The sequence below is a fragment of the Pithys albifrons genome, chromosome 19 (genome assembly GCF_047495875.1).
Source record: "Pithys albifrons albifrons isolate INPA30051 chromosome 19, PitAlb_v1, whole genome shotgun sequence".
Taxonomy (NCBI): Eukaryota; Metazoa; Chordata; class Aves; order Passeriformes; family Thamnophilidae; genus Pithys; species Pithys albifrons.
The window spans coordinates 12,525,284-12,596,324 of NC_092476.1; the positions used below are offsets into that span (position 1 = coordinate 12,525,284).

A 71,041-nucleotide genomic window follows, 5' to 3' on the forward strand; every position below is an offset into this window, starting at 1 on the left:
GTTAAGAAGACAGGTCAGTACTGCACTAGACCATGTGGCTTCTGAAAAAGGTAGCAGGACACATCCTTTTCTGACAAACCTTCATATTTTAGATTAGCTCAGTACTTAGACATTTTCCCCAACTTCCCTGGCAGAGCACAGATAACTATGTTCTTCTCTTTGTACATTGAAAAATTACCTGAATTTGACATTGTGCCTGAGTGCATATACACATCATCAAGTTTAAATTGTTATTACTTCCTCTAACTCCATGTCACTCAATGTGTGAAATTGTGTGAGGCTCTTTAAGCTAACCAGAACTTCTTCATAATTACGTACCTTGAATTTCTTTTGCATTGTCTTTGGACAATGTAAGACAATCAAAGCAGAGAAAGCTGCCTTCAGTTTGAATTTGAGAACACAATTCAGTAAAAAGGTAATGAAACTATTCAGAGTACTTGAAAACAGAGAATTCCACTGTAACTATTTGTAATGATAGAGGGTATCCCCAGAATTTAGGACTGAGAAATGTATTGGGAAACAACATGTTGCTCATGTACAGAAAGTTGGAAAGCAATGTAAGAATTAAGACCTGAATATCCATATATACTTATATATATATCTATTGTAGGACTGTTGTGTACTGCACTTAGGGATATGATATCTTCACTATTTTTTCAGAATTTTTGTGAATATTTTTTCAATTATCTTATCTGATGTTTATAATACACTGTACAGAAATATACACAATACTGTAATTTTTCCCTAAGTAAAATTGGGAATTGGACATCTTTCATGTACACTTACTGCAATAACCTCACATGGATATATTCTGCTGCATAGCTGTGGAAAGCACACAGGGTACAATGTGCTTGCCTCCAGAGAACACTGACCAAATCCACTTGAACTTTAACTAAACAGATCCTGAATGATCTGCAGCTGGAGGAAATGTCATCTGAGTACTGAGAGGTCATTAGGGAGCAAGGAAGGAATTCTTTCCTATAGCCTGGCTCACATGTGAGAAGTTACCATGGGTTTGAGACCAGTTCCATGGGAGGTTTTTGGTTTCTAGTCTCTTTGTGAGCAGACCTGATACTTCACTTAAAGTCACCATCCTAAAAAGCCCTCCTGAGTAACCATCAATGCCCAGAGACACCTTAACTCACTAAGTGCTTCCCATTCGAACCAGACCTTCCCTTGGCTGCCTGCCCAGAGCTGCCTGGACATGTGTTGCACTCCTGTGAAAGGTTTGGTCCATATCCTGCACAGAACAACAGAAAAGCCCAGAGGAGCTCTTTGAGTACATTGGCTTTGTCACTGGCCACTGGGAAGGCAAAGATTTTCAGTCCCCAAAGTCACACTCAAAGGCTCTCCTGCGATAGCCCCTGGTGATCCAGGCATATCCTGAGGGCACTTTGTCCCAGCCTGACTGCACTGCACAAGACAGTCTTGCTAAGTGCCACAAAGAGCAGGATCCAACAGAAGGGCAACAGCAGCTATTCAGAGAACTCAGGGATACTGGTGGATGAAGAATTGGGCATAAGCCAACAAGATGTGCCTCCAGCCCAGAACACTGATGATATCCATCAAAAGGAGTGTGACAAGCAGGTGATGGGAGGTGATTTTGCCCATTTGTGAGATGCCACCTGCAGTATTGCCCTGCTGCATCCAGCTCTGAAGTCCCCAGCAAAAGAAAGGCCTGGACCAGACAGAGTGGTTTCAGAGGGGGGCCAAGAGCTGGAACATCCTTCCCATGAAGAAAGGCTGACATACTTCATAGAATCATAGGCTTATTAAGGTTGGAAAAGGCTTCCAAAATCATAGAGTCCAATCTTTGACCAAACAATCTTTGAGAAACCTAATTTAATGAAAGACATCCTTGCCCAGAGCATGGGGATTGGAACAGATGATCTTTGAAGGCCTCTTCCAATGCAAGCCTTTCTGTCATTCAGCATAATTCTCAACCTGTTGCTGACACAGGATGATGCAGTGCCAGCAAAAGATGCCCAGAGCATGGAGAGCGTTTGCAAGTCAGCAGGAGACCACCTGAAGACCAGCACGAAGGGAATTCCAGCAACTCTAGTTGGTTTCATCAGGGGCCCACCTATGCAAAAGCATTCAACACAGGTAATAAACAAGAAGATACGTGCACCTGTAGGGCTATAATCTTATTGGCATCGTGGAGATTTGGTGGGATGGTTCCTATTACTGGAGTGTTGGAACGAAAAGATACAGGCTCTTTAGCAAGGACAGGTGGGGGGGACAAGGAGGAGGTCTTGTCCTCCTTGTCAGTGAATAACCAGATGCATGGAGCTCTGTTTGGGGATAGATGAGGAGATGATTGAAGATTAAAGGGAGGGCAGGGATAGTTGACACTGTAGTGGGGGGTCTGCTATAGATCCAGCTAGGAAGCCTGAGTGCTATACACACATAGGAGTGGCCTCATATTCACAAAAACCTTGGTCCTCATGGGGGACTTCAACCACCTTGATACCTATTAGATGGACAATGGAGCAGGGCATAAGCAATCCAGGATGCTCCTGGAATGCATTGATGATAACTTCCTTCTTCAAGGGACATTGGAGCCTATAAGGAGAGGTGTTATGCTGGACCTGGTTCTCACCAACAAGGAGGGGCTAATGGGTAATGTGAAGCTCAAAGTCAGCTTTGACTGCAGTAACCACGAAATGGTGGAGTTAGGGATCCTTGGGGCAGTGAGGAGGGTGCACAGCAAGCTCAGTACCCCACACTTCAAGAGAGCAGACTTTGGACCTTTCAGGTGTAACTCAGGAGTGATGTGTCCCAACAAAGAGGAAGTCAGTCAAAACTGCCAGGAAGTGTGTGTGGATGAACAAGATGATTCTGGACAAACTAAGACACAAAATGGAAGCCTACAGAGGATGAAAGCAGGAACAGGCAGCCTGCAAGGACTGTAGAGAAATTGTGTGAGCAGCCAGGGATTAGGTGAGGAAAGCTAAAGTCATGATAGGATTAAACTTGGTGAGGGAGAGCAAGAACACCAAGAAATGTAAGAATGTTGGTAATAAGAGGATGACAGGGAAATGTGGGCCCTCTCTGGAAGGAATTGGGTGACCTTGTTACATGGGATGTAGAGAAAGCTGAGATGCTGTTTTGCTTCTGTGTTAGCTAACAAGTGTTCTAGCCACACCATCCAAGCTGCAGAAGGTAAAGTCAGGAACTGGGAGAATGAAGAACCACGCACTGTAGGAGAAGATCTAGTTTGAGACCATTTAAGGAACTTAAAGGTGCACAAGTCTATGGGATCTGATTGAATCCATTGAACTGGCAGAGGAAATGGCTAAACCACTATCCATTATACTTAAGATGTCACGACTGTCCACTGACTGTAAAATGGGAAACATAACCCCCATTTTTAAAGAGGGAATTAAGGAAGACCTGGGGAACTACAATCCAGGCAGTCTCACCTCTGTGCCCAGCACGATCATGGAGCAGCTCATCCTGGAAAATAAGCTAAGGCACACAGAAAATAAGGAGGTGATTACTGACAGCCAACCTGGCTTCAGTAAGGACAAATTGTGCCTGTCAAATTTGGTGGCCTTCTATGACGGGGTTACAGGTTTGGTCAGTGAAGGAAGAGTGACTGATGTCAGCTACCTGGACTTGTGTAAAGCATTTGACACTTTCCCAAATGACATCTTTGTCTCTAAACTGGAAAGACATGGGTTTGAAGGATGGACTGCTTGGTGGATAAGGCATGGTCACACTTGAAGATTTGCTGTGAACAGCTTCATGTCCATATGGAAAACAGAGATGAGTGGCATTCCTCAGAGGTCAGTATTGGGACCAGAGCTGTTTAACTACTCTGTAGACAACAAGAAGAGTGGGATCAAGGGCACCTTCAGCAATTGTGCTGATTACACCAAACCACGTAGTTGTGGTTGTGATGCTGGAGGCAAGGGAGGCCACCAGACTGAAGACATAGGCCCATGGGAACTCAGTGAAGACCTGTATGGCCGAGTCCTGCACATGAGTCAGGACAATCCTGAGTACAGTCTGGGTGGAGAATGCATTGAGAGTAGCCCTGAGGAGAATGTTACTGGATGAGAAGCTCATCATGCCCCAGCCATGTGCTCTGGCAACCCAGAAACACCCCATGTGCTGGGCTGATCCCACAGCATGGGCAGCAGGTGAGGGGGGGGATTCTTCCCTTTTCCTTACTCAGGTGATATCCTACCTGGAACACTGTGTCCACCTCTGAGACCCCCAACATAAGAACAATGTGGATGTGCACAAGTGAGTCCAGAAGAGGCCATGAAGATGCTCTGAGAGCTGGAGACCCTCTGCCATGAAGACAGGCTGAGCAACCTGAGGGTGTCCTACCTGGAGAAGAGAAGGTTCCAGGGATAACTTGAAGCCCCTTCTATTGCCTGAAGGGGCTCCAAGAGAGATGGAAAGGAACTTTGAACAAGGATCTGGAGTGACAGGACAAGGGGGAATGGTTTCAGTCTGACAGAGGGTAGGGTTAGATGGGATATTGGGAAGAAATTCTTCCCTGTGAGGCTGGTGAGGCCCTGGCACAGGTTGCCCAGGGAAGCTGTGGCTGCCCCATCCCTGGAACTGTCCAAGGCCAGGTTGCATGGGGCTTGGAGCACCCTGGGCTAGTGGAAGATGTCCCTGTCTGTCTCATGGAAGATGTCGCTACCCATGGAAGGGGGTTGGAATTGGGTGATATTAAGGGTCTCTTCCAATCCAAACCATTCTGTGACTCTGTGATTCTATACTACAACTTCCCTGGTAATGGGAGCCCAGAGCTCCCTCCCCAACCTGATAGGAGAAATCCCTCTTTTCTCACACTCTGGGAGAGGTCTTGGCCATTCCTGATCCTCCAGTGGTCTTCTTAACACCATGCTCTGATCTGACAAGGTGCTCCTGTCCCCTTCTCAGTCAGGAGCAACAACGTTCTAGGGTGCTGGACGCCACATGGCACCTCTGTGGCCTCAGTTCAGAACAGATTTGTGTTCTGGCTTGGGGCCCAGCTACCCAAAATGTGACTGCTGCAATGTCCTGAACCAATGACCTGGGCCCTGTGTCACTGGCCTCTTTCAATAAGCAACATATCAGCCTGCAAAATATTAGTTTCTAGGAGTTGTGGGTAGGGAAGGGCTGAAGGAGTCTTTGTTTGTCTCCTGGTTGACAGTGGGAGCATACAGGTGGATGACAGGTTTTCAGCTGAGACAATGGTTTGTTTATGTTAGCAGGACTGGAATCAAGTGCCATATATTGAAGGATGAACTGATTACTACAAGTCTTCTTACCTAGGTTGTCTTCTGGATGTGTGATCTGAGTTCTGGGATTGTGGAATGACTCTTGAATTCTGCAGGAGCAGAAATTCCTGCAGGAAAAAACCTGGTTGATTAGACTCTGTGATGAGCTGTAACTATTCCTTTTCGAATGGGGTATGAACATTCAAATGGCATAGATTTCTACAGGCCCAAATCTTCACCTCAAAGATTTGTTTTATTTCTGATTCAAGTTGGCAGGTCAGATGTGGAAAAAAAGACATAAGAAACAACTGAGGCCCCTTCCTGAGCTGCCAATTTCAGTACTTTCTGATGGATTAGAACATCAGCAAGAAAAGGAAGGAACATGTGTTGTTCAGCTGCATTCATCTACATAGCAGAAATCACAGCACATCTTAAGACACTCTCCTTAGCACAATTTCATGCACAGGCTTGTAACAACCCTTCTTGGAGAATTTCCCACTTATTTTGCAATTTCAAGTGCACAAATGGGCATATCTGCCTCAGTATGTGTACTGAGCTCTTCATCATGTATCACAAGTGACCTCACATCTATCTGAGACCCAGCTCAGTAGCTGAGCTACATCCCAGCTTCCTATTTCTGTGACCAAATCTTTGTTCCTTGTCCCATCTTGCCATGGCTGTGACTCTCAGGCACCAGCACTATCACACTGTAGGACCCAGATTTTTCTTTGCTTTCCAAATCTCACCAGCACATCCACCAAATGCTTTTAGTAATACTTACTTCCTTCTTAGTGGCTTGCCTAATGTATTGCTCTTAGGCATTTCTTACAAGCTTCACACCAACACAGGGGGAAGATAAAAGTTGACATTCCTATTGTACAGCTGGGATAGCTGGGACAGACATACCAAGCAATCCACCCAGGGTCATACAGTGAGTCGGTGGGAAAGCCAGCAATAGAATCCATAAGTCCTGACTCCAAGTTCTCTAAGTGCTTTGACTAGTCCAGATTCCCTCCTTAACACCCTTGTCACATTATTTATAGGAGATGTATTCATATAGCCAGTAAGACATCAAAATTTTCTAATTATATCTAGTCATGTCAAATGACAATTATGCCCTTAGTTCAGTTTGCCAGACAATGCTTAGCCAAAGAAGGTTTGCCAAAAATGTTTTGACCGAAGAAAGAGGAGGCATCTGTAGCATCTGCAGATGAGATGGTATAAATCGTCCCCACGACACGTCTGCCCTGGCTCCAGGGAAAGCTCCAAGGTAAGTGTGAGGGGTCTGCAAGCTGGCAGGAAGGATGTTCCACAACATTCCTGCTGCCTCCTGTCTCCTGTCCTGGAGGGGACTCCATTATAAACCTGCTCTCAGACACCTGCGTGTTTTCACTCTGGATTTCTGTGCAGCAGCAATTAGGAAACTGCCATTTCTGTTTTACAGCACTAACCAGCTGCCAGCCTGCAAGCCACCCATCTGGTGTCACAGAAGGTAAGAACCTGATTTACTGATTCTTGGAGGGCAGAGACAGATCCCTTTGGGTGGAGTTGCTGAATGACTGAGGGAATGGTCCCTGCTGCACTCTGGATTTTCAAACCCACTGTAGTCACAGTAGAAGAAGGGGGAGTGCCTAAGACTGGTAAGGTTTTTAAGTGAGTCATTGAACTGTAGAACTGTCTAGGTTGTAAGGGACCTCAAAAGATCATCTGGACCATTTTTAACGTGGCTTTGTTTGAAGTCTCTGACTACACATGGCAGTTCAGAAAGTCCCTATGGGAATTCTTCACTTTTGCTTAACTCCTCTAACAGGGAGTGAGGTGCACTGCCCTCCCATCACTGCTGGTGCAGCAGTAAAACTGGACCAAGAAGGATATAGTAGGAAAAGTGCAAAATGCAACATTTTGTCTCAGAACATGTAAATTAATGTGATCTTTTGTCCAAAATTTGCCATGTAATCACTAAAGCAGTAAAAGTAGAAAGAGCTGTTATATGAGCAACCAAGCTCTGATTGTCACCTCTGTAAAACACAGCACTGCCGTTTGTCCCCTCTGGTCTCTGCCTCACAAAAAATGGAAGCTGCTGCATTCCTTCTCTGGAAACCATTACCTGTTCCTCTGGACACAAATAAAGAAATATCCTGTTACTCATTAAAATTCTCATAAATTAGCACAATATTATTGTGTAAATATCAGGTACCTACCTGTATAGAGAAGGAGATATGTAAAGGTTTTCCTAAGCTGCCCGCTGCTGTTGTTTTTTCTCAGAGGGGAGCAGAAGGACAGGAGGAGAAAAAAAATTTCTGATAAATTCATACTGGCTTTAAAATTCCTTATTTTTAAATTGCTGGTTTGAGCTTTGAAACTCTGTGCTGAATTTTGTTTTCCTCTAAAATTCTATTAATTTTTAAAAGCAAAAGCATTTACTAGAAAAGGAGCTATCTCAGTGTGGTCTGAAAAGGGATTGTTCTTTTTTTGACAGACATTGTTGCAATTTATGCCTGGATTCAAGATTTCAATAAAATTAGCAAAGAATTGTATTATTAATACAATTATACAAACTATATTAATACAATTGTACAAATACTTAAATACTGAAACTAAGCCACTAAGAAGCTTGAGCTTTCAGTATGCTACTCTGGACAGTGCATTATGAGCATTCTAGGCTTTGTGAATTAGCATCACTTGGGAGGAAACAACATTACAATACTTTTCTTCTACTAAAAAATGCTTATTTTTGACAAAATTAAGCAATATATCTGCTCTTCCACAGTGTTCTCTGCTGACGAGCCTCTCCATAAAGTGCAGCCATGTCTTCGGATTCTGAGATGGCCATTTTTGGGGAGGCAGCTCCGTATCTCCGAAAGTCTGAGAAGGAGAGAATCGAGGCCCAGAACAAGCCTTTTGATGCCAAGTCATCTGTCTTTGTGGTACATGCAAAGGAATCCTTTGTGAAAGGGACAATCCAGAGCAGGGAATCAGGGAAGGTCACTGTCAAGACTGAAGGGGGAGAGGTGAGTGAAAAACAAGGCTGAAGGACAACATTTTCTTCCCACTCTGGCTCTGAGCTGACATCCATCCATGGCCTTCTTCCTCTGACAGACTCTGACCGTGAAGGATGACCAGATATACTCCATGAACCCTCCCAAGTATGACAAAATCGAGGACATGGCCATGATGACCCACCTGCACGAGCCCGCTGTGCTGTACAACCTCAAAGAGCGTTACGCAGCCTGGATGATCTACGTAAGTGGCACAGCAGCTTCCTTTGGGCAGCTGCAGGAGCTGCTCTGCCAGGCCCAGGGGAAGCCAACGTGCTGTCTCCCTTCCTCGCAGACGTACTCGGGTCTCTTCTGCGTCACTGTCAACCCCTACAAGTGGCTGCCCGTGTACAACCCGGAGGTGGTGTTGGCCTATCGAGGCAAGAAGCGTCAGGAGGCCCCTCCACACATCTTCTCCATCTCTGACAATGCCTATCAGTTCATGCTGACTGGTGAGTGGCTCTGTCTGTCTCAGAGGGATTGGACTATTCAATTCTCTGCAATATGAAGAGACTTTTTTGAAGATCTCATGATTCTGGCACACATCCATTGTGGGGTTGGCAGTCTTCAAAACATTGTTTTCACTGTTTTAAATGACAAAGGCCTCTACATACAGTGGTGTGTTTTGGATGTTGGTTTTTTTTTTGTTTAAGTCAAGCTCACATGAAACAAAAACTTTTGACTTACCTGCATATGTTTCATTTGTTCTCTGTTGTTCATTGAGTTTTAAGTACTGTATCTCTGTCTTTCCACAGATCGGGAGAACCAGTCGATCCTGATCACGTACGTACAACCCCTGCTCGGGTCCCTGTGGGGCTGCCCAGGGCCAGGGCCCCTCCTGCCTGACCACACACTCTCTGCTTCTCTCCTTGCTCTGACAGTGGAGAATCCGGTGCTGGGAAGACTGTGAACACAAAGCGTGTCATCCAGTACTTTGCAACAATTGCAGCCAGTGGGGACAAGAAGAAGGAGGAGCAAACATCAGGCAAAATGCAGGTGAGTGAGGAAGAACAGTCTGGACACTTGGCCTGTCATTGCCCTGTAGACAAAACACAGTCACTGAATAATTTTCATGCCACAGGGAACGCTTGAGGATCAAATCATCAGCGCCAACCCACTGCTGGAGGCCTTTGGAAACGCCAAGACTGTGAGGAATGACAACTCCTCACGCTTTGTGAGTTGCTTAAAAAAATGATTCCTGAAACATAGTAAATAGGATTTAGTATCACTCATTCCTTTCTGTTGTTCTGCCATCATATTTTCAAGAGTAAAACTGAATTTTCTTACCATGACTTTGCCATTTATTCTTAAAGTAATTCTCCAGATTTCAAACCAGAAAGAATTAATTCTATTTTACATTAAAATGCAAATTAAAGTAACAGATAACATACACTTTCTCCTGTAACACATTGCAGTGTGCAATGTGCAATACCTCTGTATAATTTTACTTATATTTTTTTCAGCTGTTAAGAGACAGACAGAGTGCCAGGAAAGAAGGAAGGAGGGAGGGAGAGAAGGGAGGGAGAGAAGGGAGGAAGGGAGGAAGGGAGGAAGGGAGGAAGGGAGGAAGGGAGGAAGGGAGGAAGGGAGGAAGGGAGGGAGGAAGGAAGGAAGGAAGGAAGGAAGGAAGGAAGGAAGGAAGGAAGGAAGGAAGGAAGGAAGGAAGGAAGGAAGGAAGGAAGGAAGGAAGGAAGGAAGGAAGGAAGGAAGGAAGGAAGGAAGGAAGGAAGGAAGGAAGGAAGGGAGGAAGGGAGGAAGGGAGGAAGGGAGGAAGGGAGGAAGGGAGGAAGGGAGGAAGGGAGGAAGGGAGGAAGGGAGGAAGGGAGGAAGGGAGGAAGGGAGGAAGGAAGGAAGGAAGGAAGGAAGGAAGGAAGGAAGGAAGGAAGGAAGGAAGGAAGGAAGGAAGGAAGGAAGGAAGGAAGGAAGGAAGGAAGGAAGGAAGGAAGGTGAAATTGTCAATTAACAATGCAGATTTAAGCACCTGAATCACTTAAATTGCTATATTATATCATTAAGGCAACAAATCTCTTTGTGCAGGATATAAAGTATTCTATTTAATGAAACCCACCCATTTCTTCACACTTGTATATTCAACATACATAAAATACAGTTGTGCCACTGTTGACTATTTTCATGGTCAAAAATGGAAAAAAACCCTTTTTGTCAACAGTGAAAATTTAGCTGATTTTAAAAAAATGTTTTTAAATAGAAATCTTGTAGCCAGTGGAATAAATGACAAAACTCTTCATTTCACATGTATTTTTAATGTTGTGAATCCTAAAACACTTTTATTCCTTTGAAGGGCAAATTCATCAGAATTCATTTTGGTGCTACAGGAAAACTGGCTTCTGCAGATATTGAAACATGTAAGACACTTTCCTGAAGTGTTCACAGTGCATCCATTCGCCTGTCTATCCATACATCTTTTCACCCAAACTTTTTTTTTTTTTTTAGTTTAGTTGCTTCTTTTTTCTAACTAAAATTTTCCCTCCAGATCTGCTGGAGAAGTCCAGAGTCACTTTCCAGCTCAAGGCGGAAAGAAGCTACCACATCTTTTATCAGATCATGTCCAACAAGAAGCCAGAGCTAATTGGTAGGAAGAATTACTGATTGGAGGAAAATTGCTGAACATCAGCTCACACTGTAACTTGCTTGACTAAACTAAGTCTGCATGTTCCCCCTTTCTTTCAGACATGCTCCTCATCACCACCAACCCATATGACTACCAGTTTGTGAGTCAAGGTGAGATCACTGTTGCCAGCATTAACGACCAGGAGGAGCTGATGGCTACAGATGTAAGTAACAATTAAGAATATTGTACCTATTGTCATCTCTCCCAGACAAATCTTTTCATTTACTGTTCCTATTGCAGAGTGCCATTGACATCCTGGGTTTCAGTGCTGATGAGAAAACGGCCATCTACAAGCTGACAGGGGCTGTCATGCACTACGGGAACCTGAAGTTCAAGCAGAAGCAGCGTGAGGAGCAGGCAGAGCCTGATGGCACTGAAGGTATTGGCAAAATCTTTGGTGCTCTTGTTAGAAGTTGCAGTACCAATAATAACTTAGTATTTGGAAGAAGGAGAAAGAAAAACAGAACAAATGTGTTTAGGTGAAATCATATATAGGTCTGAAACTGTCATCCAAAATACACCCTTTTTGCCATTACTGTCCAGTCATGATCTGCAGCATCAATTGCATATATGCACATAAACGTCTCCTAAGCTACCACGCTGAATTAGCATAGCCTGCTTAGTGTGTTTAGACCCACTGAGAAGGGAAATATTTTTTTTTAAAATACTTGTTTCTGATTGATTTTTTATGAAAATGCAGGCATTATAGTCAGTACTAGGACTTCTACTTTATAAATACTTTATTATTTAGGGCAAAATTAGTAATTACTTTCAGGATAAATTTTAATAAATACTTTGTTTCTAGATGCTTCTGTGAAGACTTTTAAAGGCACAAATAGCCTCTAGATGCACTGCTCTGTAAAGCAAAAGAAAGATGGTTTTTGTTTGAATAACTATGTCATGGTTTGTCTGAGATCCAGTAAGAAGAATTTGATCACAAGGACATTCAGTATTGCAGCTGTTTTGGAAAGGGTTCATCACTCAAAGTGTTGCATGTCTTATTAGTCTTATTTTTTCTGTCTCCTTGTCCTTCTACTTAGTTGCTGACAAGGCTGCCTACCTGATGGGTCTGAACTCAGCAGACCTGCTCAAGGCCCTCTGTTACCCCCGAGTCAAGGTGGGGAATGAATATGTGACCAAGGGCCAAACTGTGCAGCAGGTAACAACCAGACTGGGAAGCTCTGTCTTGAGTTACTCTCTTACTCTGTGTACTATTTTCCTTCTGCTCTATTCTTTGTTTTAGGTGAACAATTCCGTGGGTGCCCTGGCAAAGGCTGTCTATGAGAAGATGTTCCTGTGGATGGTTGTTCGTATCAACCAACAGCTGGATACGAAGCAGCCCAGGCAGTACTTCATTGGTGTCCTGGACATTGCTGGCTTTGAGATCTTTGATGTAAGGATTCCAGGTTTGAGGACTACTCTTGCAGGGAGATATTGTTATATCAGGGGACTTGGGAGGAATATTTAACATTGAATGCTTAACATGCAAGTCATTTGCAATTTTGTGGGAAAAAAACCCTGTCATTTTGTGTTATAACAGAGAGCAAAATCCTCAGAAGCTCCCTCAATACAAGCACAGAGTGATGCTGTTCCTGTAGAATTAGTAAAAATAATTTTATATGTTGCAATATAACAGTTTGAGCTTAAAGTATTACATAAACAAACACATTTATGATAATTTAATAGAAGAGCTTCTAGAGCAGAACTAGGAGACCCACTGACAAATATATCACAGAATATTTTGAGTTGGAAGGGACCCAGAAGGATCCTAGATTCCAGCTCTTTAATGAATGGCCCATATGGGGAACAAATCCATGATCTTGGTGTTATTAGCACCATGCCCTAACCAACTGAGCTAATGAGAGGTTAAAGATGTGTAAATTGTTTAAGAATCAAGGAATGAATAGATATGAGATTAATCAGAGGTACCAGATGTTAATTTTGGAGACAAGAGCATGCACTCATCTGTTCCCTTGAATAAAAAATGACAAAGTATTTTATGAATTTTAGGAGATTCACTAGGAATCTGCTCTGAAATAAACCCTCGTTTTCATTAAGTAGGTATTTTTTTGCAAAGCTGCATGTAGGCCCAGTTATGGTGTGGTCCTGATAACACAGTTGTGTTGTCACTGGGGAAATTGATAAAGGCTGGAAAAGAATGTTCAAGAACTGTGCATGTTGATGAAGGCTGTTTGCTGCGTGTTTTTTCGACTGCAGTTCAACAGCCTGGAGCAGCTGTGCATCAACTTCACCAATGAGAAACTGCAACAGTTCTTCAACCACCACATGTTCGTGCTGGAGCAGGAGGAGTACAAGAAGGAGGGAATTGAATGGACCTTCATTGACTTTGGCATGGACCTGGCTGCCTGCATTGAGCTCATTGAGAAGGTACATTTTCAATTAAAAATACCTTACATTTTCCAGAATCCATTATTTTAAATTTCCCCTGGCTAATTTTTTGAATTCAGTTTTAGTTGTTGAAATATGTCTTGATCTGCTGCCAATTATGTATAATAGATATTACAAAGTCCAGAGAAAACTGTACAAGTCATTCTTGCACATTCTCTGCCTGGAAGGTATCTTCACTTGCCTGATTGAAGGATATTATTTTCAAAAACTCAGAGCTGCTCCTAAAGCAACATGAAATTTTTTTCTCAAGGTTCTAGAATAAAGTTATCTGGACAATACAATTTTTTTTCTATATGGTTCATTGCAAAGTAAGTACAAGTCAATACAGTCAGTGCCTGACCTCTGAGAGCAAGGAACTGAGATTGCTTGTAGTACCATATAGTTTAGAGAATTGATTGAAAGTTTAAAAGCAGAAGTAAATATGCAATGTACAACTTTGTGAAAGCTATTTTTAAATACAGACTTTCCCCTCCTGAACTTCAACATGGTTTTGGCATAAAAACCATTTCTGAATCACTGCTACAAAGTGTGAGTCAAAGAGGTGAATTTTTTAAACTCACTTTAAGAAAAAAACTTAATAGCAAAGTTTGTTTCTCAGCTTCCTGTCTTTTGCTATATTCCCTTTGAAACCAAGTCATAATCATGTTATTCTACAGGCAGTCTCTTTTGTTTATTGATCTATCTCTCAGCCCATGGGCATCTTCTCCATCCTGGAAGAGGAGTGCATGTTCCCCAAGGCAACTGACACCTCTTTCAAGAACAAGCTCTATGACCAGCACCTGGGCAAGTCAAGCAACTTCCAGAAGCCCAAACCTGCCAAAGGCAAGGCTGAGGCCCACTTCTCCCTGGTGCACTACGCTGGCACAGTGGACTACAACATCTCTGGGTGGCTGGAGAAGAACAAGGACCCCCTGAATGAAACTGTCATTGGGCTGTACCAGAAATCATCTGTGAAGACCCTGGCCTTACTCTTTGCTTCCTATGGTGGAGCAGAAGCAGGTTATTTCTTTAAATTTTCTTTCTCAACCTTTGTGATATATAAAGATGTAATAAAAAGAGAATATATTGAAAAACTCTTTTCTTTTTTTTTTTTTAAGAGGCTAGTGGTGGCGGTGCTGGTGGTGGAAAGAAGGGTGGCAAGAAGAAGGGTTCTTCTTTCCAGACTGTTTCAGCTCTTTTCCGGGTAAAGGATTAATTCACTCCCTGTAAAGTGACATGAACATAGTGTAAAATCTGAGTTAAATACACTGAGGTTCTTCTTTTGACATTGGTTGCATGATCAACAATAATAAGGATGAATTGTGTTTTCCTAGTAATCTTGTTTCAAATTTAGTAGCTGGTCTTCATTTAATCATCTGAATTTCTAATAAGAGTTCACTGACATTATTCTTGAGAAATATTTTTCAGAATCTGGCATGTAGTATAAATACTAATTCCAAAAAGGCTTGTCATAAAATATTTATAAAGTAATGTTTTACTGCCTCCAAAATCAGGTGAAGAGTTTTAACTTCTTTTTAATGAGAATAATTTTTCATGAAATGTATACAAAAGGTTTAATTGATTTTAAATTTTGAATTTGAAACTTCTGTCTCCTAATATCCATTATGTTTGTTTCCTAACATCTAGGTACAAAGTATGCATAACTAAATTTGTTTAATCTGAGATTCTACATATAATCCCACAGGAGAACCTGAACAAGCTGATGACCAATTTACGGAGCACTCACCCCCATTTTGTGCGCTGTATCATCCCCAATGAGACTAAAACACCTGGTAAGATGCTCAAGCAGGAAGAGAGTTTGCTCTCACACATCTATTCCTCTCTGCACTAGAGTCTGTGCCATTGATTTGTGCTCTGCATTGCTCAGGTGCCATGGAGCACGAGCTGGTGCTGCACCAGCTGCGCTGTAACGGTGTGCTGGAAGGGATCAGGATTTGCAGGAAAGGGTTCCCCAGCAGAGTCCTCTATGCTGACTTCAAACAGAGGTATGAGCACTGCACTTCTCAGCATCATTAAAAGCGTTGTTGGTTCATTCATAGGTCCATTCAGGATTGGCTCTATTATCAAAAATAGCTATATATGAGCTGCTGGGAGTTGGTGGCTACTATGTGTTTGTTGGGAAAAAATTGTTTTATCTTCCTCCTGTCACAGGTACAAGGTGCTTAATGCCAGTGCCATCCCAGAGGGACAGTTCATTGACAGCAAGAAGGCTTCTGAGAAGCTCCTTGGGTCAATCGATGTGGACCACACCCAGTACAAATTTGGACACACCAAGGTACAAAGCCCCCATTCATTCACTCGTTCTGTGCCTGTGCTTTGCTCTACCTGACAATGATGTGCTGCAACATTCCCTCTCTAAGGTGTTCTTCAAAGCTGGGCTGCTGGGGCTCCTGGAGGAGATGAGGGATGAGAAGCTGGCACAGCTCATCACCCGCACCCAGGCCAGATGCAGAGGCTTCCTGATGAGAGTGGAGTACCAGAGAATGGTGGAGAGGAGGTACACATTTCACTTTTTCAGTTAAAGTCACTGTCTGTGTGGGAAAGTGTTGACACTCTTCAGACTGAAAATATTTGTTGTACCTTTGAATTATGCCCCAGAGAGTCCATCTTCTGCATCCAGTACAACATCCGTGCATTCATGAACGTCAAACACTGGCCCTGGATGAAGTTGTTCTTCAAGATCAAGCCCTTGCTGAAGAGTGCAGAGTCTGAGAAGGAAATGGCCAACATGAAGGAAGAGTTTGAGAAAACTAAGGAAGAGCTTGCAAAGTCAGAGGCAAAGCGGAAGGAGCTGGAGGAGAAAATGGTGAAACTGGTACAGGAGAAAAATGACCTGCAGCTCCAAGTGCAGGCTGTGAGTAATATTTTTCTATACCTTTTATTTTAGGAGAAAAAGGTACATAAGGTCTAACTCTTCTTTCCTACTACAGGACTCTCAAATTGCATACTAAGCTTTGTAATATTACAAACCAAATACTATGTAACTAAAGGTAAAATTCTGGCCACATTCTTTCCCCACTCAGTCTCATTATTGCAAAGTGGAGTTTAATCTAAAAAAGGTTTTGTCTTAATACCAACAAATACATGTGTCCCAAGTGAGTTCATGACACAAAACCTCTATAGTCTTTGTAGTGTCTTTAATGGAGTAGCGACTGTGATTTGATTGATCTCCTTCTCTGCCCTAATACAATTGATGAAATGAAGAAATGATGAAATGAGTGCAGCAGATCTTACCTCAGCTCCTGTACCTACTGCTCTCAGAACACACAGTAATGCCCAACAGAACTTGGAACAAAAGCACCAGGTCTTTGTTTGTCTCCAGTGCCATTTGGCCTCTCAGACCAATGGATAACTTTTAGAAAATACCCCTGGGTTGAAATGTTTATTTTGAGCAAAGATGAATTTTATTCTAGTGTCCACTGACTGCACTGGTTGGATGTAAATCTACTAATGCAAGTTCGAAATATTTCCCTAATGATGGAGTTATTTACATTTCTCAGTATTTCCATGTAAATTTTTATATAGTACATTATAATAAATAATAACTTTCTAAAGCAGAAGAGGAAAATTAAATCTAAGTGATCTTCTGATACACCCAAAATAAATAAGGTGAAACGCAATGTACTTTCGCAGAACTGCACTGATGACCCAAAAAGTCAGATAAAAAGGTAAAAGCAATGAAAACCTTATTCTAGATTTGTAATATATAATGTAATTGCACAATAATGTTTTCCCAAAAAAAGTAGTTCTAAAAGTCCAAGATATGTGCATCAGTTTCTTCAGCATTAAATAATTTTGCTGGTTTGGAGGTAAATTGGTACGAGAAATTAACCCAGCTCAAGTGATTTTAGAAGTCAGTTACAATTTATTACAAAGTTACAAGAAATACAATGATTTTTGTGGATTTTAACCCACAAACTCCAGATGTATAGCCCATCATCCTGGGGCATGAACAGAATGATGTTCGTCAGCCCCTGTGCTGAGCCCTATGTGTGCACCCTGAGTGCAAAGTAAAAGGAAGGAAAATATATTGGTGAGGATGATGGTCACAGTTTGGCTAAGAGTGGAAGTTCCAGTCCTGTCGAGATTCTGCTCCTCCTATGGATACAATAAGTGGTACCAGAAGTCCCCAAACCCCAAGATTAAATATGCTCAGGTTCAGGTGGGAATGCCCAGTACCTCCCCCAGGGCCAGGATTTCCACAGTGGGTGATTTAGTCTGTGAGTCATGGGATATATTTGGAATTTTTGAGGGCCCATTAGCAGACATGACCCCTCTGGCTGGTTGTGAAGGGGATAATGACTCCCCAGAGGGAAGTTACCATGGCTGAGTCACTGAAGGAAGGAAGACAGGAACACTCCCCTGTCTCACAGGCTTCTTTAACACAATGTTTGTAGCCTGGGGGATCAGGTGTGCCCTGGGCAGCTTCTCCAAAAGATCCGTTATTAACAGCTCATCAGAAATGACACAGAGGGTGTAGAATACAAAGTTTTGGATACACCTGCAGAGTGATGAACTAGTCCCACATGTTGAAATTAGGAAAATAATCTTTCCTGTATTTTTCCACCAGGAAGCTGATGCTTTGGCTGATGCTGAGGAAAGGTGTGACCAGCTCATCAAAACCAAAATCCAGCTGGAAGCCAAAGTCAAAGAAGTAACTGAAAGAGCTGAGGATGAGGAGGAAATTAATGCTGAGCTGACAGCCAAGAAGAGGAAACTGGAAGATGAATGTTCAGAGCTGAAGAAAGATATTGATGACCTTGAGCTAACACTGGCCAAGGTGGAGAAGGAGAAACACGCCACTGAAAACAAGGTACACACACAGAGGGTCACATAAACGACCAAGATGTTACAGACTTTCATCGTAAGAGCCTGCTACCATAAGACATGTTGGCATTGAAAAATCTTGAGCTGGGCTTCTCTGAGCATTCAAGAGAAAAATAAAACACAGAACCACTCACCAAAACAGTGCAGTTGTTTTCTATCTTATTTTGAAACTTGTTTATATTTGTAGGTGAAAAATCTCACAGAGGAGATGGCAGCCCTGGATGAAACCATTGCCAAGCTGACAAAAGAGAAGAAAGCCCTCCAAGAGGCCCATCAGCAGACCCTGGATGACCTACAGGCAGAAGAGGACAAAGTCAACACACTGACCAAAGCCAAGATCAAGCTGGAGCAGCAAGTGGATGATGTAAGCACACAAACACACAGCAGGAACAGGACAGGTATGGAGTTCAACGGGGCTGCTGGAGCACTGATGGCCTTGTTCTGTGCAGCTGGAAGGGTCCCTGGAGCAAGAGAAGAAACTGCGCATGGACCTGGAGAGAGCCAAGAGGAAACTGGAAGGAGACCTGAAGCTGGCCCAGGACAGCATCATGGACCTGGAGAATGATAAGCAGCAGCTGGAAGAGAAACTGAAGAAGTAAGTGTGGCTCTGGGGCACCTCCATGCTGGGCTGGAGCACTTGTCTTTTTTCTTTGAGCTCTAACACAATTTGCTTTCCCCAAAGGAAAGACTTTGAAATCAGCCAGATCCAGAGCAAAATCGAGGATGAACAAGCCCTGGGCATGCAATTCCAGAAGAAGATCAAGGAGCTGCAGGCAAGTCTCTGCTCCTCACCCTCCCTGTGCCAGGCTCAGCACAGGTAGGAGGAGGGCAGGGTGTGAAGGGTCTCTGGTGTTCTGCAGGCCCGTATTGAGGAACTGGAGGAGGAAATCGAGGCCGAGCGAACCTCTCGCGCTAAAGCAGAGAAGCATCGCGCTGACCTGTCGAGGGAGCTGGAGGAGATCAGCGAGCGCCTGGAGGAAGCAGGAGGGGCGACGGCAGCTCAGGTGGAGATGAACAAGAAGCGGGAGGCAGAGTTCCAGAAGATGCGGCGGGACCTGGAAGAGGCCACGCTGCAGCACGAAGCCACGGCTGCCGCCCTGCGGAAGAAGCACGCGGACAGCACGGCTGAGCTCGGGGAGCAGATCGACAACCTGCAACGCGTGAAGCAGAAGCTGGAGAAGGAGAAGAGCGAGCTCAAGATGGAGATTGATGACTTGGCCAGTAACATGGAGTCTGTCTCCAAAGCCAAGGTATTGAAAAATATAGTGAAAACAGCTGGAAAATAAATAATATTGAAATATATCTTTTTAAGTTATGGCCTGGTTACCATCTAACTCCCTATCTCTGTATGGACCTGTGTTTCTCATCTTCTGCCTCCAAGGAGTTTGCAAGTCTGTTCATGTTTATCTGGTTCAAATCCAGAGTATGAAGGTGTCTAGATACTCATCTTGTTTCATTCTCTGTGATCTCCACAGGCAAATCTGGAGAAGATGTGCCGCACCCTGGAAGACCAGCTGAGTGAGATTAAGACCAAGGAAGAAGAGCATCAGCGAATGATCAACGACCTCAATGCTCAAAGAGCTCGGCTGCAGACGGAAGCAGGTGAGAGAGACTCTCTTGTGCTGTGGTGGGACTCCTTAAATGGCTGGTTTGGATCACAGATAACAATGAAAGTGTCTTTTTTGTGCGTTTTTTCTCAGGTGAATATTCACGCCAGGTGGAGGAGAAAGATGCTTTGATTTCTCAGCTCTCAAGAGGCAAACAGGCTTTCACCCAACAGATTGAGGAACTCAAAAGGCACTTAGAGGAAGAAATTAAGGTAATTCATAATTTTCTATGACTGACCACTGAAGACACTTATAACTTCACGCTGCCTAAGGGAGACAGAGTCTCTTTAGCACAAGCCAAAATGGAGGAAGGTTTTAATTTCTGCAGTGAGTGTGGTTACTGGATTTTGTTTTCCAGGATACATCTGTCCTTCATTACAAACACTCTTCCAGTAGTCATGTTCACGGTGTGAAATTAATTAATTGGAAGATATTTCCCAGGATACTGCCATTCCTTGACCCAATCCTGGTCTCTACCTAGGCCAAGAACGCCCTGGCCCACGCCCTGCAGTCCGCTCGCCACGACTGTGACTTGCTCCGGGAACAATATGAGGAGGAGCAGGAAGCCAAGGGGGAGCTGCAGCGCGCCCTGTCCAAGGCCAACAGCGAAGTGGCCCAGTGGAGAACCAAATACGAGACGGACGCGATCCAGCGCACGGAGGAGCTCGAGGAGGCCAAGTATGTGGGCAGGGTGGGATGAAAAGGGACTGGAGAAGGCTGAGAGTGGTCAAGAGAAATGGGAATCTCTGAGTGGGTTGAGACAGAGTTGGAATGAAGGCAGGGATATCCTCCCTTTGTGGTAAAGCAAAGAGAGGGAGGGAGAGAGAAAGTGTAAATTGGAAGACAAAGTTTGCTCTTTAGAGCTGGAAGTGCTAAGACAGGCTTAATCCATCATAGGTGGCAGGACATTGAAAGGATAGATCTTTCAGGGTCTGTGAAAAGTGCTCAGCTCGGAAGGTCCAAAGTGTCCAACAGTCTCTCATGACAGTGCAGAAGTGACTCCCTTCTAAGCTCTAACCTGACCTTGTGCTTATCTTCTCCCAGGAAGAAGCTGGCCCAGCGCCTGCAGGATGCAGAGGAACACGTTGAAGCTGTCAATGCCAAATGTGCCTCCCTGGAAAAGACAAAGCAGAGGCTGCAGAATGAAGTGGAGGACCTGATGATTGATGTGGAGCGATCCAATGCTGCCTGTGCTGCTCTGGACAAGAAGCAGAAGAACTTTGACAAGGTCTCTGGGGCTCCAGCCCTGGCACAGCTGGGCAGAGCATCCCTCTGGGATGGCCACATCCCTACTCATGTCGTGTTTCCCTTCAGATCCTGGCAGAATGGAAGCAGAAGTATGAGGAAACGCAGGCTGAGCTGGAGGCCTCCCAGAAGGAGTCTCGCTCTCTCAGCACGGAGCTGTTCAAGATGAAGAATGCCTATGAGGAGTCCTTGGACCACCTGGAAACAATGAAGCGGGAGAACAAGAACTTGCAGCGTAAGTCCCTGGCCCTCTGCTGCTGGATGGGCTTTCTCACAAGCTGAGCGTTCCTCAGGGCTCTGGGCCTGCAGGTGTGCAAAGATGCCAGTCCCCCTGGTGGGACAGGGCCCTTCCCATTCAGCTCAGTGCCTGAGCAAGCCATTGGTCTTTGTTCCCACAGAGGAGATTTCTGACCTCACGGAGCAGATTGCGGAGGGCGGAAAGGCAATTCATGAGCTGGAGAAAGTCAAGAAGCAAATTGAGCAGGAGAAATCTGAAATCCAGGCTGCTCTGGAGGAAGCTGAGGTACAAGGCCAAAATCATTGATGTCTGCAGTAAATATATGAGCAATGACAAAACAGGGCTAAAAAGGTCTTTGTTCCCCTCTGTTCTGGCTGGGAGGTGCAGCCAGCTAAGATTTCCTGGAATATTGTGTAATTCCTTAGAATGGAAGCAGGAGGTTTATTGATGTTATCAATGTTTATGTCCACTTTTCTAGGCCTCCCTGGAACATGAAGAGGGCAAGATCCTGCGCCTGCAGCTTGAGCTCAACCAGGTGAAGTCTGAGATTGACAGGAAGATAGCAGAGAAGGATGAGGAGATCGACCAGCTGAAGAGGAACCACCTTCGAATTGTGGAGTCCATGCAAAGCACCCTGGATGCTGAGATCAGGAGCAGGAATGAAGCCCTGAGGCTGAAGAAGAAGATGGAAGGAGACCTGAATGAAATGGAGATCCAGCTCAGCCATGCCAACCGTGTGGCTGCCGAGGCACAAAAGAACCTGAGAAATACACAGGCTGTGCTCAAGGTATGTTAATCAAAGGACGTGCACATATGACTCTCAGATAACCATTGAATCACAGAATGTTTTGGGTTGAAAGAGACTTGTGAAGTTCATCTCGACCAGCCCCTTTGCCATGGGCAAGAACATCTTATACCAGATCAGGCAGCAGAAAGCCCCATTTAACTTGACCGTGAACACTTCCAGTGGTGGCACATCCACAATATCAAATCACTAGATACTAGGGAGAAGAGATCAACACCTCCCTCTGCCCTGCCCCACCTCAGAAACCTGGAAGGAATAATGATCAGCTCTCATAATCTTTCTCTGCAAACCAGACAACCCTCTTGTCCTCTACCACTCCTCAGACTACGTGCTTTCCAAGCCTTTCACTGGCTTTGCTGCCCTCCCCTAGATGCATTCAAGTGTCATAATATCCTTCCTTAATTGCAGCGTCCAGAATTGCACACAGTACTCAATGAAAGGCCACACCAAAACTTTATAAAATAGTAATTTAGATCCAACTGTGCTTTGACTTTCGTAAGCCTATCGCCATACCTCCAGCCAGCATCTCTATAATTCTTCCCAAGATGTGTGTCCCTGGTTCTACTGCCTATGCATCTCCTTCTTTCACTTCAGTTTGACCTAGAGCTTCTTGATCAGCCATGCTGTTCTCCTGCCCTCCTTGCCTGACTGTTTACATGTGGGAATTGAGAGCTCTTGCACTCTAAGGAAGATATTCTTAACCCTTTTCTGCTTCTTTATCCTTGAGTGCTGTTTCTCAGTGGGGTTCCATGCAGTAATTCGTTAAACAATTGAAGGCCCACTCTCCTAAAATTCAGGGGTTTAGCCTTATTGTTCATCTGGCCCAGATCCCTCAAGATCATGAATACCATCAGGGAATGATCACTGCAGCCCAGTCTGCCACCAGTTTTGACATCTCTAATTAGTTCATTTGTGTTGGTAAGTAGCAGGCACAGTAACCGTTCTTCAGTTGGGCAGTCTATCCCCTGAAAGAAGATATTACCCTTCACACACTCCAGGAATCTGCTGGGCTGCTTACAGCTTGCTGTGCTGCTTTTCTAGAAGATGGCAAAGTGATTGAAGTCTCTCAGGAGGACTGGATCATGCAAACATGATGCTTCCCGTAGTTAAAGTAATGACAGTTCATCAAAAGGCTCTCCTTGATCAGAATCCCTGTAGTAAACACCAGCTATAAGGTTTCCTTGGCTGGCTTGACCTCTAGTTTTCACTTATAAACTGACTCATCACTGTCTTTCAAAGCTGTCAGTACAACTCTGCGGAAACAATCCATGTTTTCCACTTTCTCACCTTTCCTTCCTTGCTACTTTCTTCTCCCTTCATTGTCCCTTCTGAATACTTTACAGCCATTGAGGCAGCAGTCCACTTGCACACCAGGCTTCAGTGACAGCAATTAGATCAGTCTTCTAGCTGCACAGAGGCTTCTAACTCCTCCTGTTTGTTATCAATGCTACATGCATTGGTATAGAAGTACCTTCTGTTGCCACTTTTTCAGAGGAACAAACCCTAAATCGTTTGCAGCATTTTCCTGTTGCTTTCTAATGTATCAGCAGGCCCTGGCTCTTTTCTGTAACTCAAAACTCCATTCTCTTCTCCCGTTAAGTCTAATTTAAAGCTCTGACCAGGCTGCTGGTGAAGACCCTCTTGCTCTACTTGATCAGGTAAATCCCATCAGCTCCCAACACATGGAGCTTCTCAAAGGTATATACATGATCATGGAGGCCAAAAGCTTGAATATGGCACCATCTAGACATCCAGATACACACCTGTTCACCTGTTCAGTCATTCTACTATTTCTTGAACCCTTTCCTCTGAATGGAGAAAAGTACTCCATTACCTGTACTCCATATCCTTTGCTCCAAGGAACATATAAACTCTTGATGGTGTGCTGGTGGGAGAAATGAACCAAGCTCAAAAGATATTAGAAGTCAGAGTTACAATGTACTACAAAGATTACAATAAATAGGGTGACGTGGAAAAAAAATAGGTTTTAACCCCCAAAGAACAGATGTATAACCCAGCACCTTGGGGCATGAACAGAATGGTGTTCTTTAGCCCCTGTGCTGAGTGTCACATGGGCCCCTGAGTATAAAGTAAAAGGAAAGGAAACCTCTTGGTGAAGATGATGGTCTCAGTTTGGTCAAGAGTGGCAGTCACAGTCCTGTCGAGGTTCTGGTCCTCCTCTGAATCCGACAAGTGGTACCAGAAGTCCCAAACCCCAATATTGTACCTGCTCAGGTTCAGGTGGGAATGCCCAGTACCTCCCCCAGGGCAGGGAGTTCCACAGTGGGCGATTTACTCTGAGTCATGGGATATGTTTGGAATCTTTGAGGGCCCATTAGCAGACATGATCCCTCAGGCTGGGTGTGAAGGTGCTGATGACTCCCCAGAGGGGAGTTATGGCTGAGTTATTGGTGTGAAGACAGGAACACACCCCTATCTCACAGGAGTCTTTAACATGATGCTTGTAGCCTGGGGGTCAGGTGTGCCCTGGACAGCTGCTGCAAATAGTCCGTTATTAACTGTCCATCAGAAATTACATAAAGGGTGTAGAATACATGGTTCTGGATACACCCACACAATGCTAAACTGGTTCTGGTTGCTGTAACTGGGATATGTAGATATAAGTTGCCATATCGCAATATCATTAAAGCCTACATGGAATTGTAGGAGCATGTCACTCTTGTACGCTTCATTTTTCAACCCCAGAGCACTGTATCTATTAAGTAGTAGCACTTCAGAGGATGAAGAAAGGTTCTTTCTTGTGCCCCAAGCAGGGGCAAAGGTTCAGTTTCCTTCCTTCATCTTGTAAGCTTTCTAAGTCTGTCGGAGTTTGAATTCAGGCTTGCACACCCTTAAATTTAGGCAGGGCTGTCACTCAACCTGGGGCAGGGCACAGAACCATGAATCAATCTCCTGCTCACATTCTTAGATACTGGGCAGTTACTAACAATAATTCTGCATGTAAATTGTAACAGGGTGGGTTCTAACATTGCTGGAAAAGTGGGACTAAGCACTGTCAAGAGTTCAGAAATGCAGTATTTTATTAACAGAGTTGATCAAATAGTGGGAACCCAACGAGAAGGGAGAAAGGAGGAAAACAGGAGCCCTACTTAGAAATAACCCTCACTTACCCAAGGATTACTCATGTAGGTTGTCTTACCAAGTCAGGAGACTCTCCCAAAGGCAAGGACTACATCCTCTGTGCATCAGCTGACAGCAGCGTCCCCACTGTAATTTTTGATAAACAAGCCACACCCAGAGCACAAGTCCTCTCACCTCTATTCAGCCTGCCAGTGATGTCTGTCTAGGGAGGTGTGGCCAGAACTGCCCAAGTAGAGGTCTCAGACTCTGCCCTGTTTCCTCCTCCTTGCTCCCTCCTTCAGCTCTCCTCCAAAGGCTGTCAACCAATAGGAGAGACCCAAAAACTTTAGTTTATGCGAACTCGGTCTCCAAGGACAAAGGCTTCACTTTATCAGCTTTTGTTCCCTAGAACTCAGCCAAAAAAGAATAAATCTTTCACAGGTGGCATGAGCAAAAACACAGACCAAAATGTCAACACTCTTACTTCCCAATACATAAATATATATCTAAAATTATATATATTTTACTGCCACAATCATTATTGCTTGGTGGCAATGGCAGTGTTGTAATGCCTTATAATTTATCTTTCCTCTCTTAAAGGACACTCAGATACACTTGGACGATGCTCTCAGGACCCAGGATGACCTGAAGGAGCAGGTGGCCATGGTGGAGCGCAGAGCAAACCTGCTGCAGGCTGAAATTGAAGAGCTACGGGCAGCACTGGAGCAGACAGAGAGGTCGAGGAAAGTGGCTGAGCAGGAGCTGATGGATGCCAGTGAGAGAGTTCAGCTGCTCCACACACAGGTTAGATTCATGAGATTCAACATATCATGAGCCTTTTTTTCCTTTACAGATTTTCATCTGTGTAAATTCTTAGATCAACTCCTGCCATAAAAAACTTCACCTCAACCGAAATTATTAAATTTTTACAAAGAAATGGATTACAGCTAAATCAGTAGGATTGCATTAGTAGTCAGAAGGGCTTCATCAAATTCTAAGAAGTCTCTGGTATACAGCTGTGCACATCAGGAGGATATTGCTACTAGATATATAGAAGATAACTTTACACAGAAACAGTAAATTTCTAAAATATGTCTTCTCTTTTGGAAGTAACTGGACAAAATTTTTATTGTTCAACAGAACACCAGCTTGATCAACACCAAGAAGAAGCTGGAGACAGACATCTCCCAGATTCAGAGTGAAATGGAGGATACGATCCAGGAGGCCCGCAATGCTGAAGAGAAGGCCAAGAAGGCCATCACAGATGTGAGTTGGGGGCTCTTTCATTGCTGATGGGGGTTGTATTCCCCACAAAATGTCTCCAGCCCCACAATGGCTTTTACCTTTTGCTCTGCTCAGGCGGCCATGATGGCAGAAGAGCTGAAGAAGGAGCAGGACACCAGTGCCCACCTGGAGAGGATGAAGAAGAACCTGGACCAGACAGTGAAGGACCTGCAGCTTCGTCTGGAAGAGGCCGAGCAGTTGGCCCTGAAGGGAGGCAAGAAGCAAATCCAGAAGCTGGAGGCCAGGGTGTGTATGGATGTGTCTGAATGAGCGAGCATGTTCCTTGGAGAGACACCCCCAGGGAAGCTGCAGGGATGGGCTTCTCGTTGCAGGTGCGGGAGCTGGAAGGGGAGGTGGATGCTGAGCAGAAGCGCAGCGCTGAAGCCGTGAAGGGTGTGCGCAAGTACGAGAGGAGGGTGAAGGAACTCACCTACCAGGTAAGCCTGGAGGAGTCCTTGGGCTGACGGTTTTCTGTCAGCAATTCACATTTTGCACACACCATCCCCAAGGGGATTTGTTAACCCTGTGTGATGCAGAAGCAAGAATTCATTCTCTCCCTCCTTACCAACCACTGTAGTCTGAGGAAGACAGGAAGAATGTTCTCAGGCTGCAGGATCTGGTGGACAAGCTGCAAATGAAGGTGAAATCCTACAAGAGACAAGCTGAGGAAGCTGTAAGTATTGCTCAAAGAATGGGTGAGGGCCACCTTCCACTGGGGCAGCACATGCACTGAATGGGGCTGAACATCAGGAAAGGGGCTTGAAAGCAACTGGCGAGACACAACGGCCTTCCCATTGCTGTTCTGCTGTCGTGTCCTGAGGCCTCGATGAGCCCTGGGCACCCTGCACTCAGGGCTAAGCAAGGGAAGTTCTGCAGCCTGTTTTGTACAGGAGATCAGAGTAAACAAACCCAGGGGCCACATGCACTGCCTGAGAAATTCCTGAAGCTCTGCTAATAATCAGCAGCAGAAGGCTTCACGGTCTTTCTCAACCTGATAAGTGACACTGACAATCAGGCAGCAAGCAGTGGGAGAGTAAGTGCACAACTGAGAAATCCCAGTGCCAAAGCTGCTCCTCCACATATGACAGAATCCCAGAGAAGCTTATCCCAGTGGGGTCCTGAGATGGGAGGAGGAGCAGGTCGGGGTGAGCTGATGTGTGAGCAGTGGTGGGAGGGGATGGAGGTTTGTGCCTCCCCCCAGGGAAGAGCTGCAGTCTCACAAGGCCAAGGTGCAGGAGGAGTGAAACCCCTGGCCTGGGCTCCTCACCACCAACTGCCTGTCCCCACACAGGAGGAGCTGTCCAATGTGAACCTCTCCAAGTTCCGCAAGATCCAGCACGAGCTGGAGGAAGCCGAGGAACGGGCTGACATTGCAGAGTCGCAGGTCAACAAGCTCCGAGCCAAGAGTCGGGAGTTTCATGGCAAGAAAATAGGAGAGGAAGAGTGAAGATGTCGTGAAGCCGCAAAGTGACCTGAGGGCAGCACAAAATGTGAACCCTTTGTCACTTCCTTCTGCAAGAAGTGCTTATAACTATGTCACTATATAGAGAATAAAGAGCATAGATTCCTTTGCATGCACAGCAGAATCATTGCTTTTGGTTGATTCAATTTAATTGTTCAGTTTCATATGTTTGGGGGTTTTTCAAATTAAGTATTTTGTTCCACTTTAACCCTTGGGTACTAGTAGATCTTTACTTATCCCATCTCCAATATTTCTGCTCTATGTCTTAATACGTTATCAAGGAGTGAGTGAGACTAATTTAATTTCCATACTGGGTGAGGATCGGGACTAAGGTCAGACAAGTATTTTTTCCTGCCTGGCACAGCAAAAATGGTTTTGCCTCTTTCTGGGTGCAGTACTCAGAGGCTCTCATTGCTAGTCCCATTCCCATTATCACTTGGGATGTGGTATTCAGAGGTAAATTGCCCTTTAAGAACATCTGTAACCGCAGAAACACCTGGATGTCTCTGAGTTGTTATGGAGGAACTTATGCAAGAACTGAGGCACTGCCTCCTTTGAATGTGTGAAGACAGGTGAAGTCCAGGAACTCTAGAGAATGGCTTGTTACTGAGCAAATTTAATGATCAGGCAGCCTTTTTAATAACCTCATGAAGTTGTTGTTAACAGTCAGTTCTAAAGCAAAACACAATGTATTATTTGGGTAAGAGAAATTTGAAATTTCTTAGAAACTCTGTTAGAATAGCCAGTATTAAAACACAATGTTGTTGCAAATGAAATTGAGATTATTGAGCAGCTTGGTAGGAGTGTGAACAAGAGGATAAACCCAATCCAGTGTAACATATAGACCCACCAGAACAAGCTGGGAACTGCTGCAATACTGTATGGTGTTTCCCAGTACTGAAATATATAAGGAATAATAAAAGAGTTATGTATAAATGCAAAAAGCTAAAGGAACTGTTCTGATCATGCAAACTAAGTCTTCAACTGGGAATAATACTGAGTACATTACAACTTTAAAGAAAAAACAAAATCTAACATTTTACAGAGAGAAAAGTCCATAGATAATAATGCCACACTGTGTCCTACCTGTCTGACTTCTGCAGCAATGGGTAAGTGGAATGTAGACACTGACTGCATTCAAGCTGGACAGAGAAGAAACAAGTCACCTACATAATGTGTGCTGTTGTGAAGTCAAACAAATAAGAGGCTGTTTTCCTTCAAGGCAAGAAGCAAGAAACAGGGAACTGCCCTTGTGGCAGCACTAGACCCAGGCACATCACTCAGCTGCCAGGGGCAGGTTCTACACTCAGATAACATTTCCTATTTTACCATTGTACACGAACCGACACTACAGGGACACTTATGGATCTCTCAAGGTTCCTGGCCAGCTCTACACTGCTGCATTTCCAGTCAGTACTTCAAGGAGCTGTGAAACTTCTGAGGAAGGGAACTGGAGCTGTTGGAGGGGAGGTGGGGAGGAGACAGGAGGAAAGAAGCCTTTTGCACTGACCACAGGGTTTTTGAAGTAACAGCATTCAGGACTGGAAGGTCATCCTTCTCCCAAACACGCTGAGGTTCACAACCAAGGAATCCTCCCATGTTATAACTAAATTTGGAAGTAGTTTGTTAGGCAGCAGCTAATTATATTTAAGGAAAAGATGACACCCTGTGTTGATTCCCATGTCACTGTAAGCAATGCTCCTCAGAGACAGCATCTCTGTCTGCGAAGCTGTGAAAACTGCATCAGTGACAGTGAGATCTGGACAACAAAGAAGGGAAATCACATATCTTCTTTTCCCTTCTCATCATATTCTCCCAAGAAAAAGGTGGGATTCTTCCTTTTCAGACAAACTCCGTGTTTCCACACCTTGAAAGGAAGTAAGAAGATCTTGTTTGTTCTAAAGCACATATCTTTTTAAACAAACAAACCAACAAACAACCTCAAAACCTAATTCAAAATTCAGTGTATGGTAACTGTGGCTCAGTGAAAAGATGGAGAAGCATTTTCAGCTCCATCAGTACCTTTTAAAACCTGATGACCAACTAGCAAATACCATAACAAATTTGGGGACCGTATATTGATACTAAAAATTCCTGTTCTCTTCCGACAGTATTACAATGATCTTCCAAAGTGAACAACCTGCCCTCACTGTGCAAGAATCATGATGCACTTGATGCTGTTGGGGCTCAAATCTCACTGCAAGAAATTATGTCCTGAGGGTTTGTTCCTGAATGCTCAGCTGATGAAAGGTAACATTGCAGGTTCCTTAAATGACAAAACCTTGGTCCAATTATCTACTTCAAACTGCAAGTATGGGATAGGGTGAGAAGTCCCACACATGGCACTGTGCTGACCTGGCCTTGCCATCAGTCATCCTGGAAAGCTTGGCTAAGGACTTTTTGGAATCAGAGTGATTTGCTGCCTTAACTGGAGACCAGGAGTCCTTTTGCATCAACACATTATTTCTGGAGCCAACTGCTTATGACCAAAAATGTGCTGATGCACAAGTAACTGATCATGGGAAAAACATGGGCCCACAGAAGGCATTAAGGAAAGTCTGTAAGAGAAGGTTTAAAATAGATGCAGCTGATGAGTTCCACTAGAGCTACTGCCTCATGTGGATGATGGAGTTCTCTGACTTTAAAAAGTTTGGACATGAAAGACAGGAAGCATCAACTTTATAAGAGGCACTAAGATATGGAAAAAGTGTTTCTGACTGTCTAGCTTTGACTTGGTTTCTTTGCCAAGAGCCAAGCTGCATCCCCTCTCCCCCCGCTCCTCCAAGGGAGAGAAAAAAAACCCTGAAAGAAAACCAAAAGGAAATTGAAAACTTCAAAAAAATTAAATTGAATCAGAATGTATATATATATATTTCAGATATTTACAATCATAAATACAATTTGTACATACAACAGGGAGTTCTTGAGGGGAAAAGGGAGAAGGGAAGGGGAAACAGGGACAAAGGAGGGACAAAACAAAAACAAAACAGACAAATACAATCAAACCCCCTAAAAACTGGCAAAATACAATTGCACCAAATTTCCCTCAAGAGAAAACGAGCCTCTCCCTGATCTCTGAAGTGGCAGATCACAGCCATCACTGCAGCAGGATCTCAGGCTCTGATAAAGGAGACCAACACCTGGACTGCCTGCTTCCAAGCCTCAACGGAAGAAAAAGAGAGAGAGACTACCTATCTCTCTCTTATGTGTACTCCCATGTTACGTGATAAAAAACAGTGTGGAAATGGGCCTTTCCTTACCACTGGTTACGAAGGAAGGCCTGGATACAAACTATTACACTGAGCTTAAGAAAGAAGTTCCGTGCAATAATCACAGAATAGTCTGAGATGGAAGGAACCTCCAAGGATCATCAAGTCCAGCTCCAAAATAAATGGTCTGTATGGTGATTAAACCAACAACTCAGGGGTTAACTAGCATCATGCTCTGACCAGCTGAGCTAATAATGCCTGATCCAGCTTTCCAATTCTCCAAATACTCACTGTCCATGCTCTCAGGCCACAGCAACAGTGCCTTGACCAAAAAGGGCTTTCCCCCTCTGTGACAGAAAGGAAGGGGGGCAGGGAGTGATAGAGAGAAAGGAAAAGGAAAGGAGGGAGAGGGAGAAGGAGAGAAGAGGATGAATGGATCAGGAGCAATTGAGAGAAAGAAATGGAGAGAGTAAAACATAGGGAAAGACAGAGAAAAAAACAGAGAGGAAGGGATGAAGGGACTGAGAAAGATTTTAAAAAGCAAGACTGAGAAAGAAAAATTGTGGTGCAGAGCAAGGAAACTGTCAAAGGTGACAGGAGAAAGAGACAGAAACTAAAGATGGGAGGAAGGAAAAAAGAAAGAAAGCAAGCATTCAATTTCACATGATTTGGCTGTTCATACCTCATCCTGGACTTAAACTCTGCTGCTTCTGATCATCTGAGAGAGTGTCTGCAGGTTACAACATTAGCCTTCTTCAAGTACCTGGGTCACAGTGTGAGCAGCTGCTGTTCCCAGGTGCTGAATAGTGGCTGCGTTGGCCAGAGGTGTGGTAAGAAGAACAAAGGGATGCAGGAAACTCACTTGCGAGTGACAGTAGCAGCTGTACACCCACTCTGAAGAGTGGAAATCCTCCCTGCTCTTGTGAACCCACTGTCCATCCATCCATTTCATGCCCATTGCCCTACAGTGGCTGTCATTCTGGGTCAGAGAGTGCCTCGAGAAACAGATCTGTTCTCTGAATCTCTGCTTTGTCCTGGAACTGCAGAAAGGACAGGCAGGTTGTCCCTCACACCCCAAGTCCTTGTGTGCAGTGGTGTTAAAAGAAATGGCTGAAAGCACTGAAGGGAGGCACCTTGGGAAAGCAGAAGTTCTGGTGGGGACTGGGAGTACAGGTGGATTGTGGGACACTCTTTGGAGAGTGAAGAGCGTACAAGCATACCAAGGTCTTCCTGAAATGTTATTTTATAAGCAGGGAACTTTTTGAGGTACATTTTTGTGAATGGGGCCTTTATGCAAGTAACCCTGAAGTACAGATCATGAGGTCACAGTCCTTCTCACAGCTTTAACCTGTGCACAGCACTTGCATAAGGGTCCTGCAGAGCAATGACACAATAAACCAAAATCTCTGTGTGACCTAACAAAGCACTGAAATTTATTTAAATACAGGAAATTTTGATCTTGGACTGAGTCTGTAAGGGTATTACTAGCAGAGTTAAAGAAGTGATCATCCCACTCTACTCAGCACTTGTTAGGCCTCATGTGCAGTGCCTGTCTCCAGTTATGATCTCCATAGTTTAAGAAAGACTTGGACAGAGGAGAGGATCCAAAAGAAACCACAGACATTGACTAAACACTGGAGAATCTGCCTTAAGAGGAAAGACTGAAGGAGCTTGGTCTTTTTTCCCTGGAGAAGAGATGGCTCAGGGGATACCCCCATCACAGTTTTCCAGTACTTTAAGTGTGCTTCAACAAGAACAGAGGCTCTCTCCTCACAAGGAGCCCCATGGAGAGGAAAAAGGGTAGTGTGTGCAAGTTGCACTGGGAGAAGTTTATTCCTAATTTAAGAAGAAATTCTTACAGTGAAAACAATGATTCACTGCAACAACCTTCCCAGGGAAATGTGTGGCCTAAAGACAGTCCCCATCACTGAAGGTTTCCACAAGGTGACTGGACAGAGTTCTAAATAATCTCACTTGAATACCCTTTCCCATGAAACTGAGGCAGGTGATCTGTTGCGATCCCTTCAAACCTGAGTTGTTCTACAATTCTGTGATTTTTCGAGACTCATAAAGAAGGGTGTAGCAAAAGTGATTCAATGTCTGTCTAACTTTAATTTATAGCCTCAGAAAAGTCAGGCTTGAAAATGAAGCTGATATACTTCCATGCAAAGATGTTTGTATTTCTATTTCTATGTGAAACATACATCATAATATTTCTTTTTTCTCTCAGTACAAATGGTTGTTTTCTCTTTCTAATGCTGAACTTTAAACACTGATTTCTGTCATTTCTGCTTCACTTTCCAGCATCTCAGATATTTCCAGGCATCATTCTACTTCCCATTGGCTTCTCAGTCTTTCCATCCTGCTCATCTTCTATGTATCAGGAGCTCCAGTGAGTGGTGACAAAAGTATCCTCTATCTCACCTTCATTAGATTTAAAACACTGCTCAGATATCATCCTTTCATGTTTGCTGTACTGGTAGAAGGAGGATGATTAGATAACTGTGATGCACTTTTTAGAACTGTTTCTCCTAACATACCAGGTCAGAGTTTTTACCTTCCTCAGCTCAGTGAAATGATACTTTCCCCTTAACTGCAGATTATCTGTCACTGTAGGTTGTCAAGAAGCCACTTGGAATCCACGCTGTAAAAGGATGGCATCATCTTTACAAAAATGTAGCTTTCAAATTTCCCTACCAGGAGAAGTAACTGCTTTGATTTCTGTGAATTGAAGGAAGGTCACAAGTGTAGCAACCACAAAGAGTAGAGGAACAGGACTTAAAGAGAGAAAAGCCATGCATTCATACAAAAAAGGAAAACCAAAAAACCCCAAAAGAACTGCCCCCCAAATTTCACCAACTGACTGAGTCTTGTGGTCCAGTTCCATGGATTTTAGGTCACATCTCTCATAGCCCAGGCAATGAACATCACGAACTGCTTTTCATCCCAGAGGAAGCATTCAAGTCCCTCATTAGTTATGATTATTAACAACTTTCTTCCAGATGTAAGTTCATGTTTCTCACTACTTTTTTCCCCCCCTGCACCAGCATGGATTTTTCAATTGGGAATGCCTAATAGAATTCCAAACCACATTTGTTGCCAGGCAAAACATCATGCCAGCCACAGTATCACACACAAATAACCTGCAAAAAATATACTTTACTTTAGTCTGATCCGATTCTTATTGAATTTATATGCAAAGTGTGCCCCTTACCACTGCTGTAGTCCAGTACTCAGCTATGTCTTACAGAAGGGCAGGGATGAGAAGTTTTGCTGTATCAGATCAGAGCATCAGCATTTCTTTTCAGCATGTGCTAACCCTCCTCAGAGCTCTCATTTTACACAGAGGGCAGCAGAAATGCTGCAGCAGCAGAGTCTGAATACTCCCTCTCAGACAGTTAATTCAGGTCCACACGGTGCATTGATGCCTCCAGCTTGCCCTGCTCATACTGAAAGCATGACCAACAACAGTACTTTCAGCTTGCAAATCCCATGGGAAATGGTTTTCAATAGAATACCTGGTGCATCGGATAATTCAAAGAAGACAAAATCCAAACGTTTGCCTTTGTTATCTGTGATGTGGCTTATTGCACAGCAGATATCTTCCTGCTCATCTGAGTGTTCAGCACAGACTTATCTGACAGCTTCAATATTAACCTTTAAAAAGAAAAAAACCCTATCACTGAAAAAAGATCCAATTAGCTGCATCATTGGGACTAATCTGTTCCAGTGTGAGAAAAGGTTCTAAAAGTGGTCTTTTCTCAAGCATCAATATATGTCTGTATATTACTGGAACCAGTTGCCCAGGGAGGTTGTGGATGCCCCAGCCCTGGAATTGTTCAAGGCCAGCTTGGATAAGGCTTTGATCAGTCTGGTCTAGTGGGAGGTGTCCCTGCCCATGGCAATGTGGGGTTGGGACTAGATGATTTTCAAAGTCCCTTCTGACCCTTAACAGCCTGTGACTCTGTGATTTATATGTCTATTTAAGCATTCTGTGAGCAGAAGGCCTATGTAAGAGAAACACTAGAAATTGAAGTATGAAAAGAGCACTGGAAGAAAATAAGCAGAAAATCTAAAGAATTTGTGCTGTTTTCTATTTCAGAAGGGAGGAAGTTTCCAAAAAGAACATCTATTAATAGAGAAAAATGCAAGGAGCTCTGCTAACTTAAATTCTCCACTAGATATTTCAGGTTGTAGGAAAAAATATTGAACAGTAACACATCTTTTGCATCAAATTTTATATATGCAGGAATACTAAATAAAAAAGGCATTTTTGTAGAAGTGACCTCTTATTTAAATCATGTTTAGTAGCAGCAAAGCAAAATGTTGTACCTGTGTTACTGAACTTCTAAAACTTCTCTCATTGTGGGGAAGTAGATCCATCAGCCTGAGGTCTGTATAAGACAAATAGGTAGAAAGCAGAATAAAAACAGAAATTGAAAGTGCATGGAATGTATCACAATGCATTTGACTCCAAAAGAATCTACAGGGTCATGGAAAAGAATGGACCAGTCAATACAGTATGATGAGACTTTGAAAGCATACAGATGCTCCTTTATAAAGTGAGGTAAAGGTGCTAGGTGACTGGAAAGAAATACTTAACTAGTAAATTAAAAGACAGGACATGAATTATGGAAATAAATCTTAGCTGAGGTAAGAATCCATGAGCAGAGTCCAAGAGAAATTTGGATTAGGATCTGTGTAGTTCAACATTTATAATAGCCTGGTAAAAAAGGGATTAAGAATATGACAAAACCATCACAAACAAGATCTGCATGTGACACTAAAATTGCACAGAATGTCATGACACAGAATAATTAAATGGTTAGTGTCATTTAAGATTTATAAGCTAATAATTTTTCTATATCCCAAACCTTTTGTTTATGCATGAAAAAGATCTCAATATAGGTATAAACCCCAACGGACAGCCCAGAAGCAGATTGACAACACAAATGGAAAGAATGGGATTTTTTATGGAAGACACTGATGAAATATCAGAATATGTTATGGTATAATTCTTTCATGTGCCCAAAGCTTGAACAATGAATTTAGTTTTGGTAATCAGATCTCTAAAAGGCTCAGAGAAAGGTCTCAAGTAATACCAGAGACAGAGAACTGCTCTCTTACTAGTACCTCTTCACATGGAAGAAGAGGCAACTGAGGCAGGGTGTGACATCTATAAAATTAACAGCTGTGTGGAGAAGGAAAAGATAAATAGGTTGTGTCCAACCAGAAGCCAATAAGCTTTCTTTCAATGTTAGTAACACTACCGTGCCTTTCTGCATTTCTTTGACAGCTGCGGCACCAGGGAACATCATATAAATTTTCCTGTGCCATGTGTTCCACATAAAACTGCTGCCTGTGGGACAGTTCACAGTGCTAACTGCAGAGCCTCTGGGGGACCCAACAGGATATCTGTGCCAGCGTACAGCCCAGCTCTGCACACAGGAGACTCTCCTTCGAAGAACCTCTGCAATTGCCAAGGGCCACAATCTATGTGGTGACAGCACACATTGCCTCTTCCCAGAGTCATATGGAGTTACCAAAACTGCCATCTCCCTTTCAGCAAGGCAGGACAGGCCAAGGTTGCACATACCTTTTGTGAGAAGGTCCTAGTGAGTTCTCACCACCACTGGTGGTTTGTGGCACTTACATCATCAAGTGAGGTATCACAGAAAATATTAAACAGTGGGATATGACCCTCCAGACATTCTGTTTGACACTTGACACTTGTTCTCTTTAACACTTTCTACCCCTTCTACCAATGGTCTTGGCTCTGAGAATGGGAGACAATTGATAATGCAGAGTATGCAAATATACAGCTGAGGAAAGAATAAACCTTAGACTACAAAGAACAGTGCACTGGAGATGTGCTGCAGAGAAGTGTCTCCCCTGCTCAGGATATCTGCAAACATTCTTCTTCCTCCAGCACTCATCTACACTAAACAATTAAATGTCTCCACCACACATGACATCAGCTCCTAACCTATACATGCATGCATGGTTGCTCCTCTGGCAAGACAAAGTATCTGCTTCCCATCAAAACAGAACGTTACTGCTCACCAATCCCTTTCAACCTTTAAGATTAATCACGTTCTGCTCTTTGGAGTTATCTCAAGGCTGGAAGTTATATTTAGGAAGTCCAAGGCTCAGCCAATATGTAGTGAAAGCCCTCTATCAAAAATATAAGTAAACTTTCATGATAACAAAGGCGGTCCTTCATGCTGCCTGTAGTAGTGTCCTCTCTGACTCCCTGTAGGCAAAAATACAACATTTTCCTACCACTACTACTCTGTCTGAATCCCATTCTGGTTCAAATTTACAATAGACTGTCTAAATGATCCAGAATGGCAAGGAATTCTCAGTGAGGCTGGGGAAGATTTTCCCAGCAGCCATGCCAGCCTTCAATGCCTCTGCAAATCCTGAGATTCCAGTGTGCTGCCCACTGAAGTGTCCCTTTTCTGGAGTGCCTGCGATGCAGTGCTCTTGTTGGGAGCTATTGTGGCCATTACAGTGACCAGGCCAGAGTTCAGCATTTAGTGGAGCCAGATGACAAGCTGGGGAGAATTAGTTCCAGTGGGATGAGAATTTGAGAAGACATCTGCTCAGTCCCCCTTCAAGAAGGATTTACAGAGCTGCCTTCATATACCACACGCACATCATTTATGGGCTGGAGTAAGGCCTGGCAATGGCAAAGTCTAGGGAAGGAATGACTGTACAGGGGCCTGGGAAACACATTGTGACCTTCAGCAAGTGCTAACACTGCAACAGAGTACACACTACAAGGAAAAGTGAATGAATGGAAGTTTGTCAAAGGCAGGCCCAGACATCTTCAGATAAGACTCTCCAGGCAAAGGACCTGGCCAGACCAGAACATCCAGGATCTGGAACAAATCAGGCAGAGAAACTGCTGTTAAGATGGAAAACAGTCAGGTATTGAGCACTGGAAGTGGGGAAAGAAGTGCTTCCCACTTGACAGCCAGCCTGCCAGCTCAAAATATTCTGGCAGTGTCTGAGACAACAAGTGAATGACAAGCATATTTGGCAAGTTCCTCTGGATGACCTGGCTGGGAAGGCGCCAGCCTCCCTATTTCTTTCCTGTATTAGCCACACGTGTTACTTGCTCAGTGCTGAAAAGGAGGAAGCTTGATGAAAAGCAAATAGATTAAAACAAAAGAGAGAGAAACCAACAGAATGATGAGTTTTTGATTCAAGTGTCCAGCCCTGTATGTTGTCAGCGGACTACTGGTAAAAGTCTTTGGCACAAGGGATCCAGATTTGTTCATGTGGGACATTTATCAGATACACATGCAGAGAACTGGCAGCCAAAGTGAAAACCATACTAAAATGTACTTTTCTGAGTGAAATTAAGATGTATTTACACACAGACCTCACCCTCAGGTGTCAGTGCAGGTATCAGGAGAGATAGAAGGGCAATTTGTTCAAGGCAGTAGCTGATGTCAAAGGTGTGTGCAGGCACTGCTGTACATTTCCACACAGCCTCAGACACCCTCAGTCACTGCCAGAAGACACTGCTCCGGGCTGGCCCTTGGGCAGACACAGAGACACTGCCATGTCCTGACATGCCTGTCACAACCAGCCAAAGGGCAGCAGTGAGGCAGGGAGGGCTCCCTTGCAGAGAGGCCTTGGAGAGCCTGGAGCCCAGGGGCTGCTGCCCCGGAGCCAAGACTGCCCTCTGCTCGCACGGGCAGCAGCCAAGCACAGGCAGTGCCAGACCCAGCCACTGCCTGTGACTCTGGGCAGGGCACACACACCTGGAAGGCAAAACACTCTGTGCATTCATGGAGTGGATGGAAAGCTGCTGAAGCCAGGGCTGGCTGGGGCCTCTCCTTGTCTGGGCAAAGCAGGTCATGCTGGGCCCAGTGAGACAGACTGGCTCCAGGTGAGACTGACTGGCTCCAGGTGAGACTGACTGACTGCAGGTGAGACTAAATGGCTCCAGGGTGAGTTTGGTTTTGAATTTGGCAAGTTATCCATATGAATTGCATGAGACAGAGCCTGGGAAGGCAAAACCCCATAGGATGGATCTGTCCCACCTAAAAGTAAGTGGGTGGCTCACTAGTGCCACTTGGGTGCTGGCTGAGGCCAGAAGCGAGGAACAGCTCTGAAGGATGGACATTAGGCTGGCACAGCATGGAGAGGGGAGAAGCTGAATGATGGGGACTGACAGGAGGCCTGAAACACGTTCAGCTGCCCTTGACAGGGCTGAGGGGCCAGCAAAGTGCCCTATCAGACAGAGACAAGCAGGGTGACACATACGCGTGGCAGCCAGGCAGACATAGTGACCCTGCAGCACACTGCCTCAGGTCTGGAGCAGAGCAGAGGTTTTGTGAGCAGCTCCTGTATCAGGTCAACTGAGGCTCAAGAATGTCTTGTCCCTCTATTAGTTTTGGCTGAGATTTTACAGAGTGTTTCTGAGCAGGTGTCATCAGGGTCTTACTCTGTGCCAGTACTCTGTCAGCTCACGCACTCAGCATCATCTTGCCTCGTGCGGAAGCCCACAACACTCCTGTCACTTCCTCTGATGCTCTGAACTTTCTCTATCAGGCATTCCTGCTAATGAGCTCTCATCTGACCTCAAAATTTATATAGATTAGTATTTACTCTGTTGTCACACAGCCCATATGGATCAAATATGAAGTTATCATCTCCAGTCACCTTTTAGTCTTCAGTAGACAGATATTTTGGGAAAATCAGAGTTTTGCTTCTAAGAAGTGATTTGTGCCTTATTTATGCCAGCATACTCTTCAGGCATGGTGATTTTTAATGTTCTGATTCTGGGGAAATACTAAAAATTGCCTACTTTCTTAGTTCAGAGATTGAAGTCAAAATAACACCAAATTAACACAGAGTTTTTACGTGTCCTCATTTCAAGCTGGAGGTCATGTGCCCCTGCCTGGGAGTCTCCAAATCTTAACATTAAAATGATCTAGATTTTTTGTAAATACAATCTCAGTGTTGAATTCTCTGAATCTATAATCACTATATTTATGACCAATTCCAGTGTTTTTACCCTAAAATAATTGCTATTTTTTCCTCATCTGTAACCCTTTTCTTTATGTTTTCTTTCTGTCATTGAGGGCAGGAAACTCACTTATGGCTCTTCAACAGCAATACCTACCCTCATTTTCTCTTCTTTATTTTTCTTTTTTATTGAAGACGTCTGTAGACCTCAGACTTGCAGAACTAACTTTGTGAACTGAGTTTAAGGAAGTGTAATGACAATTCCATTACATGACTTCTGAGGCACTGTGTATCAGTCCTCCACTTGCAGGGGAGGGAAGACCTTGTGTGCATCACCCCATCACCATCCCTGTAGTGGCTGAGCCTTTTTAAAGTATCAAGAACCACTGGATCTTCTTGGAGCTTTAGGAGAACAAAGATGCTGCAGATAGCCCTATGCCTACACCTCAGTCAGATCTCAATATTCTTTACCATGCTGAAACTGTAGAACTGTGATTTTCTTTTGTTCTTTTTTTAACCAGGTCACAAAACAGAACTTTTGATATGGATACAATAGGTTTTGCACTAAAGGGATGTATGTGTCCTTCTGGTATACAACTATCCAATGCCAGGAAATGGACAAATTCATAGTATAAAAATTAGGTGTAGATGTAAAATACACTGTCACTGACTCAGAAAATCTCTAAGCAACACATCAGAGAGGCTGTGGGAGTGTTCTCAGCAAGTTCACGATGCAGTTATGTTTGCATAGTCTAACTGGAAATCTCCTCTTGGCAAGTGTCAGAACAACCACTAGGACTCAAACATGCCAAGGAGAGTGTCACAGGATCAGACAAGCACTCTAGGGACATTTCCACTTACTTGCACAATTCGACTGGCACTAAAATATGGCCTCTCAGACTCCTTTCAAAAATCACAGAACATGGATGAGAAGCTTTTGGATCACAAGCTGTAGCAGAAAGTTAGGCAACTGCCTGATCTGGCTTTAGGTGGCAACTGGCTGTAGGTGGCCCTGCTCATGGAGAGGGTTCAGACCAGGTTCTGTCATTCTGTGATCTTCTCATGAAGGATCTGTTTTCAGAATGTCTGAGTTCCCTTTCCCCCACTGGGAATATCAGCACTCCAGTGCTTTGCCCAAGCCATGTTTCTGTGCAGAACACTATGTTTCCACATGTGTCTTTCATTCTGTCTCTTCTCTTTCAGCTGGGCTGTGTTTTGCTTCCAGGATGGACAGAATCCAGCTCTACAGAGATATATGGAAACAGGAGTGGCAGAAAAATAAAGTTTGGCAAGAACCACTTATTTTTCTTTTTGTTTCAAAATTTGTGTCGTTTATTAGATATTTTTCATAATGAAGGACTGATGCCCTGCTCAGGCATCCTTTTCCCAGGTGCATTTTATAAACAAAGTCAGTGCTGCTCCAGAACTGTCCCCCTGTACTCAATCAAATTATACAAGTATGGAAACAGGAAGGAGCAGTGGTAGTTACATTTCAGTGCAGGAACAGTGCAGAGTCCTCCCAAATATTTAACAGAACTTAACTCCACTTAAGAGAACTGCAAGATGAAGGGAAACATTGCTCAAATGAATGAATCTGTTTCAAGTGGTAACTGTTAGACCTTTTAACTTTTTCAGTAGTTTTAGAAAAAACCCTAAATGCTTGCTGTGTCAGGAGAAGGTCCCACAAATATATCTGTCCTTTCAACCTCACTGAACTGCTTAAGGCTGACAGTGACAGAGATTTGTAAACAGTTACTCCAGCTAAACCCAAATAAACACTTCCTCAAGAGATATGCTGAAATGGGAAATTGTATCTGTGTACAGTGGTTTATCTCACTTTTCTCCTCCTTTCCAGGGCTGAACAAAAATGAAGAGCAGTGAGAAGAACAGGGAGAACAAAATCTTTCTCCATCAGAAGCAAGGTGTTCCTGTCTCAGTAGACTGTCATGGTTTTCTTAGTAATACTTACATTTATCCAACGGAGAGTGTGCTGGTTTTGGTTGGGGTTTTGTTAATTCCTTCATGGTGGCTGGAACGAAGCTTGTTTTGGGTTTGTCCTGAACACAGGGTTCATAATATAGGGATGTTTTTGCTATTGCTGAACAGAGCATACACAAAGCCAAGGCCTTTTCTGCTTTTTGTGCTGCCATCTTGGGGATGGAGTGAGTGGGATGTTGAGAAGGGACACAGCCAGGAGAGGTGACTCCAACTGACCAAAGGGATATTCTAGACTATATGTCATGATGCTCAGGATATAAAGGGGGTGGAGGGGAAGAAGAGAAGAACCTTTGGAGTGATGGTGTTTATCCTGCAGTGTAACTGTTACATGTGATGTGATGGGGCCCTGATCATCTGGAGACAGTTGAACACCTGCTGTCCATGGGGAGCAGTGAATTAATTCTTTGTTTTGCTTTGTCTGCATGCACAGCTTTTCCTTTCTCTATTAAACTGTCTTTATCTCAACCCACAAGTTTCCTACCTTTTTTACCCTTCCAATCCTCTCCCTGACCCCACTGGGGTGAGTCTGTCAGTGGCTGCGTGGGGCTTGACTGCTGGCTTGGGTTAAACCTTGACAGGGATGCAAACAGTGACAGACAGGGGCAGAGAGCACCTATGTGCTCATCAGTCTGCCTGAATCTTTCCAGGAAAAGATGAGAAAGCCATAATCACTTTTGAAGCACAGCTAACAGAAATCCTTGACATAAGAGGCCTTTAGGATTCCTGGACTTTTGCAAAATGTCAGAGAAAAGAAAAGAACTTTCACTTGCATAGCATGTAATTGTGGGGATCAAGACTGAAAGTGGTTTTGATCGGGACGAAATACGGTTTCCCTGAACAGCTGCAGCAGCAAGAGATGATAAAGACTGTGAGAGAACTAGTGAAATAGCTAGAACAACATGAGATAAGAAGGAAGCTGAGAAAGAAGCAAGCTGTGAGAATGGGTTGTGTGCTGACAATTTCTCATGAAACTAAATTTAAACATTGAGAGTGCGTAATATCCAATTAGAAGTTGTGGCAGAGTATATGGACACTGTCATAGACCTATAAAAATAACCATGGGAAAGATTTAGAATATATAGAGAGTAACTTGTAGATTGAAGAATTCTTCTTATTATTTTCCTTCTTTTTCTTTTTGAGTGTGCTATCTGTAGATTAATAAAATTAGTTATGTGTATGACACCTGTAGCACTGTGCTCTTTGTCCACTATGATGACGACATGTAATACTAGGGAAGCACAAAACAAAAGAATGGAGTTGGACTGTATGAAGAAATGACACTTTGACAGGTATCAGACATTGCAATCAAAAGCAGAAAAATGTGGTATAGGGTTCATCTAACCAAAATGGTGACAATCATAACATTCAGAGGGGAAACAAAAGGGTTAGGTTGCAAGAAGTTGAAAGGCAGAAAAACCCAAGGCAATGTCAAATGTAATTATGTAGAGTGGATAAATCAGAGTGTGACACAGGGAGTAAATGGTGATGGCAGCATTGGTAGGCAAAAGGGTCCATCCAACACGCAGCAGAAGTTCCCCTCCTGAGGTGTATTACTTCCCTGAAAATATTTGTACTTCATCCATAACTGGAAAGCTGAAAAACCTTGGAATATGAAGAAACTGGTAAGAGAACTTTGGATCTTTTAGCAGCACAGGTGTATATTTTCAGTACAGGAAAGTGAGGCAGTTCACACTGCACAAACCCACTTTTTGGCACTTTAAATCATCAGTGCCAAAACAGGTGAATTTATCATCATGGCTCGGCTTCGCGAATGAAGATTTGGGAAGGGCACTACCCACGCTTCCTGCAAGCTGCTGGTGGCTAAAAAGGCTGATACGAGATAGGCAGGTCCGGTCACAAAAGGCACAGCAGAACATCTCTTTAGGTGATATTGGTGAGGAACGATTCTTTCTGTGGTGCCTTTTTTCCTCGAGACTGACTCTACGTGCGTTCTCAAAGGAAGCAGCAGCATCATGAATGGTGTGTCTCCATGAATCAAGACTGGAGGCCAGAGTGGACCATTGATGGCAGTTAATATGGCCAGTGCTGAGGTGTTGTTTCAGGGAGTCCTTGTATCTCCTCTTCGGGGCTCCTCTCTTGCAGCAGCCGGCGGCAAGTTCACCATAGAGCACAATCTTTGGGAGGCAGTGGGTGATCCTCCATCCTGGAGACGTGCCCTGCCCAGCGCAGCTGCATTCTCATCAGCATGGCCTCCATACTGCTGACCCCTGCCTGTTCAAGAACAGACACATTGGTCACTTAATCAGACCAGTGGATGTTTAGGATTGAATGGAGGCAGCGCTGATGGAAGTGTTCGAGAAGCCGCAGGTGGTGGCGGTAGATGACCCAGGATTCAGACCCATATAAAAGAGTAGACAGTACAATGGCTCTGTAGGCACTGATCTTGGTACTTTTCTTCAGGTGTTTATTGGACCAGACTCTTTTATGGAGTTTTCCAAAGGCTCTGTATGCCTTTGCCAGCCTGTTGTCTATCTCTTTGTCAATCTTGGGGGTGTGTGTGTGTGTGGCTCAGCTTCGCGAATGAAGACTTGGGACCATCTGAGGAAATGGTGCTTCCCAGATAGGTGAACTGCTGGACTGACTTAAGCTCTGAATTGCCTATGGTGATGTGAGGATGATGGAAGACTTCTTGAGGTGCAGGTTGGTAGAGAACTTCTGTCTTCTTCAGCCTGACTTCCAGCCCAAAAAGCTCAGCAGCCTCTGCAAAGCAGGATGTGAAGTGCTGCAGAGCTGCTTCTGTGTGAGCAACAAGGGCGGCATCATCAGCAAAAAGCAGGTCATGTACAAGGTGATTCAGGGTCTTGGTGTGGGCCTTCAGTCGCCTTATGTTGAATGGGCTTCCATCGGTACGATGTCGGATGTAGATGCCGTTTTCTTCATCGAGGTCTGCCGTGGCTCTTTGGAGCATCATGCTGAAGAAGATTGTGAATAGAGTTGGTGCAAGAACACAACCTTGTTTCACACCATTGGTTATTGGAAAGGGCTCAGAGAGTGCATCGCCATATCTGACTAGTCCATGCTGATCCTCATGTAGCAGGATGATAATTCTGAGGAACTTGGGGGAACATCCTAAACGTTCCAAGATCTGCCACAGATCCAAGGCTTTTTCTGCTCACAGTGTCAAAAGCTTTGGTGAGGTCAATGAAGGTTACACAGAGACCTTTGTTCTGTTCCCTACACTTCTCTTGCAGTTGTCTGAGAACAAACACCATGTCTGTGGTGCTCCTATTGGCTCTGAAACCACACTGGCTTTCAGGTAGAAGATCTTCTGCAATATTGGGTAGTAATCTGTTCAGAAGTATTCTTGCAAGGGTTTTACCAGCAATGGAGAGCAAAGTAATACCTTGGTAATTTGAGCAGTCTGATTTTTCTCCTTTCTTCTTGTACAGGGTGATGATGACTGCGTCACGGAGATCTGGTGGTAGTTCCCCTTGTTCCTAGCTACGTACAACAAGCTCATGGAATTTGGCATGGAGTGCTTGACCTCCATGTGTTGCAGCCCGATTCAGGTGGGTCTGGAGTGACCACCTTACAAATTTCGTTTTCCCCTTAAAAGGACATGTTTCCAGCCTCAACCAATTGGAGTCAGACCACCGCACCTGGGGCGGGGTCACTTGAGGTCATATATATCTGTGTTTTTGAATAAACTTGGGATTTGCTTTACATCACATTGGTGGGTGCAGTCCTCACTAGCGCATGGCCGCGACAAATGGTGGACCCCAACGTGTCTCAGAACATGAAACCCACCTGCACGCCTGCCTAGAGCCTTAAGAAGTGGCCCCTGAGAGCTGCTATGCCCCAGTTTTTTTGGGTGCTTTGTGGAGAAGCCCCTGAGAGCTGCTGAAAGAACGTGGACTGAAGGAACCACGACCTTCGAACCGGTGAGTTAAGGAAACATGGGAAATTCCAACTCGACTAAAACGAACTTATTGCTTGATAGATTTGAAAAACTAGCTCGTGTAACAAAAACGGACATTGAAAGACAGGCATTACAAAATATTTTGGAATGGTGCTTCAGGCAAGGGCACTTAACAGATGCCAATTCCATGCTTTCCATAGAATTATGGGAAAAAATTGGGGCAGATTTGTGGAATTCAGCGCAAACTGCACCCGAAGAATTTTTGCCACTCATTCCGTCATATGCAGCTGTAAAGAAAATGCTGTTAGAGGTAGAACGAGCCCGTAAAAACCTCGATCTACCGGGGAGAAAGGAAAAAAGTCAGTTTCTGCAGAGCAGTTTTTCCCCTGAACATCCTTCTGCACCGCCGTGGGCACCGCCGCTCGCAGAAACGCCACCGCGGTACCCATACGCGGCACCGCCCGCTCCCGCTCCGGAAAACCCGACAGAATCACAGGAACCATGGAATCAAAGCTTTTCCACACCGTTCGTCGCCGCGAAAAGCCAAGAAGTCGCCTCTGTACAGCGAATGAGACCACCGGCTGCCGGTGTAGAAGCGGCCGGACCTCAGCAGCAACCTTGGAATCCCACGAGACACGCCGCAGGAAACCAAACCGTGAGTGAGTTTTATTTAAATCCTAACTCCGAGAAGGCGCGATGGGGAATGCCCTCAGCCGAGAAAGACATGTGGAGGGGGGGACAAACCCCATGGAGTTTCTCTCCCCCTGCCCATCCACCTTCGGCGCCGCCAACGCCGCCGCTGCCGCCAATGCCCTGCGGGTACCTCGAGGCTGGGGTCGCCCCGCTGCCGCGCTCCCCGCCGCCCCACGGGTACGCCGGAGTCGCTCCGTTGCGGCAGGAGACTGTTGAGGCAGACATTCCAGCAGGGCTACAGCCGCCCGGCATAACCGCGTGGCCAGGAAAACAAAGAGACCACGTGCTGGCAAAGCCCGCGAAATCAAACAAAGGAACGGCGCGCCCTTACCACGAGGAGCCAGGACCGCCCAACCCCTCTCCCTACTGCATGCAAATCACAGCGCATGCGCCAGGCGCGGGTCCGCCGCAGCCCGCAGGGGCCGGGGTCAGCTCCGAATTCGCCCGCTCCTGGGGCGGATCAGTTCCCGCGCCACCACCACCACCTCCTGCGTGGATCGACCGCGTCATGGAGAGGGGAGAGACTCCTCCCCAGTGGAGCGGAGCCACCGGAGCTCCCCCTGGGCGTTGCCTTCACTGTGCGCCCTCCATAGCGCAAGGGTCCCGAGAGCGAGTTCCCACAGCGCCAGTCGCGCAGGACACAAGCTCTGCAGCACCAGCGGGGACTCCCTCCCCAATAGCCTCGCGCTGCCCGCAGCTGCCAGCACCGGCACTGGAACCCTCAGCGCCGGTAGGGACTGCCCCTGCGCCGGCAACCTGGTACCTGCAGCCTCCATCACCGACAGCCACACCCACCAGCTGTATCCCAGAATGGAGAGCAACAGACAAAGAAGCCTCTGTTTGGGACATGCTGGGAGGAGCTAGGAATCACGATGTAGTAAAAAAGGGATTTGAAAGATCCAAAAATGCTGCTTTAGCTGTCTTTTCTAACCTTCCTAGAACAGGGAAGCCTCTGGTAACTCAAAAGACCATTTCAGAAGCCTTCACAGCTATGGTGAAGCCAGATGAAAAGCATCTAGCCACCATAATTCAAAGGGTAGTTAAATCCAGAGAGTATCTAAGTGTATCTCTTGCATTTGTAACTTGTCTTGTTGCTGTTACTAATCAAAATATATGGATAATGCTTTCTCAACAGGCAAATCTAGAAAATTTCTGCTCAGATAACATGGTTAAAGCAGGAGAACCAAACAGTGTGCCTTATAGGAATACCTTATCATAACATCAAAGATTTCATTCCTTTTGGTATTGAGGAAGCAAAAGTGTCCTGCAGTGGTACTGGAGAAACCATAGCAGACATCATATGGCAATTGAATACTTCCTTAGAGAGAGATCCACAAGAGCTAAAGTTAGTAGGAGCTCTCCCTGGAAATGAGTCGTGTGTTGAATTTCACCCTGTGCATTCCAGTGTATCAGAATGGTCAAACAAACACTGGTCACAGCAATATTTTCCTGTGGGAAGCAGAGATGTCACTCCTCATAATAAGAGTTACACCAATAGCAGTTGGTGTTGGAATGTTATTGGTTCACAAAATACAAGTTACCCCAAAACAAGATTGGTTCACACCAAAGGAAACCAGAGAAGAGCGCTGCCTCCTGGATATTTCTTAATTTGTGGTAATAGAGCATGGCCTGGAATACCTGCCCAGGTAAAAAGTGGACCTTGTTACTTAGGCCAGCTGACCAAATTTACACAATCAATACAAGAGCATGTTAAGTGGTCTAGTCCTCAAGCTGAGGAAAACACCATAGAACATTGGAGTGATACAGGACATTTGCTAGCAGCAGTTTTTTCCCCAGTTGGTGTAGACAGAGCATTACGTTTAGTGCAAATGCTTAACTACTGGGTGCAGGAACAACTAAACATCATTGCCAAAATGCTTAATGATTTCTCAACAGATGCTGATAGGATAGAACAAGCAGTATTACAAAACAGAGAAGCCCTGAGATTCTTGTTAAAGATTCATGGTTACCAATGTGATGAGTTTAAAGGAATATGTTCCACAGAACTAAGCAAACACTCCAAAGAAGTACAAGCAGTGAAAAATAATCCTGACAAGCCAACAGTTAACATTTCTCCTTTAAAGAAATGGGTTCATTCCCTAAGCCTAATAACCTGGCAAGAAGCAGCACTGATTCAAGGAGTATTGATCCTAGTTGCTATTATGATTTGTTTGATTGTTCTTATTTGCAGGACTAGTCATTAACTGTCCAATCAAACAAGAACAGTCCAGTTCAAGAGCATGTTGTTTAGCCTGTATTTTGAAATTCTGTTAATTTTCAGTTAAAGTGCAGTTCTGAGCTTATTGCACTGCCAAGTTGCCCAGCAGGCTGCAGGGGTAAGGATACCTGCTCCCCTAAGCTGCTGAACATTTTCTAGAGAGCATAAGATCATCAGTACTTAGTCTCTTTCAGTGTTGGTTATGTTTAGCCTTTGTGAATTTTCTCTGTGAATTCACACTTGTTTGCTGCTTTACCAAGAGTGTATAAGGACTAAAAATCAAAGCTTCATTCTCAGACCTCTGTGATGGCCACACAGAAGTTCTGAGAATGGACCTTGAACATAAGGAGATTTAGTTCAGCTGGACTGAACTTGCTTCTTTGCTAAGTTAAGTCACTCTGCACTCTTGGACACTTTGCACAGAATTTAATAAAATTTGTAGTTTGTTTACAGTGGTCTGTGCGGTGACGACTGCACAGGAAGGACCACAATTTCACACGTGAAAGAAAAGTTTCTTGTTTTGCACTAGTTGTAAGTTTGCAAATTCCAAACATACATGTCTTGTGTCATGTATTAGTTTGTGTTACTTTACAAAGGTTACTGTACCTCCTTCCAAAAGTTCTATTTTGAAAAGAGAGGGGGAGGTAGGGATGTGTAACCTGGAAATACCCTGTTAAGTCTTGAAGTAGCAAAATTTAAGATTTTCAAAATGTTATTTCTCAATTTTCAAAATTTTCGGCCTTTCTGTTCAAGTTGCAATATGCATGATGTGTATTCTGTTGTTTGCATTTTTGCTTTGTTCTTTGAAACAAAAGGGGGAGATGTTGCAGCCCGATTCAGGTGGGTCTGGAGTGACCACCTTACACGTTTCGTTTTCCCCTTAAAAGGACATGTTTCCAGCCTCAACCAATTGGAGTCAGACCACCGCACCTGGGGCGGGGTCACTTGAGGTCATATAAACCTGTGTTTTTGAATAAACTTGGGATTTGCTTTACATCACATTGGTGGGTGCAGTCTCCGCTAGGCCATGGCGGCAACATCCATGCTTCCATATTTCAGGTGGAATTCCATCAGCCCCAGCTGCCTTGCCAGTTTTCACCTGTTGTATGGCCTTAAGTGTCTCTCCCATAGTAGCGGCTGCATCCAATTCATGTTTCACCGGTTGTTGTGTAATGTGCTGAATTGCTGAGCCTTGGACTACACGGTTGGCACTGAAGAGAGTCTGAAAGTGCTCAGACCATCGGTTCAGGATGGACACTTTATCTGTAAGAAGCATTTGGCCATCTGCACTGAGTAGGGGACATTGAACCTGGTGTGTGGGTCCGTACACTGCTTTCAGGGCCTCATAGAATCCTCTTTGGTCACCCAAATCTCTGCATAGCTGTGTCTTTTCTGCTAGGTCGAGCCACCAATTGTTCTGGATGTCTTGAAGTTTCTATTGGAGCTTGCTGCATGCAAGACGAAAGGCGGCTTCTCTTATATGGCAAGATGGCTGAGCAAGGTGTGCTTGGTGAGCAGTTCTCTTCTTCTTCAGCAATTCCTGGATGTCTTGATTGTTTTCATCAAACCAGTCTTTGTTTTTCTTGGAGGAGAACCCTAGGGACTCTTCAGAGGCCTGCAGGATGCAATTTTTAATATGTTGCCAAAGCGCTTCAGTAGAGGGATCTATGGGATTATCTTTAAGTCTAGTTTGAAGGTTTACCTGGCAGCTGTCTCTCACTGTGGCTGTTTGAAGATTGCTGACTTGGAGCCTCCTCCTTGGAATGCCGCCTCTCTTAGGTTTGGGCTTGAGGTGGAGGTTAAGTTTGCAGCGCACAAGGCGATGGTCTGTTTGACATTCTGCACTCGGCATCACTCGAGTATGACGGACATCACTGACATTTCTCTGTTGTACTAAGATATAGTCAATGAGGTGCCAGTGCTTGGATCGAGGATGCATCCAGGTTGTCTTCAGGCTGTCTTTCTGTTGAAAGATAGTGTTGGTGATGGTGAGCTGCTGTTCTGCACAAAACTCTAGCAGGAGGCATCCATTGTCGTTGCAGTTTCCAGTGCCATGCTTGCCCAAGACTCCTTTCCAGGCTTCAGAATTCTTACCTACTCTGGCGTTGAAGTCACCAAGGATTATGATTTTATCATTTGCAGGAACCTTTTGAGTGAGGTGGCGCAGGTCGGTGTAGAATTTGTCTTTTTCCGCTGGGTCAGCTTGGAGAGTTGGGGCATATACGCTAAAAAGAACAACATGTTGCTTGTTGTGTAGAGGGAGGAGTAAGGACATAATGAGATTGGAATGACCTGTTGGCAGATTTTCAAGTTTGGAGGCAATGGAGTTTTTAATAATGAATCCAACTCCTGAAAGGTGTCTTTCAGTTTTGGGCTTGCCTGACCAGTAGAGTGTGTAGCCAGCACCATGTTCTTTAAGGCTGCCCCTTCCTCATGAAGATGAACTTCACTGAGAGCAGCAATGTCGATGTTGAGCCGTGACAGTCTGTGGACAATTAGAGCAGAATGACACTCAGGATGTCCACTATCCCCAGTATCAAGCATGGTTCTGATGTTCCAACATGCGAGTGTTAGTTTGAACACACCTTTGCAGGCAGGTGTGTGCCTTTGAAATCTCTTTGGTTTTGTTTGACAGCATGGAAGATCCCAGTTGGCCGGGGTTACCCAGCTGGGTGTGGAGATGAGCTTTGTTAAGGCCACCTTTGCTAGGCCCCTCTCCGTGTGGAGCAAGCAGTGCTGTCCCTAGAAAAGGCTGCTTGGTTGTTCAGGATGCTGCCTCAAGAGACTGTCATCTCCGGGGTCAAGTCTTGAATGACCCATATCCTGCCCCACCTGCATGCAGGGTTGGGTCTGCGGCTTCCAGCTGCTTCCTATCACCTGCCGTTTTTGACCCTCGCCTGTCGCTACAGGGCTTTGCAATGTGGGTGAACCCTTCCAGCCTGCACAATGGATTTTTTAGGTGAGGCACAGCGTGCGCAGAACTGGCCCCACCCTTTACTCCTGAGGTTCATCTGCCACGGCTGAGTGAGCTTGGATGGTGACAGTGAATTTATACAATAGTAATGTGTTACAATATCTAATCAACTTATTCATGTTTAGCAGGGGCCTGGGCAGTGCTTTGACGAAGCTTGAGGCGAAGCTGTCTAGATTCTTCTCTTGACACCAGTTTTGGGTGGGCTTTTCTGATCTTCAGTCTCAGCTAGGTGATCTCTGAGAGTCTCACTCAGGGTTGACCTTTTCAACTTCCATTGTTAGATGCCCCTGCCAAACACTTGATGTGTAGGACTCCATACGGCTGCTTTCCATTTCTGGTTTGTCCCTACAATGCAACAGGAGCCATCTGTGAAGACAGTGTATCACTTTTCCTCTTCTGGTAGCTGGTTATATGGTGGGGCCTCTTCAGCTTGTGTCACCTGCTCCTCTTCTTCTTCAGAGGATAGTCCGAAACTTTCACCTTCCGGCCAGTTGGTGATGATTTCCAAAATCCCAGGGCGATAAGGATTCCCTACCCATGTTGGCTGTGTAATCAGAGGGATCCACTTACTCCATGTGGCATCAGTGGCATGATGGGTAGAAGGAGCTTTTCCTTTGAATATCCAGCCCAGCTCTGGTAGTCGGGGTGCCAGGATGAGCTGTGCCTCAGTGCCAATCACTTCTGAGGCAGCTTGAACTCCTTCATAAGCTGCCAGGATCTCTTTCTCAGTAGGGGTATAGCTGGCTTCAGATCTTTTGTATCCCTGACTCCAGAATCCCAGTGGTCATCCACAGGTCTCCTCAGGTACTTTCTGCCAGAGGTTCCTGGAAGGGCCATACTCCCTGGCTGCAGTGTAGAGCACATTCTTCATGTCCTGTTCTGTCCTGTCCTAACTGGCCCAGGGGCTACTGCAAGGGTGATCGCCTCTTTAATCTGCTCAAAGGCTTGTCTTTGTTCAGGGTCCCAATGGAAATCATTTTTCTTCCATGTCACAAGGTAAAGAACACTTACAATCTGACTGTACTCAGGGATATGAATCCTCAAAAAGCCCATGGTGCCTAGGAAAGTCTGTGTTTCCTTCTTGCTGGTTGGTAGGGGCATAGCTGCTATTTTGTTGATCACCTCCATTGGAATCTGGCAATGTCTGTCTTGCCACTTCACTCCTAGGAACTGAATTTCCTGAGCAGGTCCCTTGACCTTACATCGTTTAATGGCAAAACCAGCTCTTAGGAGAATCTGGATTATCTTCTTTCCTTTCTAGAAAACTTCCCCTGCTGTGTTCCCCCATTCAATGATGTCATTGATGTACTGTAGATGTTCTGGAGCCTCACCCTTTTCCAGTGCAGTCTGGATCAGTCCATGGCAAATGGTGGGACTGTGTTTCCACCCCTGGGGCAGTCGATTCCAGGTGTACTGCACCCCCTTCCAGGTGAAAGCGGACTGTGGCCTGCACTCTGCTGCCAAAAGAATAGAGAAAAAGGCATTGGCAATGTCAGTGGTGGCACCACTTGTGTGCCTTGGACTCCAGCTCATACTGAAGTTCCGGCATGTCTGGCACAGCAGCACTCGAGAGGGGGGGGGCTGGGGGGGGGGGGGGGGGGCGTGGGATGGTGTGACCTCATTGAGACCACGGTAATCCACCGCCAGCCTCCACTCTCCACTGGACTTCCGTACTGGCCACATGGGGCTATTAAAGGGTGAGCAAGTCTTGCTGACCACCCCTTGGCTCTCCATCTCAGGAATCATCTTGTGTATGGGGGTCACAGAGTCTCGGTCAGTGCGGTATTGCCGACGGTGCACCGTGGCTGTGGCCAGCGGTACCAATTGTTCTTCAGCTTTCAGCAGTCCCAAAGCAGAAGGGTCCTCTGAGAGGCCAGGCAAGGTGTTCAACTGTCTGATTTCCTCTTCTCTACAGAGGTTGTGCCAAAGGACCAACAAAGTCCTTTTGGGTTTCTGAAATACCCACTCCTGAGGTAATCTATGCCAAGGATACACGGAGCCTCTTGACCAGTCACGATGGGGTGTCTGTGCTATTCCTTCCCAGTCAGACTCATTTCAGCTTCCAGTACAGTCAGCTGTTGGGATCTCCCTGTCACCCCAGAAACAGAAATGGATTCTGCCCCTGCGTATCTTGATGACATCAAAGTACATTGTGTGCCACTGTCAACTAAAGCCTTGTATCTCTGTGGGTCTGATGTGCCAGGCCACCGAATCCACACAGTCCAATAAACCCAATTGTCCCTCTCCTCTACCTGGCTAGAGGCAGGGCCCCCCTAGTTCTGGTCATGGTACTCACTGTGCTCTCCTTGTGAATATGACCTGGAGGCTCCCTCAAGAGGATCGGACATGACATCATCACTCCTATAGCATCTGGAGTCTTGCCCATGAGAGACTGGAGCAGCACTTAACCTTGAAGAGTTTCTTGTGGTAGTTGTGCCTTTTTTCAATTCCCCTACCTGTGCAGCTAAGGCAGAGGTAGGTTTTCCATCCCACTTTCTCCTATCTTCTCCATGCTCATGGAGGCAAACCCATAGATTGCCACATGGAGTGTACCCTTTCTCCTAGCTGGGCAACACCTGCTCCTGATAGTAGAGACTCTTGTTTGTCCTGGTGAAATATAGAAGATTCCTTCCTTAATTTCCTCTCTTAGCTTCTGGTGACCCTCTTCAATCTTCTCTTCCAGACTTTGGATGTGTTTGGCCAGTTTTGTTTCCACAGATGAGACGTGGACTCATAATGGGGCAGTGAAAGTGTCTTCATTAATCCTGAGTGTCCTAAAGAGTGAGCCCACCTTGTCCTCTCCCTCTCTCCATTGCAACATTGCTAAGTGGTGGGAATACATTTCTGGTGCAAGCTGTGCAAATTTTAACCACATCTGGGATGTGCACTGGACACCATCTGGACTTTTAGGGAATCTTTTGTCCTCTGAAATGATTATCTACAGTATGGCCAATTCCCTTAAGCACCGGATACCTTGTTCCATCACGTTCCACTGTCTTTGCTGTACGTGGAGGTCCTCCTTACAAAGATATCTCTCCCTCACACTTGACAACAGTCATTGCCAGAGGCTGAGGGTTTTCTGCCTCCTTCCAATGCCCTGATCAATGACCACATCTCAAGACAGGGATCCCAGCTGCCTTGCTTCACTCCCATCTAGAATTGTGTCATTACCTTCAGCGTCCCAGATTTGGAGCAGCCAGGTCAAATGGACTCATTTCCCTGTCGTGTGAACTCTCTCCGGAGTTCAGGCAGCTCACCCAAGGATAGGGACTGGGTGATTATTTCTGGCTCTGTTTCTTCCACTTGATGCAAAGGTCCTGCCTCTTCCTCATCATTCATTATATGAACTGATTTGGTCTTTGATTTTCTTTTCTGGAGAGGGGCCACTGCTATCGGTTTCTGTTGTCCTTCTGGCTCCTCCATGGTTTGTGTGGACATGGTGCTGGTTGATGTAATTTTTTTCCCCTCTGGCTCAGCGATGGTTTGGGTAGACATGGTGCCTGTGGATTTGCTCCTTTTCTCCTCCTCCTGATGGTGCTGTACCCCGCCAAGCAGTGTCCCGTAGGCAGTGGTCAGGGCCTAGCAGGTTGCTGTGAGCTGCACACCTCTGGGGCTGCCAGAGCATTTTCCTTTCACATTATTCTAAACAGGGTTCTGCAGTTGTTCAGGGGTAAGTTTCCACATCACTGGAGGAGAGAAATTCTCCAAATACTGGCCCATGTCCCCCCATTTCCCATGTCACTCAACATCATCCACTCCCAGGGCAGGCTTCCAGAAAGCCTCCCTAGAAGACCCTGTTCTGACCCTAAGCATGGTATATACAATATCGAGGAGACAAAGCAACACTAACAACAACATTACACTGTTCTTTACATCAAAAGGAAATTCAGTATTCTCAAAGACTGTTGTAGCTGGTCTGAAGGGGAAGGAGGAGGTGAAAGGGTCAAATAACCATCTCCTCCTGTTCCCCCCACAGGCTGGGTGTTATTTTCATTGAGGTCCCAGTGGTAGCAACCCAAACCAGGAGAGGCAAACAAGACTGAATATACATTCACAATGAAACTCACTGCTTCTGATGTTATGACAACATAAACATAGTATACTAATAAAGCAATTTTGATCCCTCTCCCTGATATTAAAGAGAGCATCAAAATAGGTATATAGTTCCCCATATGTCGAATTACGAACAGGCTCAGATACAAAACATCCATGTGAATACAGCAAGCAACATGGTGATCAGGGAGTTTCTGTAACTAAATACACAAATGCTTAAAATGAAATTGTAACTCTGACTTCTTTCTCCTGCCCCACATTGGATGCCAAAAGATGTGCTGGTTTAAAGGTAAAGCAGCAGGAGAAACAAACCCAACACAAAAGAGATCATAAGTCAGAGTTACAATTTAATAACAATATTACAATAAATGCAATGATACAAAGAGAAATTGGGTTTAACCCACAAAATCCAGAAGTATAACCCAGCCCCCTGGGGCACAAACAGAATGGTGTTCATTAGCCCCTGTGCTGAGCCCATGTGGTTCCTCTGAGTCCAAAGAAAATGAAGGGAAAGAAAAACCTGTTGGTGCAGATGACGGTTGCAGTCTGGTCAAGAGTGGTGGTCTCCTCCTGTAGAGGTTTTGGTTCTCCTCTGGATCTGGCAAGTGGTTCCCCCAGTCCCCAAGCCCCCAAGATTCTCTCCCCTCAGGTCCAGGTGGGAGCCCCCAGTCCCTACCCCAGGGCAGAGAGTTCCACACTGGCTGATCTGACTCTGTGAGTCAGGGGGGATTTTTGAAATCATTGCTGCCCATGAGCAGACATGACCCCTCAGGCTGGAAGTGGAGGTTCTAACGACTTATTGGAGGGAAGTTATCCCAGCTCCTGTCTCCCAGGCTTCTTTCACACCCAGCTCCCAGCCTGAGGGGCCAGGGTTGCCCTGGGCAGCTGCTGTAAATGGTTCATCGTTAACAGTTCATGAGAAATGACATAGAGGGTTTAGAATACACAGCTTTCATCACACACAGTGAGAAACTGGTCCCAGATTGCTGAACTAGGACACTTATCCATACTGTTTCACAGAATCTTTAAGATTTTGAAAAGACCTTTAAGATCACCAAGTTGAGGGGTCAACCCAGTAGCATCACCATGTTTACCACTAAACCATGTCCTCAAAGTGCCCTATCCACATGTTCTTTAAACACTTGCAGGAATGGTGACTTCACCGCTTCCCTGGGCAGCCTCTTCCAGGCTTTGACAGGCCTTTCCATGCAAAAATTTTTCCTAATACCCAATTTAAACTTGAGGCTGTTTCCTCTTGACCTGTCACTTATTACCTGGGAGAGAAGATCAAGCCCCATTTATAGTTGTAGAGAGTGAAAAGGTTCCCACTGAGCCCCCTTTTTTCCAAGTTAAGCTGCCTTATCTCCCTCAGCTGCTATTCATGCTCCACACTCTTCCCCAGCTCTGTTCCATTCTTCAGACACACTCCAGCCCCTCAAAGTCTTTCTTGTCATGAGGGGCCCAAAACTGACATCAGGATTTGAGGTGGTATCTCAGCAGTTCCCAGCACAGGGGGACAGCCACTGGCCTGGTTCTTCTGGCCACACTATGGCTGGTACAAGCCAGGATGCCCTTGGTCTTTGAGCACATCTAGGCACATGCTGCCTCATGCCAACCAGCATCCCCAGGTCCTCTCCCATCAGTAGCTTTCCAGACCCTCTGCTGCCCACCTGGAGCATTCCATAGACCCAAGGGCAGGACTGGCACTTGATCTTATTGAACCTCACACTGTTGGCCTATTGATCCAGCCTGTCCGGATCCCTCTGCAGAGCCTTCCTAACTTCCATTAGATCAACACTCCTCACCACTTGTTCTCATCTGCGAACTTGCTGAAGGTGCACTCAGTCCCCTCATCCAGGTCATCAGTGAAGACATTGAACAGGACTGACCCCTGTACTGAGCCCTGAGGAACCCCATTAGTGCCTGACCCCAGCTGGATGTAACTCCAACCCCCACCACTCTCTGGGCCTGGACATCCAGGAAGTTTTTCACCCAGCAAACCCTGCACCCATCCACATCACAGAGAATCAGTTTCTCCAGGATAATGCTATGTGATGTGGGGCCAAAGAGTTTATTAAACTCTAGGTTGATGAAATCCACAGTCCTCATCCAGTAAGAGGGTCACCACTTTAATTCAGTTTGTTTCAGTTTGCATATCACCATCTGCCAAAACTGTTGAAGTACCTGTTCTCTCTGTCTCTCAGGCTTTCCAAAGCCTACAGGCCTTCTGTGAAAAACATGAGGCAAAGGAAGCTATTGCTCCATATCCCTCACTAACAAGAGCTAGCTTCTTGTTCTCCCTTTTCTGGCCATGAAATGATAGCTGTCAGTTGTGTCTAGATGGTAGGAGATGCATATTTATGTGACTTTCTAATCATGTAGTTCATGCTGAGGAACAAAAATGGCATTGACTCCCTTCAGTTACACAAGATGCTCATGGACAACACAGCCAGGTGCTGCAAGATGTGAAAAACAGTTCAATTCTTATGCATTAAACTGGATTCTGAGCCAAAGTGATCTGAAGAATGGCACTTATTCTTTGTAGCTGACATCTGAGCTGGAGCAATATCACTAAACAGCTAACAGAGAATGTTCAAGTGTATAAAAGATGAAAAAGCTCCAACTGGTTTTTGCCATGTCCAGTGGACTGCACAAAGCACCATTTCAATGTCAGTAAGATATGACTGGCCAAACTGGTCAGCAGTCAAGGCAGCCACTACCAGGCACTATTCCATGGAGAGGAGCTCTGTCTAATATCAGAGGAAATAAATTAAATATTAGAGACTGAAACTTAAGCAGAGCAGCTGCACTGATATAATCACCTTTTCTCTATCAGGACACTGCTCAGCACAACAGTATTTGATGCCCTGGAAAATACATCAGATACTCATGAGTACAGCGGGATCCACAGTCTCCTTGAGGGCACTTATATCTGACAGATCTGTACTTGGTCTGGCACCTGATTTCTCCAAACTGAGCAGTCATAGAAGGTCACTTCTTTCAACTATACCTCAACCAAAACAATAATAATTTTTATTTATGGGTATCTTGAATGTCTCTGTCTTAAGCAAAATTTGTTATTTTGCTATTTACTCCACAAGCTCTCCAGAAAATTTAATCCCGTGCTTGATCATTCTTACAGTGAAAGAATATTTTCCTAATGTTCTTATGGATCCTCCTGTGTGTCAGTTTGTGCCCATTGCCTCTTTTCCCTGTCTCCAGGAACCACTAAAAGAGCCTGGCTCCATCTTCTTTACACCCTGACTCTGGGCATTGCTACACATGGATGATATCCCCTTGAGCCTTCTCGTCTCCAGGTTTTCTCAGTTTCAGTTCTCTCATCCTTTCCCCATAGTAGCAATGTCCCAGTCCCTTAATTGTCTTCATAGTTCTTTTTTTTGCAGTCTTCGAATTATGTCCATGTCTCTCTTGGACTGTGGAGCCCAGAAGTGAACAAGCACTTTAGGTGTGGTCTCAGGAGTGCAGAATAAAGGAGAGGGACCACTTCCCATGACCTACTGGCAACACTCCTCCTAATGCAGCCTAGGACACGATTAGCAATAAAGTTGCTTTGTTGGCTCATATTCAGCTTGCTGTCCACCAAGATCATCATGTCCTTTTCTGCACACCTTCTTTTCAGCTGGGTCATGCTTGGTCATACATGAAAATCTTGGTACCTGAGAATTTTTCCTCCTTTCCAGGTGCAGAGTCCTTGTTGAAATACGTGAAGTTCCTGTTATCCCATTTCTCACACTTGTCAAGGTCCCTCTGGATGGCAGCGTGACTCTGGCATATCAGCCACTCCTCCCAGCTTGTGTCATCAGTGATCTTGCTGAGGATGCATTTTGCCCCATCATCCAGGCTATAAAAGAAGATGTTAAACAGGACTGGACCTGTATTGACCTCTAGGATATACCACCAGTTATTGATCTCCAACTAGATTTTGTGCCACTCAGCATCACCTTCTGAGCCTGGACATTATGCCAGTTTTTAATTCACCTCACTGTCTCTTCATCCAGCTCACACTTCAACAGCTTCTCTACAAGGATCTTATGGGAAACACTGTCAAAGGCCTTCCCAAAGTCAAGGTCAACAATGTCCAATCTTAGCTACCAAACCAGTCACATCATCGTAGAAGGTGATAAGGTTGTTCAAGCACGACTTCCCCTTGGTGAATCCATGTCGACAACTCCTAATTATTATATTGTCCTCAAGGTACTGGGAAATGCATCTAGGATCCATTGCTCCAACCTTCCCAATGGCCGAAGTGAGGCTGATTGGTATGTAGTTCTCTGAATACTCCTTCCTTCGCTCCTTGATGACAGGAGTGCCATCTGCTTTCCTTCAACCTTCTGGCACTTCTGCTAATGACCATGACAGATCAAAGATTAACAAGAGAGACCTCATAGTCACACCAGCCATCTCTCACATCAGGGTGTGTCTGTTTTGTTCCAGACTTTCTCCCTGCTCCCTGTGCCATAGGTCTCCTGTGCTGGTTTAAAGGTAAACCAGCAGGAGAAATGAACCCAGCTCAGAACCCACCTCAAGAGAGATTTGAAGTCAGAGTTACGATTTACTAAAAATATTACAATAAATACAATTATACAGAGGGAAAAAGTGATTTTAACCCACAAAAAACAGATATATAACCTGATACCTTGGGGCATAAACAGAACAGTGTTTTTACCTCTGTGCTGAGCGCCATGTGATCCCCCTGAGTACAAAGTAAAAGGAAAGGAAAATCTGTTAGTGAGGATGATGGTCACAGTTCTGTTGAAGTAATGACTGCAGTCTGATCAAAAGTGGCAGTCACAGTCTTGTTGAGATTCTGGTCCTCCTCTGGGTCCTACAAGTGGTACCAGAAATTTCCAAAACCTGAAGATTATTTATGCTCAGGTTCAGGTGGGAATGCCCAGTACCTACCCCAGGGCAGAAGGTTTCAAAATGGGTAATTTAACTCTGTGAGTCATGGGATATTTCTGGAATCTTTGATGGTCTAGGTTTATGCAACTGCCTATTGTGCCTGTCCCTAATGGCCCATCAGCAGACATGACTCTGCAGGTGGGTATGAAGGTGCTGATGGCTCCCCATAGGAGAGTTATCACAGCTGAGCCACTGGTGTGGACAGAAACATTCCTGTGCCTCACAGGGTTCTTTCACATCCAGTTTGTAGCCTGGTGGGTCAGGTGTGCCCTGGGCAGCTGCTGCAAATGATGCATTATTAACAGTTCATGAGAAATGACACAAAGGATGTAGAATACACAGTTTTGGTTACACCCACACAGTGATAAACTGATCTCTGCTACTGTGACTAGGACAAGGTCTTACCACCAGAATTCAGTACCTCAAACTTTTCCATTTCATGTGTCACCAGGGCTCTGGCCCCTTTCAGCAATGGCCCCACATTTTTCCTCGTCTTTCTTTTGTCATCTACATACTTATGTAAACCCTTCTTGCTGTCTTTTACATCTTTGGCCAGATTAAGGCTGGTTGAACCACATCAGAGGTGGAATTGATCAACATGGAGAAGAGAAGTCTCTGGGGAGAACTAATGGCAGCCTTCCAGCACTTAAAGGGAGCTTATACAAAAGAGGAAGAGCAACTTTTTACATGGACAGATAGTGACAGGACGAGGAGGGACAGTTTTAAGGTAAAAACATGACAGTCTTAAGTGAGATACTAGGAAGAATATTCTTTACTCAGAGGGTGGTGAGACCCTGGCACAGGTTGCCTAGAGAAGCTCTAAATGCCCCATCCTTGAAAGCGTCCAAGGGCGGGTTGGACAGGGTGGGCCATGAGCAACCTCATCTTTTGGGTGGCATCCCTGCCCATGGCAGGGGAGTTGGAATGAGATGACCTTTAAGGTTTCTTCCAACCCAAATCATTCCATTATTATATGATTCAATCACATTTGGGCTTTGAATTTTCTAAGGTCATCCCTGCATGCTCAGGCAGTGTTTCTCGACTTCCTCCCAGATTACTTGTGCTTGCTTCCACCCTCCATATGCTGCCTTTTTCTATCTGGAGTTTTGCCAGAACCTCCTTATTCATCGCCTTAGTCCTCCTGGAATCTTCTTTACCTGAATTACTACTACATCATGACCAAGTGCCTCAACAAAAGCAAAGGGTAAAATTACCCATAGTTACATATAGAGTTTCGCATATTTGAGTCTTACATGTTAAAGCTCTGTCAGCTAAGGATTAAACATTTATGGCCTTGAAAAAAACATGTCTAGGTATCTCAAGAATGTCCTTGATGACAAAAAATTATTCTTGGTGGGAAGAAGAAAATGGAGAATAGCTGTGAGAGATGTCTGTGATACTTACACTGGAGAAAAAAATATCGATAAGTGCAAAGTAATACACGTAGGAAAAGCAGCCCCAACTGTCAAATGTGGTAATACAGTGTTCAGATCCATAGTGGTGCAGTATTAGTTCTGTATGTCGTCAGACCTCAGGAGAAAGAAGGTAGAAGGAGAAATTATAGAGGGTAATATCAAAGCTAGAACTAAATAATTTCATACAAGTAGAGTTAAGATAGATCAGTACTGTTTGCCTTGTTCTGTGGAGAGGTATTGTTAATTTGTTTCTATCATGGAAAGAAATAAAGATTGACAGGGAAATAAGCACAAGTAGAGCAAAGAATTTTTCAGTAGATTTAATTAATCTATAAATATCATTGTCAAAGAGCTCTTTGAATGCCAAAAAGCAAAATTGTTCTTAAATTGATTAAATCAAAGGAACAACAATCTAGCAAAGATTATTGAATACAGACATGGGTCCTCCTATGAATCTCTGAACTCAGGATTTCCAGCATATAGGAAAATACATAAATGACTATTATTTTATATTTATTTCCAGAGATAGAATACAACTTAAAGAGTACTTAAAATGGTACAAGGTGGTTATTCTTTCTGAGTTGCTGTGCTGTCTTATGTTACAATTGAAAGAATGGAAACACAGTAATATTTAATAACCCGATTATGTTAAGCAGTGCAGACAACAGTGAAATCCACATATCCTATCCAAGGTCTGTAAGTAGAGAGCTCTGTGAAAGGACAACTGTCATCATACTTACGATGGCCTCTGAAAAAGTTAAGGTATGCACCAAATGTCACTGTGCTTGCCCAATGAATGGTTGTCCCTGCTCCCTTAGCTCAGATTCACGAAGCATCTATAGCTTACAGTCACTAGTGGTTACCCTCATTCCTCCAGTCATCATTAGCTGCGTGTCCTGTCTTAGGAATCTTCTCATATTATTTATAGGAGATTTTTTCACATAGCTAGTAAGAGACCAAAATTTTCTAATTATATCCAGTAACATCACTTTCCAGTTTTCAGTTCATTCAGTTTGCCAGACAATGCTTTGCCAAAAACAAGGTTTGCCAAAAATGCTTTGCCCAAAGACAGAGGAGGCATTTGTAGTATGCACTGCCCAGACTCTATAAAAGAGTCCTTGAATCTGGGCTATCCTGTCTCGAGAGAAAACTTCATGGTAAGTATGTGTCTGTGGCTGGCAGAAAGGGACAGTGTCCTTGCAGTCCATGTCTTACTGCAGCCCTGCTGTCCTGTATTTGTACCTGCAAGGATTCAATACCTGTAAGATAAAGCGTGTTGGTATTTTCACATTTCAACCTGCCTGTGGAATTCTGTGCATCTGTAATGAGGAATCTGCCATTTCTGCTTTATAGCACTGATCATCTTCCGGCCTGCAAGACTCTTCTCATAAGAGGTAAGTCCCTAATTTACTCACACTTAAGGCACAGACAAAACGCTGGAAGATTCTGTAGAAAAGCTTCCTTCATGGCGACAAAGTACTGTAAAATTTTTTAGGTAATTTCTATATGCCCATATGTTACTGGCCATTGCTCCTTTATGGCAAATAAAGTATGCTGGTGGCTGGGGAGGCTGCTCATGGCAAGCAAGGTTTCCAAAGTGGCTGTGCTTGAAGCCACTAGCCACTGATGTCATGCCAGGAAATGCTTCTTGGGGATTCCTTATGATTAATTATGGAACAGTGAGGTAAATGATCTGTTCTGGCATGAAGTCCAGACAGACAGAGCCATCCAACAGAAGAGACTACTGCGAAACATTACAGACTGGTAACAAATTATATGTATTCCCACATATGAAACTGTATATATATATATATATATATATATAAATACTTCTCAGGTGATACTGCAGACTTACAAGTTGCATATGGGCTTCCTAGTAGGAGACTTGGTAAAAATGCAAAAATAATGAAGAACTAACCAAACACACAATACCAAGGGAGATGTACTGCTCCTATTTCTATGAAGGAAACCAAAGTGGAGGTTCTGCATGTTGCTAGGATTTCTGCAAATGTTTGTTAACATTTTAGTTATTTAGGTAACTAAAAGTTATAACATGGCTTCTAATTAAGCTGTCTGTTTGTCTAACTTCCTAGGAATTCAGATATGTTCTGTTTCTGGACCTATGGTATTTCTTTGGAAACTCAGTATTGCATTTGGATATCCAGCTTTGATTTATAAATTCTTAAACTAGGTTTCCTATCTGGGCCTGTAGTTATTTTGACAAACAACTAACATACAAAGAAATAATTGGTCATGCAGTATTTGAACCTAATCTATTATCTGTTCTTATATACCACTTGCTTATCCAGAGTTAAGTCTTGCAACAGATTTATATCGTTATCAAGGAAATCTCAGTGAAGTTAAGGTGAGAGCCACAGTAAAATCTAAGCATGAAATCAAATAGGAATTGAACTATAATTTATAAAATTAATTTTTTGGACAATGGAACATGGGAGGGGATGGATGGAAGTCTTATTTTGTTCAGACAGAACAAACCTCTAAAATTTCCAGTATGGCTTTCATAGATTATTGAAACAGTTCCATTGTCCACAGACAGGATTATTTCTAATTTAGACCTGGGTGTATTTTTCCATTTAAACCCAGAGACAAATTTGTGTGTATGTCTAAGACATCTTAAGGATATAAATTAATAAGCAAAGGGGGTCCAGCTAGTACAGACTAGCACAGCTGACAGCACAGCCAACATTCACAGGTAGTTTCAACAGTAGGAAAATGGGTTTACACATCTACCCACACTTTATAATCACAACCTATTCTAAAAAATTAGGAGACTGGACTCTGAGCTTTCTTTAGCCTTACGGGTTTTGATTTGCCCTGACACATGCTTTAGATGTCTGCCCTTGCCACAGGGTTGGAGGGCAATTCTTCATCACAGGACCAACCTTTCTGCAGGAGGAAGTGTGCCAGTGTAAAACCAAGCAGATAACATCCATCAGTATGGCAGGAGGACAAGCAGGATGGCAGTTTCTGAAAGGATGTAGCTGTTTAGCTTCTATTCTTGGTGTTTCTTTCCCTAAAACTCCCTGAAGAATGACACAGAGAAAGTGCAAACCTGATTTCAAAGACTTCTGTTAAGATTCTGGACTGTTTAAATGGTTTGGGATGAGAAGCAAACAATTCTAGTGAACAATTCAGAGCATTAGCAAAAAATATTATGCACTAGATAGTCCTCACAACACCTTCCAGACTCACCTCTCTCTTTTATCTATGTGCAAGTAAGGCTTTTAATATCTTTATGGTTTAGTGGTGTGAACATACTCTTCCTGTGCATGGGGCCTCACTGGTGCTTCAGTTGTGCATTGGAACCCAGCACTTAATATTTACTTGCAGAAGGACACAAAGCATTCACAGCATTTTTTAAAGCTTTGAGCTTACAAAATTGCAACTGCTCTATTTCTATTGCATTCAATCCAAACAGCAATCCTCCACAAAAGCATCCATCAAAAATTTTCCTGGTTAAATCTCCAGTCTCCTGGGGCCTAACCCTAGCCCTAACCCTAACTCTAATGTTGTCTTGCTATTCTAACAAAAATGAGGTGGTTCTATCGTATAAAGAGACAGATTCTTCTCAGATGGGAACACTGGAAATCTGAGAGATAATAGCCAGGGATTTCAGCCACAGAAATTTTGATTAGGTAATATAAAAGGGGTAAAAATCACCATCAGGCTCATCAGACATTAAATTGGGATGCAGAAGGACTGAGAAATATCAACTCTTGAACATAATGAAAACTTCACTGGAAAAGGCGCTTGGAACCTGGGTCCAATATTTACCCTGATTGCACAGGAAGGTGAACTGAAGAATTGCCTGAGATTCTTCCCAAATCACATATTCTATTCCACTAGAGTCTATCAATAAACCCTGTGGCAACAGAAGATGTTGGCCCACTTGGGTAACATATCTGCTCTTCCGCAGTGTTCTTTCTTGGCAAGATTTCAATAGAGTTACAGCCATGTCATCAGATGCCGAGATGGCCATCTTTGGGGCGGCAGCTCCGTACCTCCGAAAGTCTGAGAAGGAGAGAATCGAGGCCCAGAACAAGCCTTTTGATGCCAAGACATCTGTCTTTGTGGTCCACGCAAAGGAATCCTTTGTGAAAGGGACAATCCAGAGCAGGGAATCAGGGAAGATCACTGTCAAGACTGAAGGGGGAGAGGTGGGTAAAATGCAAGATTTATAAACAGCATTTCATTCCCACTCTGACTCTGAGCTGACATGCATGTACCTTCCTGCTCCTGCCAGACCCTGACCGTGAAGGAAGATCAAATCTTCTCCATGAACCCTCCCAAGTATGACAAAATCGAGGACATGGCCATGATGACCCACCTGCACGAGCCCGCTGTGCTGTACAACCTCAAAGAGCGTTACGCAGCCTGGATGATCTACGTAAGTGGCACAGCAGCTTCCTTTGGGCAGCTGCAGGAGCTGCTCTGCCAGGCCCAGGGGAAGCCAACGTGCTGTCTCCCTTCCTCGCAGACGTACTCGGGTCTCTTCTGCGTCACTGTCAACCCCTACAAGTGGCTGCCCGTGTACAACCCGGAGGTGGTGTTGGCCTATCGAGGCAAGAAGCGTCAGGAGGCCCCTCCACACATCTTCTCCATCTCTGACAATGCCTATCAGTTCATGCTGACTGGTGAGTGGCTCTGTCTGTCTCGGAGGGACTGGACTATTCAATTCTCTGAAGGAATACTCTGTCTCAGCAATATGAAGAGACTTTTTTGAAGCTCTCATGGTTATGACACACACATTCATTTTGGGGTTTACTACCTTCAAAACACTGTTTCTACTGTTTTAAATGAAAGAGGCCACTACACTCTGTGAGGCATTTTGACATTCTGCTTGTTGATTTCCTTTAAGGGCATGCTATATAGGTGAGTGGCTCACATGGTGAACCTATCAGAAAGACATTTTAAAAGCATTCACAGATTTACCCTTATAAGTATACTGATATTTTCTCAATGCATCATTAGACTTTTATATCAGCCATCACATTCATTACCTGCTAATTTAGATTTTCACAGAACCACAGAATTGATTGGGTTGGAAAAGACCTCCGAGATCATCAAGTCCAACCCTTGGTCCAACTCCCCTCCCTTTACCAAATCATGGCACTCAGTGCCATGTCCAATCTCAGTTTTAAAATCTCCAGGGATGGTGAATCCACCAACTCTCTGGGCAGGCCATTCCAATGCCTGAGCACTCTCTCTGCAAAGAAGTTTTTTCTGATCTCCAACTTCAATTTCCCCTGGAAGAGCTTAAGCCCGTGCCCCCTTGTCCTGTTGCTGAGTGTCTGGGAGAAGATACCAACCCCCACCTGGCCAGAACTTCCCTTCAGGGAGTTCCAGACAGTGATGAGGTCACCTCTGAGCCTCCTCTTCTCCAGGCTAAACAACCCCAGCTCCCTCAGCCTCTCCCCACAGCACTTGTGCTCCAGTCCCTTCTCCAGCTCATTGTTCTTCTCTGGCCCCGCTCCAGCCCCTCAATCTCTTTCCTGAACTGAGGGGTCCAGAACTGAACACAACACTCAAGGTGTGGCCTCACCAACGCAGAGTCCAGGGGAAGGATCACTGCCTTGATCCTGCTGGCCATGCTATCTTTGATCCAGTACAGGATCCCATTGGCCTTCTTGGCCACCTGGGCACACTGGTGGCTCCTGTTGAGCTTCCTGTCAGTTAGTAACCCCAGGTCCCTCTGCCTGGCTGCTCTCCAGCCACTCTGTGCCCAGCCTGGAGCGCTGCAGGGGGTTGTTGTGGCCAAAGTGCAGGACCTGCACTTGGCCTTGTTAAACTTCATCCCATTGGAATCCGCCCATCTCTCAAGTCTATCCAGATCCCTCTGCAGAGCCCTCCTGCCTTCCAGCAGGTTGACACTCCCTCCCAACTTGGTGTCATCAGCAGATTTGCTGATGATGGACTCAATCCCCTCATCTAAATCATCAATAAAGATTTTAAACAGGACTGGACCCAACACAGACCCCTGGGGAACACCACTGGTGACCGGGCACCAGCTGGATGCAGCTCCATTCACCAGCACTCTCTGGGCCCGGCCCTCCAGCCAGCTCCTGACCCAGCAGAGGGTACACTTGTCCAAGCCATGGGCTACCAGCTTTTCCAGGAGTATATTATGGGAGACAGTGTCAAAGGCCTTGCTGAAGTCTAGATAGACACACCCACAGCCTTCCCCTCATCCACCAGGTGGGTCACCTGATTGTAAAAGGAGATCAGGTTGATCAGACAGGACCTGCCCCTCCTAAACCCCATGCTGGCTGGGTCTAATCCCTTGTCCATCCTGAAGGTGCTGTGTGATTGCACTCAGGATGAACTGCTCCATAACCCTGCCAGGCACAGAGGTCAGGCTGACAGGCCTGGAGTTGCCCGGGTCAGCCTTGCAGTCCTTTTTGTGGATTGGGGTGACATTGGCCAACCTCCAATCATCTGGGACCTCCCCAGAGAGCCAGGACTGTTGGAAGATGATGGAGAGCGGTTTGGCAAACTCTTCTGCCAGCTCCCTCATCCCCCTGGGATGGATCCCATCTGGTCCCATAGATTTGTGAGGATCCAGCTGGCTCAGTAAGTCACTATTTCCTCCTGGAATACAGGAGGGCTGTTGAGCTCCCTCTCTCTCTACCAGCTCCAGAGGCCAGTTGTCTTGAGGGCCACCTGTCTTACTGATAAAAACTGAGGCAAAGTAGGTGTTAAGTACCTCAGCCTTCTCCTCATCTTTGTTAACTGTATTTCCCTCCAAGTCCAACAGAGAATGGAGGTTTTCCTTGCCCCTCCTTTTGTTATTAATGTATTTATAGAAGGACTTTTTGTTATCCCTAACAGAATTAGCCAAATTAACTTCAAATTGCACTTTTCTTTCCCTGATTTTTTTTTCTGCATGACCCAGCTCTTTCTGTAAATTCTTCCTAAGTAGCCAGCCCTTTGTTTCACAGTCAGTAAGCTTTCTTTTTACATTTTGTTACATTACTATTTCTAAAAGGGATATACAGTACTAGAGACAGTCAGTGTTCCAGAAAAAACAATAAGCCAAACAGACTATGTGTGAGAAGTTAGATGATTATGTCTGTAATGCTTTAACTTACATTTACTGAATTATTTTCAGTCTTTTAACATTCTTTAATTATAAAGTCTTTTTTTCTGTCTTTCCACAGATCGGGAGAACCAGTCGATCCTGATCACGTACGTACAACCCCTGCTCGGGTCCCTGTGGGGCTGCCCAGGGCCAGGGCCCCTCCTGCCTGACCACACACTCTCTGCTTCTCTCCTTGCTCTGACAGCGGAGAATCCGGTGCTGGGAAGACTGTGAACACAAAGCGTGTCATCCAGTACTTTGCAACGATTGCAGCCAGTGGGGACAAGAAGAAGGAGGAGCAAACATCAGGCAAAATGCAGGTAAATTAACAGACACATGCTGGTATCAATACCTTCCTTTGTTCCTGACACAATTTTTGGAAAGGATAATCAGCAATAATTTTCCCTGCAGGGAACGCTTGAGGATCAAATCATCAGCGCCAACCCACTGCTGGAGGCCTTTGGAAATGCCAAGACTGTGAGGAACGACAACTCCTCACGCTTTGTGAGTTTTTGATCAGAAAATTTGTCATTTTTAAGGGAAGATTGATGTCAAACCAGATGCTGTCACTCTGAATTGCCACAGTCAGATGACTGTATTCATTGAACAAATATTTCCCTCATATTTTTGCCAAACAGAAATTAATCAGACATTCTAATTGAAAGTACATCTTTAAAAGTACAATACAGCACATAAAGGTGATAATTGAAATATGTTTAAATATTTATAAAATCTATCCCCACAACTCAGAAAGTAACAGCTGACTTGTTTTCCACAAGACCAAAGAAACTCATTTTACATTTCCACCATCAAAATCCACCTTCACAGCATGGTCTCTGATTAAAAAATGGCTTTCACTGTATCCATCTGTTTGAATTGAAACATAAATAAAAGGCTAATAATTGCAATCCAATAAAAAGCTTTCTTTATGCTTTTCTGATTCCTGTGAATTCACAGTTAAAATATCACTATTAAATAATAGTGGGTAACGGAGCTCAGATCTTTACACTAGTATTGCCATTACAGAGAGATTCCTGAATTTGTTTTTGTCTTGTTTAACTTTTTTAAAGAAAAAAATCAAAATAACTTCTAAGTTTGAAGCCTGTCTTCTGTGGAGAATGTCTTGGTGAAAATTCAAAATGCCTTTTCTTCCTTCCCCTCTAAAGGGCAAATTCATTCGAATTCACTTTGGTGCCACAGGCAAACTGGCTTCTGCAGACATTGAAACATGTAAGAGACCTCCTCACCTGATCCCATTTGTTCCTCTCTTTCCACCTCAGTGTTTCTTTCAGGCCTAACTCTGTCTTGCCATCCTTGCCAGATCTGCTGGAAAAGTCCAGAGTCACTTTCCAGCTCAAGGCAGAAAGAAGCTACCACATCTTCTATCAGATCATGTCCAATAAGAAGCCGGAGCTAATTGGTAGGCAGTATTATAAAGTGTTTGATGGAATCTGAATGTGTTCAGCATTTATCTCATTCTCTATTCCTCTTTACAGACATGCTCCTCATCACCACCAACCCATATGACTACCAGTTTGTGAGTCAAGGTGAGATCACTGTTGCCAGCATTAACGACCAGGAGGAGCTGATGGCTACAGATGTGAGTGTGCAGAGCAAAATGGTGTGGTGAATGTTACTTCTAATGGCCCAGAAGTTTATTCATCTGATTCTGTTGCCAGAGTGCCATTGACATCCTGGGTTTCACTGCTGATGAGAGAACAGCCATCTACAAGCTGACAGG

At 44.6% G+C, this 71,041-nt stretch overlaps 2 protein-coding genes across 2 annotated transcripts in view; both read left to right on the forward strand.

The window, feature by feature from the left end:
• Positions 1 to 8,032: 8,032 nt before the first annotated feature.
• Positions 8,033 to 27,838, forward strand: LOC139680655 (myosin heavy chain, skeletal muscle, adult-like). Its single transcript, XM_071573492.1, has 38 exons — positions 8,033 to 8,236; positions 8,325 to 8,468; positions 8,559 to 8,715; positions 9,019 to 9,046; positions 9,145 to 9,259; positions 9,345 to 9,437; positions 10,566 to 10,629; positions 10,758 to 10,856; positions 10,955 to 11,058; positions 11,136 to 11,274; positions 11,936 to 12,054; positions 12,139 to 12,288; positions 13,113 to 13,283; positions 13,994 to 14,303; positions 14,402 to 14,487; positions 14,989 to 15,076; positions 15,172 to 15,289; positions 15,456 to 15,579; positions 15,665 to 15,801; positions 15,903 to 16,158; positions 17,875 to 18,117; positions 18,319 to 18,495; positions 18,581 to 18,726; positions 18,814 to 18,904; positions 18,992 to 19,381; positions 19,607 to 19,733; positions 19,832 to 19,950; positions 20,220 to 20,416; positions 20,783 to 20,966; positions 21,053 to 21,218; positions 21,382 to 21,506; positions 21,700 to 22,008; positions 25,708 to 25,911; positions 26,248 to 26,373; positions 26,467 to 26,637; positions 26,724 to 26,828; positions 26,969 to 27,064; positions 27,683 to 27,838. Exons 1-38 carry the CDS (start codon positions 8,033 to 8,035, stop codon positions 27,836 to 27,838), a joined length of 5,838 nt encoding a protein of 1,945 aa, XP_071429593.1.
• Positions 27,839 to 66,175: 38,337 nt separating this feature from the next.
• Positions 66,176 to 71,041, forward strand: part of LOC139680958 (myosin-1B-like) — a 12,902-nt gene continuing 8,036 nt past the window's right edge. The window contains exons 1-10 of the mRNA XM_071574023.1: positions 66,176 to 66,379; positions 66,466 to 66,609; positions 66,700 to 66,856; positions 69,380 to 69,407; positions 69,506 to 69,620; positions 69,712 to 69,804; positions 70,467 to 70,530; positions 70,622 to 70,720; positions 70,797 to 70,900; positions 70,980 to 71,041. The exon at positions 70,980 to 71,041 is cut by the window's right edge and continues 77 nt beyond it. Of these exons, the coding sequence (XP_071430124.1) occupies positions 66,176 to 66,379; positions 66,466 to 66,609; positions 66,700 to 66,856; positions 69,380 to 69,407; positions 69,506 to 69,620; positions 69,712 to 69,804; positions 70,467 to 70,530; positions 70,622 to 70,720; positions 70,797 to 70,900; positions 70,980 to 71,041 (1,070 nt within the window). The remainder of the gene's footprint in view (positions 66,380 to 66,465; positions 66,610 to 66,699; positions 66,857 to 69,379; positions 69,408 to 69,505; positions 69,621 to 69,711; positions 69,805 to 70,466; positions 70,531 to 70,621; positions 70,721 to 70,796; positions 70,901 to 70,979) is intronic.

Coding starts and splice junctions, on each gene's coding strand:
- LOC139680655 (XM_071573492.1), top strand. CDS start 8,033: ATGTCTTCGGATTCTGAGATGGCCATTTTTGGGGAGGCAGCTCCGTAT. Junction 20,967..21,052: donor AGCAGAAGAACTTTGACAAG/GTCTCTGGGGCT, acceptor GTTTCCCTTCAG/ATCCTGGCAGAATGGAAGCA. Junction 25,912..26,247: donor TTCAGCTGCTCCACACACAG/GTTAGATTCATG, acceptor ATTGTTCAACAG/AACACCAGCTTGATCAACAC.